Source organism: Colossoma macropomum, unplaced genomic scaffold, assembly GCF_904425465.1.
Source record: "Colossoma macropomum unplaced genomic scaffold, Colossoma_macropomum, whole genome shotgun sequence".
NCBI lineage: Eukaryota > Metazoa > Chordata > Actinopteri > Characiformes > Serrasalmidae > Colossoma > Colossoma macropomum.
In genome coordinates this window covers 45,202,057-45,274,145 of record NW_023494787.1, presented here as the reverse complement: position 1 = coordinate 45,274,145, position 72,089 = coordinate 45,202,057, and the positions used below count along the sequence as shown (strand labels likewise).

Below are 72,089 nucleotides of genomic sequence, written 5' to 3'. Positions count from 1 at the left end.
TCTCTCTCCTGCTCTTACACACACACACTCTCTCTCTCGCTCTCTCTCCTGCTCTTATACACTATCTCTCTCTCGCTCTCTCTCCTGCTCTTACACACCCTCTCTCTCTCGCTCTCTCTCTCTCTTTCTCTCTCACTCTCTCTCCTGCTCTTATACACTATCTCTCTCTCGCTCTCTCTCCTGCTCTTACACACCCTCTCTCTCGCTCTCTCTCTCTCTCTTTCTCTCTCACTCTCGCTCCTGCTCTTATACACTATCTCTCTCTCGCTCTCTCTCCTGCTCTTACACTCTCTCTCTCTCTCTCGTTCTCTCTCCTGCTCTTACACACACACACTCTCTCTCTCGCTCACTCTCCTGCTCTTATACACTATCTCTCTCTCTCTCTCTCTCCTGCTCTTACACACACTCTCTCTCGCTCTCTCTCCTGCTCTTACACACTCTCTCTCTCTCGTTCTCTCTCCTGCTGTTACACACACACTCTCTCTCTCTTTCACTCACTCTCTGTCTTTCTCTCTATCTACCTCTCTTTCTTTCTTTTTGTTCTCTCTCTTTTTCTCTATAGTTTCTTCTGTCTCTCTTTCTGTCCTCCCTCATTCTCTCACTTTTTCTGTCTTTCCATTCCTCTTTCTCCCTCTTTCTCTCTCTCTTTCTTTTCACTCTCTTTTTTCACTCACTCTGTGTATCTGTTTTTATCTCTCTCTTTCTGTCCCTTCTGTCTCTTGTTCTCTCTTTCTCTTCTTTCTCACCATCTTTTTCTTCTCTCCTCTCACTTTCTGTCTTTTCCCATCCCTTTTCCTTCATTCTCTTTCTTTCTCTCTCTGACTCTCTTCCTGTCACTTTCTCCTTTCTTTCCTATCAGTGTCTCTCTTTTCTTTTTTCTCTGTCTGTATCCATTTTTTTCTTTCTCCCTCTCTCTTCTCTATTTTTTGCTCTCTCTGACTCTCTTTTTCTATTTCTGTCCCCTTCTCTTTATCTTTCTCTCTTTTCTCTCTCTGTTTATCTATTTTTTTCTTATCTCTATTTTCCTGCTTTTTCTGTTTCTTTTCTTTTTCTGTCCTTTTTTCTTTTTTCTCTCTCTCTCCCTTATGTATGTATTTTTTCTCTTTGTCCCTCTTTCTTCTCTCTATTTCTCTCTCTCTCTCTCTCTCTCTCTCTCTCTCTATATATATATATATATATATATATATATATATATATATATATATTCTGTCTCTCGTTTTGTTCCTCCCTCTCTCTCACTCTCTATCTTTGTCTTTCCACTCCTCTGTTTCCCTCTTTCTTTTCCCTGTTTCTCTCTCCTATCTCTGTCTCTCTTTCTCTTTTTCTGTCTTTATCTATTTTTTCTCTTTCTCCCATTCTTCTCTCTCTCTTTTTCTCACTTTCTGTCTTTTTCTCTTCCTGTACCCTTCTCTTTCTCACAAATCTCTTTCTTTTCTCTCTGTCTGTCTATTTTTCTCTTTCTTTTCCTCGTTTTCTCTATGTTTTTGTCTTTCTTTTTCTCCTGTCTTTCTCTTTTCTCCTCTTTGTCTCTCTGCCAGTCTTCTTTATCTCTCCAAATGTTCTCTCTCTCTCTCTCTCTCTCTCTCTCTCTCTCTCTCTCTCTCTTTCAGAGAAATAATTTGTCTCTACCCTGAGGGACAGAGACACATAGCAGCTTTGTTACATCACACGCGTCTTTTTACTCTCACAGGGCGATGAAAGCAGGAGAGGAAAAACAAAAACGCAAACAAGCGAAAGACAGAGAGAGAGAGAGGGAGAAAGAGAGAGAGACAGAGAGAGAGAGAGATGAATGGGGTGTCTAGTCTGAACTGCACTTATGACTTATGTTTTCTTGCTTCACCTCAGAATCCATTCAGAGATCCACCTGCTGACAGCAGCGCCTGCACTCAGCGCTCACTGGTACAGGGTTAATCAGCAGAGGGTTAAAGGGTTAACAAAAACGAGCCCGTGTTCTCCTGTCAACACCTTCCACACGCGCTTTGTGAACAACACCGCAGCCTGCCAAAAGCACTGGCTCACATCAGCGGCAGTAAATCACCTGCAGCCTCACCCGCCAGTTACAGAGACACGGAGACGCCACACACGCACAGGTACGCGGCCTGCGTTCGCTGGAGGGAGCAGCCAGAGCTTTTACAGCCAGAAGTAGGTTACAACACAGGCACATTCATGAGCGCTGCCATCCCACTCTGAGGGTGTTTACTGATGTGGGCGCTCTCATCACCGAGGCCAGCTGTTTTTTTACGGCTCTGTTTTGTCAGCCTACACAGGAATTAATGTCTTCCAAGACGTTTAATACAGAGTTTGTCCCCCCTTTGCTGCACTAACGGCCTCTACTCCTCCTTTCAGAGGAGAATATCTGCAGGGACTTTTATCCACACCTCCAAAGTTCAGTCTTAGAAGTTGGTTGCATTTTCTGCTACTCATGAAGCGAGTAATCCCAAACACATTCAAACACAAACACATTATTCTGAGAACACCAGCAGCGTCCTTGATTTCTACTTTTTTGTCAGTTTTTTTAATTTGCCCTTTTTCTCCTTTTCTCAGTGAGGTTTCTTGATAGCTACACATCCTTTCAGACCCATAGCGCTGAGTCGTCTTCTCACAGTGGAAGGATGGACAGAAACACCTGTGGATTGTTTCAGATCTGAAGCAGCTTGATTTTCTCCTCTCTCTCAAATATTAAAGCTTTAAGTGCTGTTTATCTGATAGGGACAGATTTGGTGTCTACCAGGTCTTCCAGGTGGTTGTTAGGAGTCTCATTTTCTCTGTGGCTTTGAATATTTTTTTTTTTTGTTTTTGAAAATTTTGGAAAGTTTTTTTTCATTTCCCCTTCATTGAATTATATGATATTTATTGTCCTCAGAAATATATACATGCGTGCACACACACACGCACACACACACATATATAAATAAAAAGTTATGTTTTATTGTATTTATGTTCATCTGTCTACTGCATAAGTATGTGTATATATATATATATATATATATATATATATATATATATATATATATATATTGCTCTTTTTGGAAGAAAACCTTGTATCTCCATTTTTGACATTTTTCAGTTTTTGACATTATTTGGAAATACCTTACCCTTTACATTATATGTAAATGTCATCATGAATTGACTAAAAGAAATGACCTAATATGATTTGGAAAAAAGTCTGCTTGACTTACATTAAAAGTAAAGTAGGTTTTATCTTCTCCTGTAAAGTTACCATTTTGGGGTTACGTGGTTACTTAATACTATATATATATATATATATATATATATATATAAATATAACTCACACATACATCAGTAATCTTCACATAATGCTTTCATTGACTTCCTGCTCTAACAGATCAGTGAAAAATATCATTTAATGATTTAAATATGTCAAACTGTTCCATGTGAATAAAATGTGTTACATCAACACAATTCCTGCCAAAAGACACAAACCGACAGACAGCAGTTGTGTTGATGTAATGTGATTTATTCATGTGCAGCCATTTGATATTTAAATCACAAACCATTTCTTCAGTGCATGTATAAACTGTTTTAGATTGTTTCAGCATGTAGCCTATAACTTCAGTTTGTCTTACATACAAAATATTACATGTTGGGGAAAATTTCCAGCATACAGTTCTGAAAAAATAATAAGGGTTCATAAGAGTTAATAAGAGTTACATTGTCTTGAGAAGCTCTTAAAACGACTCACATGTCGTCTGTGATGATGTGGGGGAAGCCTGGTTCACTCCACACTCTAATTCCAGTTGCTCAGGTCTGCAGGTCTTTTTTTTTTTTAGATTTACCCTCTTCTGAACCTACCCAGCCTGGAAAGCTGGGCTGTCAAACCCATGCTGTGTCTGCTCTGTGAGCGGCGATTTCAAGAGGCATTATTTTGAGAGTTAACTGTTGATGGAGTCTGTGTAAGTGTGATGGACGCTATGAAGCATTTTCAAGTCACATACTGCTCCCTTGTGGACAAAGAATGAACCACCACTGAGTAAGTAAGCGTGTGCTGAGAAATATATGCATCTAAATACCAACAGCCTGTATGTGGTCTTAAAGTGCTGTAGCTTAATGCAGCAGCAAAAAATCGTTAAATAAGCTGTGCTTTTATTGCTTGTTTGCAGAGTTTTCATGATCACCACATTTTCCAAAGTCCTTAAAGGACCCGTAGGCTACATTTTGCTTCTCATTTATTATTTTCTCTGATCACTTTTAAAGGTTGTGTGGGTTTGTGCATTAGAGGTCATAATTCAGTTTTAAATGACTTCTTTTTAACACTTATAATTCAAGAATTTAGTTACTGTGCCTTTAAGACTTATATATAATGACGTCTGCTATGATTGGTTGCCCTGTATTATGCCTCAGCCCAGTCTGAAACACTGCTTATAACTTCAGCTTAAATGTAATGGCATGGGTGAAGCTAAACTGCTGTAGGCTGAATAGGTGGACACATGTAAATGCATTTGTTTTTGTGACATCACAAAAATAATGGCCACAAAACAGACTGTTTTTGCAGCTTCAGTTCCACATGTGGACCACATGAACTGGGAAGTGGAAACTTTAACAATGAGTTTGTTTACATGCACTTAATAATCCGATAACTGCAGAAAATCAGATTTTGTCAGTAATACGATCAATGCGTTTACATGCACTAGAGTAATCAGATAATGAGGAAACTCTGGGTTTACATGAGTCAGGCAGTAAGAAGACGTGACATAAAGACGTGACGTAAATATAATGCAAAACAAACTTCATGCCACAACTTTTTTGAAAACATTGCACCAGCTTACCTGAAATCCTGTGGGAACTGATGTTACTTATGCCTTTTAGAAAGACCATTCGCATCCCTTTTTCTCATCCCTCCATCCAGTTACAGACTACAACATTAATATGTTGATTTTAAAGCTGCTCTATTAGACAGTTTTCATGCTGAAACCAGCAAAAATTGTGGTGGAGGTTCTTATTACTAATACAATGTATGTATCTGCTTTTTATACCTCTATCCCTCTTTTATTTCATCTTTTGCTTTTCATCCCATAGGCCTCCATTCATAATTTATTGCCTCCTTACATTAATGGGTTGCAAGCTAGAGCCACAAACATTGGAAATAAAGAGAAAAGCCGTCCATACATAAGTATATAAGCACGTTTTTCTCCACTCCGCTTTAAACTTTTCCTTTTTTCCCCAGCTACCATAGAAACCCATTCATTTTTACATGGCTTTTTTCATATTTCAAGACAGAGCCATAAAACTCAACTTAAAGGGGAATTACACCATTTTTTTTTTAAATTCTGAATAATGCAAACAGAGTCATTCCAGATTGGTTTGATGTGAAATGGTTCACTGTAACTTAGAGACACAGACATTTTACAGTGGTGACAGGAACCAGGGGTCACAATGTCTACAATGCACTTATAGCCAGTTTATTTATTTTCCAAAACTGCTAGTGAACCTATGCGTGCCTTCTGCGGTTTCACATGTAATGTTGATTATAGTACAATAGGCATAAATCTGACAAAAATAACTTTTCTTTGGGGTCTATTTTGCCTTAGAACACCCTTCATGTAGCGCTCCACCATGAATGGATTAAAATACTTTAATTCAATTACGTTTTAGGCCAAAACGTTATCATAGAAATAGTTGTAAAAACTGTCTCAGATATCAGGCTAACCATTTCATGTAATAATGTTCTGTGGGGGAGCTTTTAGAGGTGGGTGTCTGGTTCCTATCACCACCAGTGTGAATAACTCCGACATGGTAAGTTTCTCTAGAATATACTATTTCGCACCAAACAACTCTGAAGGATTATGTTGGCACGTCTATCATTTTGTTATGCAGAAATTTTGAAAAATCAGTGGGATTCCCCTTTAAGATTCAAAAGCTGATTAAAAAACCCTGCATTTTATACTGGTAGCACTTGTTCAGCAAACCATGTTATCCCTTCTTTCACCCTTTCATCCATTTTCCCATAGATACCCATGTAATTGGAATTCATTAGGAATTCATTATTTTTCATTCTAATTGAAAGCCGTCCAATCTAGCACAAAGATTTAACTGCTGAGCAAAAGCATACAACTGCATTTGATGGTGATTGTCTTCATTTAGCTAATCCTATCATCCTTTCTTTCATCACTCCATCATGAAAACCCAACACTTTCACAACTCTTTGATATCAAAACCTACAGCCAAATCTTGCAGGAATATTCAGTTGTAGAAACAAATGACTGTAGGCCAAAGGCAAATTCTACTATTTTCTATTTCAGTTTAATGAATTCATATGTAAGCAAAGTTACTCTGAGTGGTTTGATGTGAAATGGTTCATTTTAGAGAAACTTACCCACTTAGATTTCTTTACAGTGGTGGTAAATGGAACCAGGAGTCACACAAATGTAACTCGCTACTATGTAACATCGGCAGCATATTCATACCCATTTTATGTAATAAAAGGCCTGTTGATCTCTTCAGACTTTTGGTTCCTGTCACCACCACTGAGAACAATTCTGACTTGGTATGTTTTTCTAGGACAGTGCATTTCAAGTCAAACCACTCTGAATGACTTTTTAACCATTTAATTAAGCAAATGTTTTAAAAAATCAGTGAAAACTCATTGATTTCATTACCTTATGAATATTTAGGCGACTGTATAACTATATATATTTCTACTGTACAAACATCAGTGAACCTACACGTGTCTTTTGAGTTTGTATATGTAATGTTTCTGATGGTAAAATGGTGGTAAATCTGAAAACAATATATATTTTTACTATTTTCTCAGTTTTCTTTGGGGATAATTTTGCATCACAGTGCCCTGCAGGTAAGTCTCCACCATGAATGGATTTTAAAAATTACTTTTTTGGCAAAAGGTATATCTCAAAACTATCAAAAAACAATAGCTCAGGCATCAGGCACCATATTCATACCCATTTCATGTAATAAAAGATGTTAAACTCTTCAGTCCTTTGGTTCCACTGTGAGCAATTCTGACTTGATATGTTTTTCTAGAACAGTGCATTTCAAGTCAAACCACCCTGAATGACTTAACCATTTAATTGTGCAAATGTGTTGAAAAAATCAGTGAAATCTTCTGTCTTCCCATTATAACTTATTAATTTTGCTACCCTATGAATAAATGAGATACAATTACAAAATCACACTACAAGATTCAACTGCTGAACCAAAACACATGACTGCATTACTATTCAACCATGCTTTCCTTTCTTATAGTTCCATTTTCTCATAAAAACTGTTCTTGGTAGGGCCAAATACCTACATTCTCCTTGTAGTTTTTTCACTGAGGTCCACTGATAATGTTTATTTAATTTTAATTCATTTTTACAAAACCATTTTCCAACCTCTCTCCATCACTTATTAACAGGCTGTTTTTGTAATTGCGTTTTAAAGACTGATATAAAGTAAATTGCCTCTATTCTGATCAGCTTCCCTGTTTTGCATATTAAGCCTCATTCAAAGCAGCCCAGGCTGAAACACTCCATATAACTTTATTATGAATGGGCGGGGCTAAACTGTTGCAGGTTGAACAGGCAAATGTAAATGTGTTGGTTTTTTGTGACATCATCAAAACAGTGAATTCAAAATTTGGCAGCTTAGTTTACACATATGTGGACTAGGGTGTAAACAGTATGTTTACTTTAACGGTGTTTGCGTACTACACCAACTTCTTGTAGTTCAAAAAAGTCAGTTTTCCAAAGATTGACCCATGACTGCATTCCATACTGGCAGCTGTAGTGCTCTGCCGTGGAAATCACAATCACATAATCAGATTTCTGCAGTTTTGTGATTATTCAAATGGTTGTGTAAACAGCATACTCCGATTTCTTAGATCACAGTAAGATCTAGAAATCTGATTAAGAAATCTGATAAAGAGAGCTGGATTTTAGCTCAGTTATCAGATTTCTCAGTGCATGTAAACTCTTACTCTGATTTCTTTCGGATTTCTCAGTCTGCGCGTGTGCGAAACAGACCACGGTACCGGAAATAAGTGAGCAGCATTGCCGTAAGACACAGCAAAACACTTTTGGAACGATGCTGAAACCAGATACATACTTGACGAAATGAAGGGTTTGAATATTCTTCACCTTCTAGATGATGTGTGTTCATGTTTTTCAGGTAAAGTGGCGTGATGTTAGAAAAAAAAAGCCGTGGCATGAAGTTTGAGTTTTACATTATGTTTACGTCACGTCTTCTTCTGTGAGTTTACTGGCTGGTTGCAAAGCAGAAATCTGATTAGTGTCTGACTCATGTAGACATGGAGCTTCCCCATTATCTGATTACTCAAGTGTATATAAACGCGTTAAACAGATTAGTGACAAAATCTGATTTTCTGCAGTTATCGGATTATGAAGTGCATGTAAACGCACTCATTGTGCACATGGCATGGGTGACTTGCACATCTGTGAAGGCACCATTAATGCTGGTTTTGAAGCAACATATGCTGCCATCCAGATGACGTCTTTTTCAGGGAAGGCCTTGCTTATTTCAGCAAGACAATGTCAAACCACATTCTGCATGTATTACAACAGCATGGCTCCATAGTAAAAGTGTACGGGTGCTAAACTGGCCTGCCTGCAGTCGAGACCTGTCACCCATTGAAAACATTTGCCGCATTAAGAAATGAAAAATCGACAAAGGAGACCCAGAACTGTTGAGCAGCTGGAATCCTATTTCACGCAAAATTGGGAAAACATTTCACTTTCAAAGCTACAGCAGTGTCTCCTCAGTTACCAAACAATTACAGAGTGTTGTTAAAAGAAGAGGTGATGCAACCCCTGGTTCCTATCACCACCATTGTAAAGAAATCTGAGTCACATCAAACCATTCTGAATGACTTTGCATCTCAACGATTAAGTTATTCAGAAATGTAGAAAAAATGTTGGAATTCCCCTTCAACCAAAAATGCATCATCATCATGAACTGCATACTAATAAAGACTATCAGCCTGTTAGCCTGATAAATAAAAGTTCAGATAAATTTCATATAAAAATCTTGACTTGAGTTAAATAAAAGTCATATTTAGCCCAGCATTTTCGATAAAACAACATCATCACACTGTAACAGCAGCTACATAAGCCACACATTTCATATGGCTTAATATCTATCAGCACTGGTTCATTTTAATTGAGCTCTTTCATAGAAATTTCATTGATGTTTCTACTTCTCTTGCTAAGGTCTAAACAAAGTGTGGTTTGATATGAAGTAGTGCATTATAGAGAAACGTACTGACTCACCACTACCAGGGGTCGAGATGCCAACAATGCAAATATAGCCATTTTATTTACTATATAAAAAACCTCCAGTGAACCCAGATGTGTCTTCTGACTTTTATGTGCAATATTGATTATGGTGAAATAGTGGTAAATCTGGAAAATTATGTTTTCTTTAGAGACTATTTTGCCTTACATTGACCTGCATGTATCCCTTCTAGATAAAAAAAAGTTTTAGGCCTAAATATTATCATAAAACTAACATAAAACTATGTATTTTATCATAAAACTACCATAAAACAATGTTTCAGGCAATAGGTAGCATATTGATAACCATTTCATGGGAACGTTTTCTATGTGGGAGCTTTTAGAGCCATTAAACTCTTCAGACGTCTGGCTCCTATCACACCACTGTGAACAATACTGACTCGCTAGGTTTCTCTAGAACAAAGCATTTCACACCAAATCACTCTGAATTACTTTGCTTAGATCTTAACCATTTAATTGTGCATAAATATTCAAACACCAGTGAAATTCCCCTTTAAATGCAATGATTTTCATGACCACCAGGGGGTTATGTTTGTCACATGAAGAATGGTGGAACCCTAATTTGAGAAAAGACATTCTCAAGCCATGTTATGCTGATGTAACTGTCACTGAAACCCAGTATGCACCCGTAATCAGGGTTACAGCTGTCTTTTCAATGCATCCAATCACGTCGGGAGGCACTGAGTGTGAGGTGTGGGCTCTTGAATGAGAACCAACCTGAAAATCCACACACTTCAGGGATCGCCTCTCAGTTTGTGGACATAAATCTGCTCACGTTCTGGATGGTGAGAGCAACTCCACTGGTGGACCACGCCCCTCAGTGATGCTTTTCCTGTTACTTTCTGGCCCCCCACACACGTGTAGGAACATGTCGTGGGGTGCTGCTGAGCTTCAGTATTCTTCTAGCACTGTGGTCAGATGCCACTGCGCAGGCTAAAGCAGAAAGAAACAAGTCAATAAGAAATGCATGAAGGACTGTGTCTGTTGGCTTCAATGTCAAAGGAAAACAAAGCACCTTTAAAGCAGTATACAAGGATGGCAGACTTGGAATTTAGACTAAAGTCCTTTTGCTTTGAGTGACGCTGTACCTTAATTATGTTTACTTTATTAAAATAAATGAACATTCCATTTTGTCACTACCAAAACAATCATTACACTACTGAAACTTTACCAAATGTGTCAGTAGTGACCATTTTAGCCTAATTTTGAGCAGAATTCAAAAACGCTAGCCAGTACATGACTAGCAAAGACAGCTTTGAACAGTTGTACACACATAAAATCATGATATTTTTCATTAAAACACAAAAATGTTCAATTATTTTTATCAATTTTTAATGTTACAAACTTATTTTCAGACTTTGGAACACATTTACTTTAAAACAATGGCATCTAACTGCTCACCATGTGGCCGTGAGGGTCACGGATGCAGCCTCACTTCCTGCTCTAAAATGCAGGGGTGTGGCTGCAACAAAGCTCCGCCTACAGACTAAAACTCTGTGTTTCGGTAGGGACAGCACTATTTTATCTAAAAATTAAACTCAAGATAAATGTAAAATCTTTCAAATTCACTTTAAAATAACTCAAAAAGATCTTAAAAAACAATATTGAAAAAAATAATGTATTATTTTTTCAAGTCTAAATGTAGAGGTTAGGGTTTAAGATAGACACCTCCTAATAGAAAGTACACTATAAATGATGATTTTGTATATATTTAGCTTATTAATATCTCAATTAATGCCTTATGATCATAACAGATCATAATAGATCATATATGCTTGTAAATATCTAAGATCTGAATACGTTTTGCATTGTGAGCATTACAGCAAGGGGTGCTTCATTCTGAAGAACAGGTAAAGCAGCAAACACTCGTGCACCGTTCAAAGGTTGAGAAGTTATGAATGTTGGAAACAGAGAGCTTGTAGAGAGGAGAACTGCTGCTCTGTAATGTTTTCCAGCTTTCTCAAACGCTAGAGGGCGCTCTCGAGAGAGTCCAAAATGAATAGGTTAAGATGGAGCATTTGAGCAAAATCATAGTTTATAAATGCTTAAACATTTTTAGGATAAACGAATGTGGTCATATCCTGAACACTGAACAGCATAAAACATTTTAACACCGCTGATATAATTTTTAACGCTTTTGAACTCGAGTTACAGATGTTTTAAACGGTGCCTCAGATATGTCCATGACATATAACAGCCAATGAGCTGCTCCGCTCACCAACCAATCAGCATTCAGTAGCAGTGATGCTAGCGTCCTACTACCAAAACCCGTTTGCTGTAGAAAAAAGGAAACATACAGGTAAGTTTTCTTTGCTTTTTAAGTAAAACGCATCCTTCTACTTCCTAAAAGTAAAGGAAAGTTCTGGGCGAGTGATAGAAGTTTTTAGCTGTTTAGCTCCATTCATTGAGGACTCGCTCGTGGGCGCCCTCTGCTGTTTTGCTGTCATGTTTTTGATATAATGGGGGAAATAGGAAGTGGCCAGGCTCCTCATAAACCGGCTCTGGTTGGAATAACAGTAGATCTCTGATTTGTCCTCTAGCGCCCCCTTGAATACTCAGTGTTTTAACCATGACAGTACCGTAAGAACACACAGTGAGGTTGTACAGAAGGGCATTGGCCGAGAGTTGTCTTTTGCATTTGTATGCTTGCATTGAGTTTCTGCACACATTTACATATACATATATAAATATATATATATATATATATATATATATATATATATATATATATATATATATATTTGTAGAATCTTCATTTTTGACGTTTTTCAGTTTTTGACATAATTTAAAAGTACTCATGGTCTTGTGTGTAGATTTTATGATGGATGGACCAACAGAAAGGCCCCAAAATTTCTTGGAAAAACGTCTGGTTCTATTGACTTACATTAAAAGTAAAGTAGGTTTATAGCTAGATAGATATAGATATATAGGTATAGATATATAGATATCGCTGTTGTCGGAAAATACCTCATATCTCCAAAATGATAACTTTACAGGAGAAGGAAAATATATACTCTACTGTATATTTACTGTATGTAAGTCAATGGAACCAGACTTTTCCACATAATTCTGGGTCATTTCTGTTGGTCCATTCATCATGAATTTTACACACAATGTATAGGACTACGATACTTTCAATTTATGTCAAAAACTGAAAAACAACAAAAATAGAGGTATGAGGTTTTGTATATATATATATATATATATATATATATATATATATATATATATATATATATCAGCAGTAGGTGTTGTCATGGTAGTGCCCTTGGGTCACATGCAAATTCCCTTACAGGTGGTTAAACCTTACTGCATTTTTAATCTACCTCACAGAACATTATGACACTAAGTGGTTATAATTATGTTCCCTGATGCCTGAGACTTAGTTTTCCACTAGTTTTGAGGTAAGCTTTCGGCTTAAAACATATGTTTTAAACATATATCTATATTCATGGCAGAGAGGCATATGCAGGGTGCTGTAGGGAGAAAAAAATAGCACTGAAAGATATTTGTTCACATTTACCACTACTTCATCTTTCTCAACCTCACATACGATGTGTAGGTTCACTAGTTGTTTTGGTAAGAATATAAAACAGCTATATTTGCACTGTCCACACTGTGTCCCCTGTTTCTCCTCACCATCATAGAAAAGAAGTCGACAGTTTTCACTATAAAGCAGCACTTTCACATCAAAACACTGTGAATGACTTTACATCTTAATAAGTAATCATGTAGAATTTCTGGAAAATGGTGGAATTCCCCTTTAAGCGGTCAGCACGCAACTACTTAGTGCACACCTGTAACACCTAAATGTCCTACATTACACAGGCCTCACTAGTCATGGCAACAGACTGGGGTTGAGAGACCGATATTAGTGAAGCAGTCGATTTCATTTAGTGAACGAGGCGATTAGTGCACTATTGTGCACTATTAGCAGGCTCGCGCCACCGCAGCAGCTCGAGCAGTAAGAATGTGGCTGTTCCATGGGTGAACAGGTCAGCTTTTCTCCCCACCCGTTTCCATTCGCCCAACCCCCACATAGCACAAGTAACCGCCCTTCTTCATCCCCTTCAACCGAACATGATAACACCCCCTCGGTTTTTTTAACCCGCGCGAGCGCTATGCCTTCTGGGAGTTGGAGTCCGCGCTCAAGCTGAACGATATACGAGCGAAGGCAAGCCGAACTACAACTCCCATGCTGCCTTTCGGCCTCGAACGAATCTGAATATGTGGGCGGAGAGCGTCCGCCCACAAAGAGCCTCTCTTTTTTTTCAACTGTAGCGTTAATGCAATTGTGCATGAAAAAGTGTGATAACGAAAAGTGAACGCAGCGCGTAAAACGCGGGAATAACTCGGCGCGAGGACAAACAGTGAGGACAGCACGGCGGAAACACGCGCGCGCGCACAAAAAAGAGAAAGAAGAGCGGGGCGTATTTTGGCGTTCACTTGATATTTAAATAGAAGTGGGTGGGCCTTAAGGCGAAAGGCAGGAGTGTTAACTTGGATTTGGACGCGTTTCGTCGGAGAGCCGGAAAGAAAAAAAAAGCGCAAAAAAAAACAAAACAAAAAAAAAAAACAAAAAGTCCCAGGCCGGGTTTGAAGGTATAACACGCTTGAATTTTCACCCCCGGTTTCTGTTTTGTTTTGTCCACGGGCTGCCGTTTCTCCCTCGCTCTCTCTCTCTCTCTCGGTACCGCCCTTCCTTCCTGGCGGGGCTGGGTCTGCTCGTCACTGCGCGCCGTTCAGCGCTCGGCGCGGTCGGTCGGTGGAGCTACGCCACACCACCCAGCAGCCATTCGTGGGGAGGAAAAAAAAATAGGCCGTCCTTCTCCGGGCTTCTGCCTCTGCCTCTGCCTCCACGGCGTCCGGCCTTCTTTTTTTTCACTCTTTTAACAACTCCTCTCCGGTTTTATTAATGCGGGATGAGTGGTACGTACCCTCCCTCCCCCTGTCGTCTCCACCCCTCTCCTCTCTCCACACGCACCGACGGCCACTCACCCTCCCCGTGTTTTTTGTTTTTTTTTTGTAGATTTTTTTTGTAAAATCGAGAATGGCTTTGTAAGAATTGCTGTCATTTTATTGCTTGAGCGCTGCAATGCCTAGGACGGACCAGCCCTCCCCTTTAGGACTGCCTAACGTTATGCTGCTAAACCTTGTTTCACCAGCTGAAGTTGGCTTCTTGTTCGAATTTCCCGTTCCACCTTAAATGGTGCAGCAGTTACATTGTGGCGCCTCAGGCGCCACAATGTAACTGCTGCACCATTTAAGGTGGAACGGAAAAATTCGAATAACTTCAGCCTTCGTCGTTATTTCTCTGTTTGCCCTGCTTTGAGTTGGAGTCGTCTAGTCTCCTTGAGCACCTTTTGCTGCCCTTCTGACCGAGATGATTTCCTTTTTGCAGACCAAAAGAAAGAAGCCATGGCCACGGACGGGGGGAAATCGGGTGGAGGTGAAAGGACCACTAAAGGGAAAACGCCAGGATCCCAGGTATGATTGCACGTTGCATGACTGTAAAGCCTTGCAACTTGTTTCCTCCCCTACTGCAGTCACTTCCTGATTGCAGGCTAGCATTAGCTGCTTTAACCAGCTTCAGCTTTAGCTCCCTTCATAACATAACACTAGCTATAAAACCACCTCTCTGCATGGTTATGTGTTTGTCTCAAGCCCTGTCATTTTAATTCAGGCTATAAAAGTATGAATTTACAGTCCTTTGCTGCTTGGAGACACAATAACTTATGTAAAAACATTTTGGCAGGGCTGTGGTTACATCATGTTCCTGAACATAACCATACTTTTTTATGTGTTGGTTCACTATTGCTGTGACCCACTTTTAGAAATAAATTGAGTGTTTCTCATAACCCCTCATCGGGAAATGGAGAAATTGTGGTTCGAGCACACCCACCCACTCTTCCTGTAATCCCGCCCACATCTGCTGACACTGACAGCACTTTCTTCCCCCCCTTTCTCTCTTCTGTTTGTGTGTGTCTGTGCTACGTGAACAGGACGCGCAGCCGTCGCCTCTCGCCCTTCTTGCAGCCACATGCAGTAAAATAGGAGGCGTGGGAGGGGAAGGCCAGGCCGGCGCCCAGCAGCAGATCATCATAGACCCCAGCCAGGGTTTGGTGCAGCTCCAGAACCCTCCTCAGCAGCTGGAGCTTCTGCCCGCTCAGTTCACAGGGAACGGCTGGCAGATCATCGCGGCCTCGCCCGCACCTGCTGCCGCCGCCACCACCGCAGTGGCCAAGGACGGCGTGCAGGCCACCAGCGTGGCCGCCGTGGCGACCGCCGCTAACGTCGTTGCTGTGGACGGCACACCGGGCCGGAAGATAAAATCGGTTGCCGCCAACAATGCATCCGTGGGACAGCAGCAGCAACAGTTTCAGATCATCCAGGTGCAGAACATGCCCAATTCGACAGGAGGGATCCAGTATCAGGTGATCCCACACATCCAGACCGCTGATGGTCAGCAGATCCAGATAAACCCCAGCAACCCCACGGCCTTAAGCGTCCAGCCCGAGCAGATTCAGCTCATTCCTGCTGGGAACAACCAAGCCATCCTGACCTCCCCTCCGAGGGCAGCCTCCGCTAGCATCGTGGCCCAGAACGTGACCGGTCAGGCCATCCCGCTGCAGATCCGCCCGTCCTTTCCGCTCCAGGTGCAGACCATCCAGGGCGCGCAAGCCCCTGTGGTGACTACGTTACCCATAAACATCGGCGGTGTGACCCTGGCTTTGCCCGTCATCAACAATGTGGCTGCGGGCGGGGGATCTGTCCAGCTGGTCCAGACCAGCGACGCAAATGGCAACCAGTTGATAGCCGCCCCTGTCACAAGCACAGTCGGTGGAGCTGAGACTTCAGTCGTGGCCACTAGCACCACCACGGCTGGTTGTGCAGATTCCGTTGCCACGACAACCGCTGACGGCACGGCAATCGCGGCATCGGAATCAGGCGTTGAGTGTCAGAAAGACGGCCAGAGTGCAGACGGCCAGGGCACGGCCCAGTCCAACGGGCTTCAGCAGGTGCAAGAGCAGCCGGCTCAGGTGCAGCAGTTTCAGATCGTTGGCCCCCCGGTGTTGCAGCACATCCAGATCCAGCAGCCGCAGCAGCAGCAACAACAACAGCAGCAGCAGCTGGTCCAGGGCTCCATTCAGCTGCAGCCTGGTCAGACCCTGCAGCCAGTCCAGCAGAACATCCAGCTGCAGGCCTTTCAGAATCCAGCACAGGTGCTGATCCGGGCGCCTACGCTCACGCCCACGGGCCAGATCAGCTGGCAGACGGTGCAGGTGCAGAATGCCGGCATGCCCCAGCAGCTCACGCTCGCACCTGTGACCTCCAACACCGGCGGGATCACACAGATCGCCCCACTGGCCATCGGAGGGACTCCCATCACCCTGAACGCCGCCCAGCTGACCTCCGGGACGGGAGTGCAGACAGTGAATTTAGCAAGCCTGGGCACCGCTGGGGTCCAGGGAGTGCAGGTCCAGGGAGTGCCTCTCACCATCACAGGGGTGCAAAGTAAGACGCTGTTGTACTTTTTTTTCTTAGACTTGAAATTTGAATTATCACTCCTTGCTATGGCTGCAGAGGACCTTGTCTCACCGAATGAGAACCAATGAACCAACTTGTGTATAGCTGCACAGTCATATGCAAAAGTTTGGACACCCCCAGTCCACTTAGATGTTTTGTTAATTTTCTAAGAAAAAAAAGTCAACACTTCGTCTACTTCCTCTTTTCTCTTAGAAAATCAACAAAACATAAGTTACCGGGGGCCCAAACTTTTGCATATGGCTGTTTAAGCGCAACCATTAGTCAGCACTGTTGATTATTAATGTTCATATGATGCATGTGCTCATTCCAGTTGATTGCAGTACACGTTTGAAGGGTGATATGGCTTCTGTTGTTGCAGTACAAAGAAGAAATCACTTGTTTCACAGATGGAGTGACGCCACTGGCAAATGGAGGCACAATAAATTAGTCAATTAATACACTACTGATCAGTTGGTTAACTGATTATTGAAATATATTTTAGTTGTACCTCTCACCAAGTTGGCCAGGGTTTCCCAACCAGGTGGGTTCAGGGTGGCATTGCAGCAGGTTTGAAAAAATATTTTGGTACACGAGAAAATATTTAAAATACAAACATATTAAAATATATCTTAAATATATTAGATATATAAAAAGATTATTGTGACCGGTGAAGTTGAAAAGATGTAAGAAGTTTAAGAGGCTTAAACTAGCCTTTATAATGTTATGTAATATTTTACTAGCCTTTGTCATGTTATGTAATATTCTGTAGAGGAACATTGAAGCTGTCAGCTTCTTTAGTTTGACAAAATTCACAGTTTTGTATTTGTCTTTGTATTTTCGTCCATCTACATCCTCTCACAACATTACCCAGCATGCAATACACAAATACATCATACACCCATTGGGAATTCCCCCATAATGACATAGAAATTCACCGATCTCTGATCTTTGATAAAGAGGATATTAAGCAGAGGTGCTGTCTGTCTTACTTGTGCATTACCCAGATAGCAGACTAATGTTTATTAGGGGTGCTATATATATACATATATATATTATTTTTGATTTTGGAAAAAAACACTTAAAAAACATTTTATATATATATATATATATATAATGTTTTTTAAGTGTTTTTTTCCAAAATCAAAAATAAGTTGCACTCTATGGAAGCCCACTCATGCCAGATAAGAGAAAACAAAATCACTCAGTGTTTTCTGTCCTATTTTTCTTGGCAGCAGTTTATCAAAATCTAATGTCTCAGAATAATGACTTATCTCAAAATATTATCTCAAAATAATACATTATTTATTTATCTCAAAATAACATCATAATAAATAAGTAATCATGTTTAAAAAGACAGCATCTCAAAACATTGACTTAGTATGTTAATGAGTTATCCTGAAAGAATGACTTTTTTCTTGGTTACTCGTTATTTTACCTCAAGATCATCAGAAAATTAGTCATTATTTTGAGATACTAAATAATTATTTCAAAATATTAAGTCAGATTTTCTAAGAACTTTTTAAGTAATTTTTAGAATATTAAGTCAATATTAGTCAATAACGGGTACTATTTTGAGAAATTTGTATTTCAAGAAAGTTTATTATTTTGAAATGTTGAGTCAATATTTTGACAAACTGCTGAAAGAAACAGAAAGAAGGAGGAGGGGACAAGTGATTTTTTTTTTTTCCTCTTAAACTTGGTGGAGATGGAGTTCCATAGCGCTGTAATAAATTCAGTAAAAGGAGTAATTATGCTCTTTTTTTAAGAAACATGCTGTTGGTCAGTCCTCTTTAAGTACTGACGATATCAACCATGCGAAGAGAAAAGCATATTGTGATTTATTGTAATTTAATAAGATAACAATGAAATATCGTCATATAGTCCACCCCTACTGTCCACCTCCATATATCTTCTTCAAAGCTCACCTTCCAGGTGCATCATTAGAAGGGGGTTTTTCTCATCTTTGAACTGGAAAATCTTGCTCTAGAAGTTCTTGTGGCGCGACTCGTAAAAAGCGAGTTGGCGTGTTTACAACAGATGTAGTGATGGTTAAATGATTTATTTTGGTCAGTGTGTCCATTTAACATTTCTAATCAGTAATGATCCACAAAATAACTGCTGATTGGATCAAATTGTGTGACAGACAGTTTAAAATAGATTACAGTCAACAGCTTGCTAGCTAAATTATTCTTCATGGCAGAAACGTTTGATTAGTCTTAAGTCTGTGATATGTTGTATTAAACAGCGTTTTAGCAACATTATGATGCCAGAAAAGATCTTTGGAAACTTGGCTGTTTAATTTTAATGTCAGCCTCCATAAAATTTCAGGGTGTTTTTAAGGCAAATAATTTAGATTGAAGGGGTTCAGCTGACATAACATGTTGCTTTAGGTTAATGCTGCTCATTGAAATAAAATCTTGATCAGTAGGCAGTTTGGTCTGTATTACTAGAGTAATTAATTAGGTTTTTGAGCAGTGGTGTTATCAAAAGTTGACCCGATTTTTTGTATAAGAAATGCTTTATTTTATTGCAAATAGTCCTTTATATTTTCAGTCACATGGATTGGTGCAGCAGTACTGTAGATAGCACCTTGTTTACTGTGGAGAGGCTCTGAGAATGTCAAAAAAACAAAGCAAAAAAAAAAAAGTCTTTGGCGTACACTACAGTTTACAGTGCATGAAAAGTGCATTTCACAGACTCATTTTAGCTCTGAATTGCACTCCTCGAGTAAAAAGCCAAGCTGAAGCATTATTTAAGTGTGAGCTCGAGTTTGACAGCGCTCCCAGTACTGCCGTAAGCAGTTGCAGATGTCAGTTTGCTGACTATTTCTCCTCGCTCTGTTGTGAGTGCACTTGCTCTTGCTCTGAAAAAAGTAAGCTTTAGCACAACCACAAAAGACGTTTCAGGTTCAAACTAGATTTGTAGCCGTAAGGGGAGTAAACGCGGTTCACCACAGACAGGCTGTCGTACGTTTATTACCCATTATTAGCACTTCATTCTTGATTACTTGGCGGTGCTATTTTTAAACTAAAGTCACTTCCTTTTATTTTGCCGCCCAAAATGTCAGACAAGTTCTCATTTCTGTGGCAGTTTGTCACAGTTTGGCCTGTTGTTCACTCATGATTTGTGAGCCCTCTTGTCAAAACTTGAAGAAAAAAAGACATCAGCACAAGTCGTGACATGTCTGAAACGGTCTCCTTTTCTCTCTGCAGGTCAGCAACAGGGTCAGGCAGGAGTCAAGGTTCAGCCTGCCCCAGTGACGGTCACCGTCGGGAACATAGCCAACGCGACGCTGAATGCAGTGAGCCCAGAGCAGATGGGCCAAGCCCAGAGCCCCTCGGAGCAGGAGGGTCAGCCAAGCAAGAGACTCCGCAGGGTGGCCTGTTCGTGTCCCAACTGCAGGGACGGAGAGGGCAGGTGCGTCCAGAGAACCAACATTCAGAGAGCAAGCGGCAATTCTAGATCACGTGCCGTGATTTTAGGTTTATGCCCATAAGCATTTAGGGTCAGGGCAGTGGTCCACAAGTATAGTCGTATGCAAACGTTTTGGTGCCCCTGGTCAAATTTCAAGTGAAACTAAGTATGTCCACTACAGAGAACATACATCTGCACATTTTAATGGACAGTTACTGTTTATTGGCTGAATTTAACATATTAGGGAAAAAAAATGAACACAAAATGTGGCCTGGTCAGACGTTACGGCATATTTTATATCTGTTTTGTTTTGTACATATAAAGATAAATCAATAAATTGAAATTGTGCACAAAAATGCCACATTTAAGTTTGTTCTCTGTAGAGGATGTGTTAACTTATTTTCACCTAGGCTACGTTACATTACCAGCCCAAAGAGACACAATTACAAATTTTTGCCTTAATCTGACACAGATCTGACTTTTTCAGAGCTGTGTGGATATGCGCATCTGACCTTTTCAAATCAGATCTGATCCACATTCATATGTGGTCCTAGATCGGAAACATACCAGATTTGTGGCCATGCTACTTCAATGAGAACGGTCAGATTGGAACTAGTGTGTTTTTTTTTCACTGCGCATGTGTCATTGTTAAGTATTAATAAAGCAGCAGCGCCGAACCTGAAGTTAATACAGTAAATGCATCTGACCCTTTTTCACCTTTGTCTCGCTCTAATAATGGAGAGCTGATCAGAGTGAATTATCTTGGTGATGACGCTCGTTCTACTGGCTGTTTTGTTGTTCATGATGCACACAATTCATTCACATGACTATATTGATGATTGTGAACCATTAAGTTAGAAAGATTGGGTCTGAACAAAGAATTGGAATTGAGCAGTGTAATGTAACTAAGCCTTAAAAATCAACAAAACATAATTTGAACAGGGGTGTTCAAACTTCTGCATGTGACTGTACATGCATATGGGCATTTTGTTGTCCACCTGACATGCTTGTAATGTCTATAGATTCCCTGTAGATTCAAATTAAGAACATTAATTTATTTTTTATCACCTTATTTAAACACTAACATTTTAAGCAAACCAACAATAAGTGGATATTTAAAAAAAAAAGCAGTTAAAGAACCCCTCGAAAAAGGCATGGCACTTTCTGAATGGTACCTGGTAGAGCCAAGTTAGTACAGTTGTGTGCAAAAGTTTGAACGCCCATGGTCAGGTGGTATGTTTTGTTCATTTAGTAAATGAAAATAAATTAAAACATTCTCTACAGTGAATTGTCTTGGTGAGAACACGCTTATATTTGCAGAAAAAAATTTGCTCAATTTGTACATATATGCTAAGTTTAACATACTAAAAATAAATAAAACATAAAATATTAAATGTGCTAAACTTCTGCACAGGCCACAGTTTGTTCTGCCACTTCTTATGTGAAATTCACCAAATAAGTGTGTTCTCTGAAGAGGATGTGTTAACTCATTTTCACTTAAAATATGTTCATCAAAATCAACAGAACTTATGCATATGACTGTAGAGTCAGAAAACTGCTTGGGGCATAGTTAGAAAATATCTGAAAAATGTTTGCCAAATACCCGTGGCAGATCACTAAAATCAGTCAAAATGCAATGTTATGTAAAAGTAATATAGGCTAGTGAAGACAACATTGTTTAATTTTGCTTGGCAGATGAGTTATGAAATCTTGTCTGTAAAAGAGATTATTATGTGGATCACTGGGTTAGAGTTCTTTTGCTAGCTGATTCAAGGTAGCTAACATACAGGGGCATTCCAGCATAAAACTGGCATTTAATATGTTATTTGTCATCTTATGTAATATTCCATATCACAGCATTGCGCCTCTCAGCCTTTCTGGTCTGACAGAATTCATGGTTTTATATCCTTTTGTTTTTACATCCTTCAGTGTTCTCTCACTACAATACCCACTATGCAACTACATCAGTAGACAGTAGGAATCTTCACAGTGATAAAGAAAAGTTCTAATGCGGAGCCTAAAACCTATAGAGACTTGATATCCGGCTTTGTAGCGCTAACGTTATCTGGTCTTCTTTTGAAGTGGTTAAAAAAAACTGTCCCTCCTTTATTGTATCTGCTTCCAAAGTACATGTGGCTTTTCAAAAGGTCTAGGACCTTTTAAGATACATTATCAGAAGGGCTTTTTTTCTAGTTTTTAAACAGGCAAATATCACACACGGGTACCAGTCTGAGACCTGTGGGCCAGTATCTGATGTGTTACATGCGCATACCTGCTGATGCCGATACATGTATATGTAGTGACACATTAAACCAGACCTGCCAACCTTTATGTATTAACATAGCAGGTACGCATTTTGACATCAAAATACTCCTCCTAATACTCGTCCTCTGTCCAATGACATTGCATGAGAGGCAGCTCGAAAAGATGAGGTGGCTGGCTTCACAGGTCTTGGAGGAAGCCTGTGCTAGCCTTCGCCCTCCTAGTGCTGATGGTATCGTGTGACTGGGGGAGTCCTAACTAGCGGGTGGAATTGGATATGATTACATCGGAGAGAAATTTTGGGGGGAAAAAAAACACTGATTTGTCACTCTAAACTACGCAAAAGGCTGGTGACACCTGTGTGTTCAGTTGTGCAAGAGGCAGCAGCGTCTAACCTTTCGAAAGACAAAAGAAGAAGAGTTTGACTAATCATGACGCTGGGTTCATTCCCCTGGGATGACAAATACGTAATGTCATTCATTTCAAGAGACTGTAAATCTATAGCAACGTGAAAATGTTTTTATCCCCCTTCCCCCTCCTCGCTCCATCTGGCTCTGATGACGGTGTTTTAACTCCTTTGCAAAGGTAGATGGGCTGGGGTGGATGTGGAAAGTTGAAAATCATGAATTGCATTAACAGAGCAGACCTGACCACCTTGTGAAAATATTTAACATTAATAATGTTTGCCTAACGTTACGGAATTTGCAAGCAAGCTTGCTTGTTCACCAGGCATTTAAATGGGCAAATTAATGTTATATTGCCTGTATGTTGAGTGTATGTGCCGCAAAAATAACGTTAGCTACAAAGTTACCGGGAAGAAGGTGTGTGTGCTATGGGACAGTGACTTCTGCAAATCATGAACTGATGCATCCTCGGTATTCAGGGTAGATCAAGAACACATCCAGGTACTTTAACCATTCTTGGTACTTGTGTTCTTGAACATTGGAATGGAACTTGGGCATTGGATAATGACATCGAGCAAGAGCAAGAATACAAGAACATGTATTGAGAAACCGCCTTTACAGAGAAATGTAGCATTTTGCTGTTGTCAGAACAAAACCTTGTATCTCCAAAATGGTAACTTTACAGAAGTTAAAAAACATATTTTACTTTGAATGTAAGTCAATGGAACCAGACTTTTTTCGAAGCAATTTTGGTCCATTTGGTCCATTCATCATTAAATTTTGACACGATGTAAGGGACAAAAGACATTTTCAAATTATGTCAAAAACTGAAAAATGACAAAAATGGAGATACGAGGTTTTGTTCCGACAGCAGTGATTTATTTGTAGAGTATTAAATAAATAAATTATCAGATATCAGGGAAAACTAAACATCTGAAAACTTAAGCCAACTGACTAGTCAGCTGGATTCAGGTGTGCTTCTGCTCGATTTGAATGAAAATCTACAGCCACTGGCCCTTTGTGATAATACTGGAGAGCCTTGATGCTATAGCAACCAGTGCTATGCTAACACAAGACATTAGTGGGCAGTCTAAAGCCAAATCATGCCCCCCAGGTCTGTAGATGGATCGCCGAGAGAACGGAGTGCTGCTGGGTGAAGCTTGCCCTTTTTCATATGCTGATTTGAAACCAGTTTTATGGTGGGTTTCATAATGATTAAGATTTATAGTTTGAGTGGTGAAGGCACGATTAACGGAAAAGGGCAGCTTCTACCAGGAGTGAAAGAGTGCAAAGAGAGATTAAATCTGTAGATAAGTGTGAAAACACACAATTCTTTCCATATAACAGCACTTTTTGCTGCTTGTTTTTACAAGCTGTGCTGTGTGTAAATGATCAGGCTACGGATTAAAAGCGTCATGGTTCATCTAATATAGATGGAAAGCTCATGTTCACTCTTTCATTTCACATTAACTCTCTTATTCAAACAGCCTGCCCTCATGTATCCAGTCCTGAGTGCTTGTAGTTTTGAAACCCGACCCGAACCTGTTTGCATGCTCAAACATGGACAATCACAGGCGCAGTTTTACAGTGATTTACTTTGTTACTAGCACTTGAGTTGCTCAACAGCGCTTCTCTTGAAAGCCGAGGCTTTACTGTAGCCAACACCCGGTCAAATGACATGTTTTGTTGATTTTTTTGAAAACCTAAATATTTTGCATTTTTTGCTAATTTTAGTGCCCAATTTATGTGCATTTGTTGAGTTTAACATAATAAATCGGAAAAAAACAAACATGAAACGTACCATAACTTTTGCACTTTTTTTTTTTTTTCCAATACGTTTATTTCAGCAAATGTGCAGTAATTGCATATTAAAATATGTAGAAGTTTGTTTTCACTAGATCAGGGGTGGCAAACTGCAGCCCTGAAGAGCCGAGTCCAGCAGAGTTTGGTGATTTTCCTGCTATTAAAATGTCAAATACGGCCTGCAATTAACTGATGAGTTTAATCAGGTGTGTTTTAATTAGGGAAATCACCAAACTGTGATGAGTTCGGCACCCCTGCTCCAGAGTATGTATTATTTCACTTAGAAAATCAACAATACATTTGACCTGAGCGCTCAAACCATTGCACACGACTGTAACTGGTACGAGGAAGTGCTCTGAAACTGACATTTGCTTCTACTTAGTAGCTGCTGCAAACTGGCTCAACAGTCAGTGTGTTGCTGAAGAGATGATCTGCCAGTCCTCCTGCAATAACAGCTCAAATACTATTAGAGGCTCTACACTGTATGTGACTCAGTGCATTTCATCTGATGTAATGAACAGGTCATAATGTTCCTGCACAGAAAATATCCCAACTTGGAATTTTGAACATTTTTAACATTTTTTTTAACTTCTGATTTCTTAGATCTGAGTGAAGTCTAGAAATCCTATTAGGAATCTGATAAAGAGAGCTGGATTTTAGCTCAGGAATCAGACTTCTCAGTGCATGTGAACTCTTACTCTGATTTCTTTCGGATTTCTCAGTCTGCACATGTGCGTAACAGACGGTGGTGCAGGAAATAAGCAAGCAGTGACGCCGCAAGACGCAGCAAAACACTTTTGGAGCTTCGGATTATTAAGTTCATGTAAACACACTCATTGATGTAAAGCATCATTTCTTTTCCCTGTGGTTATTTCCATGACCTTTCACTTTTAGCCAAGTCCATGAGGTGCTAAAAATGGAATGAAAAACTTATTTCAGTAGCCAAATATCCAAAAGTTTGGATACCCATATTATTCAAATAACCGCCTTCCGCCCCCTGCTGTGCGCTCCCCAGGTGTGTTTCACATCTGAGGAAAACACTATATTTATATGTCAATTAATCATAGAATATCATTAAAATTTCATGACTGTAACAGGCCTCCCAATTACCTGTTCCCTGGTCTGTTCCAACAGAAACAGTGATCCATCGAAAAAGAAGCAGCACGTGTGTCACATGGCAGGCTGTGGTAAAGTGTACGGCAAGACGTCTCACCTGAGGGCGCATTTGCGCTGGCACACGGGAGAGAGACCCTTCGTCTGCAACTGGATCTTCTGCGGCAAACGCTTCACCAGGAGCGACGAGTTACAGCGGCACCGCAGGACGCATACAGGTAAATACACACGGGCTCATTCAGCGTGGATCTGATATTCACTACCATTCAAAAGTTTGGAATCACTGTTTTCAATTATATAAACCAGTGTACATGTAGGTACACATATAAAATGGCTGTGGTCAGTAACTTAATAGGTTATTTCATGTGTCCAGCATGATGAGGGGAGCTGTAGAGAAAGCTGCAGAACATCAAGAATAATGTTATAATAAAATTATAATCCAGAGGTGACGAGAGCGTGACAAGAAATTACCATTAATACACGGTGGGCCAGATTTATAAAATGCACCAGCAGATTTACTGTGACGTTAAGAGCAGATAGGTTTTTATAACACATTGGTCATTCGTAAATGATCATTGGCGGCACATTTTAGCCCTGTATTATTTCCAAGTGTATCCAGATACCTCTTCTGATTAATGAATTCAGCTACTTTAAGCTGTACCTATTGCTGACAGAGGTGTTCAGTTGCACACACACAGTTTGTATAATCTCCAGACAAAGCATTGCCAATGGACCCTTTTCACAAAGAGCTATGATAACTTCCATTAGCAGGGTAAAACTCACTTCCGCTCCATATAAGCACTGCAGAAGCGGACAAAATGTTACAGTAGTGTACCATAATGCTCAAACACTGAGCTACAACAGCTATATTTCAGTTTTCCTGCACTGTCCTGTCAAACAGTGAGAATAAAAGAGGATGGAAGCACCGATTTAACTTTAAACAGAGCTAAAATGCTGCATGTGTGGTGTAGCCCTGTTTACTGCTGCTGCCTCACATCAAGCAGTCTCTCTGTCTTTGTACAACATGCCAGCGATTTCTGTAATATTTCTATATTCAAAGGAAAGAAGAACTTTTATATGTAGTATGCATTTGGTAGATGTTGTTTAGATATAGCCAGCTACACTAGAAGCCACTGCTAACTGTAGCTGTGTTCCTAAACAAGGCAGCTAGCTTTCGTTAGCTGTTGGCACCAGCTGGCTAACGTGGAGCAGGTTCTGTGACACATTTACAGCACGCCAGCGACTTCTGTAACAAACAAAACGCAAACCAAAATTGTATATGTAAAGTCTATTTGAGAGACCTCATTTAAGCTTAAGGTAGGCTAGCAGGCTACAGGTGCTAATTAGCTAGCCTGCTATTAGCAGTTTAAGGGATACCAGCTACATATGAGTAGCAAACTTTGAAGCTAATTGGCTAGCTATGTTATGGATCTGCCAAACAGCATCATTCTTTTAGTTTTTAATGGCAATTTTTGAAGCAGTGCTTTGGATAACATCCGCCTTTCACTTGATGCTTGATGTGAGGCAGCTGCAGCAGACTGCAGTAAAAACAAGGCTGTCCCACACATACAGCATTTTAGCTCTGTTTAAAGTTAAATCGGTGCTTCCATCCACTTCTTATTCTCGCTGTTTGTCACAACAGTGCAGGAGAACTAAAATATGTCTGTTGTAGCTCAGTGTTTGAGCATTATGGTACACTACTGTAACATTTTGTCATCGCTTCTGCAGTAGTTATATGGAGCGGAAGTGAGTTTTACCCTGCTAACACTTAAACCGGAAGTAATCTAGACTCTTTGTGAAAAGGGCCCATAGAATGGGACACTCTGGAGCAGCTGCGCATGAGCCTAAGGTCAACATGGCTAGTGCCAAACATCGGCTAGAGGTGGAAAAAGCTCCCCCCCCCCATATAAAGCTTTGTGCTGTGGTGCAATGGAACTGTACTCTGGAGTGATGAAGCTCCATCCAATATCATATATACAAAAATTAGCATTAGCTATCTAGCTAACAAACAAAGGTTTTCCCTAAACGTGTTGTAAACGTGTTGTAAACATGTGCTATAGCACCTGGGGGGTATTCCACAAAGCAGGATTTCTTACTTAGCCAGATAACTTAAGCCCAAAGATGAGCACTGTCCAATGGGAATGTCCCTCAGGTCTTTTGCTATTGCACAGGCCTGACTTTGAGCTTAAGTTATCCGGCTAAACTAAGAAATCTTGCTATGTGGAATGTCCTTCAGGTTAAGAACTTGTGTTGTTTCTCAGGGGTTCAGGCAGGGGTGTCCAATCTTACCTGCAAAGGGCCGGTGTGGCTGCAGGTTTTCATTCCAGCAAAGCAGGAGATCACATGACATCCCTGCTCTACGGCAAAGAATTTGTTTTGGTGAATGTGTTTCCTGCTTTCTTTTATTTTGTCTCAGGTGAACTGATGAAAACACATCCATATCATATTCGGTGTGTGATACAACACAGAAAGTGACTGTCTGCTTAAATAATTGCGATTATCTTAAATAATTGCAATCAAGCAGTTATGAAATAATTGTGACTGGCCTGTCAGACTCAGATTAAGCCTAAGGCTATATCTCAGTGGTGACTCAGCCACCATTGGCATTGCAGTTTAGTCTAAGACTAGACTTAATCCTCATCCAAGATACCGGCTTCTAATTAATAGTATCCCAATCGGCTGTATGCAAGTTATTGAATAAAGTAACAAAGTATGAATAAGACAAGTGATACCATGTTTTCTGAATGGTACAAATTGGTAATAAATCATAACTAGAATTGTACATTAAGAAGTGGTAGTTATGTATTAAGTTATAGTTATATATTAAGTGTTTGAATACTAAAATTTCCTTTGGTCCTCATCAGGTGAAAAGAGGTTCGAGTGTCCAGAATGTTCCAAAAGATTCATGAGGAGCGACCACCTGTCAAAGCACGTCAAAACCCACCAGAACAAAAAAGGAGGCACAGCACTGGCCATTCTCACCACCGAGGACATGGAGGATGAGGTGGAGGAAGGCCTGGGCTCGCCCAGAATCGTCACGGTGGCCCCGCTGTCCCAGGATTCCAACCCGGCCACGCCCACAACATCTAACAATCTAGAGGAAGAGTTCGAGTAGCTCGGCCTACGGCTCCTCCGCTGAAAGCACCATGTTTTATGTTAGTTTTTAGTTGTACGTTTCTTTCGTTTGTTCTTTTTTTTCTAATGAAAATGGACAGCTGTTTGAGTGCACCTGATTTTTCATATGAAAATGTAAAACTATGGAATATTATAATACAAAATAATAATCTAAAGAGTATGGAGAGTTACCATTGGTTTTAAGAGACATACAGTGATTACTGGTAATAATGAGATGGAGTATGTCCTATTTACAGTAGCACAAGGAGGGATCTGTTTGCTCCCAGTACGAAAAATCCACTATAAAGAGAATCTGTTTCTATGCACAAAACTGTATATCTTTTTGTCAAATTGATTATTGGTCGATTATACAACCTATTCAGCTTACTAGGATTGGGGAGGAGGTAAATGTAAGGTAGATGAGCCTTGTGTCCTATAACTGAGGTCAGTGGTGAGTTGCGGCTTTGAATACAGTCGAGCAAAGAGCCTACGCAGACTGTTTTTGTGAAACTGAGTCGCTCGACACCTAAACTTACTGTAGGATCCTTCCTGTTCTATGCTGACTCGATCTAACTGTCATCACATGAGGAGAGGACAGGACATATTTCACAGAGCAGGATTTCTGAGTAAAGCTAGTTAACTTAAGTCAAAAGTGAGGATTGTCCAGTACAAATGTCACTTAGCTCTCCGGCTAATGGACAGGCTTGACTTTGCGCTTCGGTGTTTTTCAACCTCATCTCCATCTGCTGCATCTGTAGCATATGGTCAGTTATCACAGACAGTAATTTATCTGGACTTAGAAATGAACAGAAAACTGACTCAAAACACACTTAGAATAATTCTATTTATAATAAATCTTTCTGATTGTCTAGCTAACTGATTAACTGCTGCTTAACTTATCCAGCAGTCGTATTGACTGTTGCTTTATCCATTTATCCAGCTAACTGAGAAGCTAACTGATTGGCTACTGCTTCATTCGGTTATCTAGCTAACTGAGAAGCTAACTGATAAGTTACTGCTTTATTTGGTTATCCAGCTAACTGAGAAGCTAACTGATTGGCTACTGCTTCATTCGGTTATCTCGCTAACTGAGAAGCTAACTGATTGGCTACTGCTTCATCCAGTTATCTCGCTAACTGAGAAGCTAACTGATTGGCTACTGCTTCATCCAGTTATCTAGCTAACTGAGAAACTAACTGATTGGCTGCTGCTTCATCCAGTTATCTCGCTAACTGAGAAGCTAACTGATTGGCTACTGCTTCATACGGTTATCTAGCTAACTGAGAAGCTAACTGATTGGCTGCTGCTTCATCCAGTTATCTCGCTAACTGAGAAGCTAACTGATTGGCTACTGCTTCATACGGTTATCTAGCTAACTGAGAAGCTAACTAACTGGCTACTTCTTTTTTCAGTTATCTAGCTAACTGAGAAGCTAACTGATTGGCTACTGCTTTATTTGGTTATCCAGCTAACTGAGAAGCTAACTAACTGACTACTTCTTTTTTCAGTTATCTAGCTAAGTGAGAAGCTAACAGATTGGCTACTGTTTTATTCAGTTATCTAGGTAATGGATGCTAACTGGCTACCGTTATATTCACTTGTCTAGCTAACTGTGAAGCTAACTTATTAGCTGTTTCAGTCTGTTGTCTAGCTAACTGAGAAATCCTGCTTTGTGAAATATCCTCCCAGGACTGTTCAGTGTCACGTTCTTAGATGTTATACATTTATGCAGGTATTAAGCTGTCAAATCGACCTATGAATAAAGGAACCAGAGACGATAAAGACAGACACACTGAAAGGGTCACTTAAAAAGCACATATGAAATTTAAAGATGTATAAAACGATGCATTCCTGTGTAGAAGAGGTTGATGTTGAAAATAAGGAGAAAAAAGGATGGGGGGAAAAACAATCTAGCTTTCTACGACTTGCTATGTTAAATGAAAGCAATACTATAATGACAATCCTTGCGAAACCATGTTTACATTAGAAAAGGGGCAGAAAAGATTTCTTTGAGAAATGAAAAACAGCCAGAAAAAAAGCTCTTTGGTGTCTCTAAGTCATATGAACTGTACTACAATGCCTTAACACAGACTGCAGTACCATTCTCAAATGAATGAGTGGTTTCAGTGGGTGGGGAGGGGACTTTACCAGACTAGGAGTCGTGTACAGTCGCGCACAGTTGACCATGTGTTTCTTTTATATGATAGCCAACACTGTGGCCAGTTATAAACAATGCAGCTGGGTGCATTGTTTTAATTTCCATTGGAGCAAAGATTGAGTATCAACCTTCTTGACATCAGCGCTTTTTTTTTTCTCTCCTAATTCCACCACTCTGTAATCTCACGTTGGTAGTGGTGGTCCCAAAGTTTGCCAGCACCACCCCCCTAACCCCTTCCCCCTGCCTGCCTCCTCACCAACCACAAAAAAAGGACTTTTTCCATCAGCTTTACACCCACTTTCCATAATCAGCCCTCTGCCCCATCCTATGCCCCCCACACCTCTGCACTTCTGTAAAACTGGGGCCACTTGCTTCTGCTTCTTTTGCTTCGGAGGGGTTCAGTCCCACATTAGCTCAGTTTGGTGTTCTGAGATGTGTCTGGTGGCGTTTTTATTCGTGGAAATTTTGTCGGTTTCTTTTTTTTTAATTTTATTTTCTTCTCCCTTTCCCTTCCCTACCCCGTTCTTTTAACACGAACTGTGTATATCGCTAATTTATTATTTATCCTTATTTCAATATTTGCCTTTGCAAATCGCTGATGTGTATCGTACGCTGTTGAGTCAGATTATGTGCAGCATGTTTTTCTTTCTGCTCTAGTAATGATTTATTATTTCTACTCGTGGTCCTTTTTATAACCATAGCTTTTTAATTTAAATTAATTATTTTTTTTTCCTCACACCATAACATGTTTCAGAAAAAAAGAAGAAAAAAATAATATGTGGCAAAAAAAGTTCAAAATGAATGATTGATACCAAACAATTTAGATGTTTTTGGTAATATTTTGTGTGACGACCGATTTTTTTTTTCTTCGATATTTTCTAGTGACATCTCATTTGTAAATCTTTTTCTAAGATGTTTGTTTGTCCTCATGACATTTGATAATGTTTTTTTTTGCCAGGTTAGCCTGAAAGGCTGCGGTTTATTGATATTTTTAAAATAACTTTGTACAAATGTGTTATGTTAATGGGTAATTAAAAAAATCTTTGCCTGCATAACACTGGAAATTAAAAGTGAATAAATCTGTCTTAAATATACCACATATGTTCCTATCACCTTATATCACCTCATTGCCTCTGACCTCATGTTGAATATTGGCTGCCCACTGGCTCTGATAAGGCAGCAGACTTTGACCGTGTGCTACAAAGTGTAAACCTCAGTGTGGACCAGCTGTTGCTCAGGCTCTTGGTGAGAACATTTTGCTGTGTGAAGCTTCATTTTAACTCCTTAATTCTATCACAACCCTTTTCAAACATACGTCATGACCTTAACTACAGTGACAAACAATGGGAACTCAACATGTGGCTCTGTTTTAATGCTCAGAAGCAGTGCCCTCTGGTGGTTGCATGCAGGAACATTTCTACTTAGACATTTGGGTTTTTTGTACTTTGACTCACTGGCCACTTTATTGGAAACACCTACCATGTGCTTCCACTCACTGGGCATTTTATTAGAAACATAACTTCTACTTTCACTCACTGCCCACTTTATTGGAAACACCTACCTTGTACGTCTACTTACTGGCCACTTTACTAGAAACACGTACTTTGTACTTCCACTCACTGGCCACTTTATTAGAAACACCTAGCTTGTTCTTCCTCTTACTGGCCACTTTATTAGAAACACCTACCTTGTGCTTCCACTTACTGGCCACTTTATTGGAAACACCTACCTTGTACGTCTACTTACTGGCCACTTTACTAGAAACACGTACTTTGTACTTCCACTCACTGGCCACTTTATTAGAAACACCTAGCTTGTTCTTCCTCTTACTGGCCACTTTATTAGAAACACCTACCTTGTGCTTCCACTTACTGGCCACTTTAATAGAAACACAGACTTTGTACATCCACTTGCTGGCCATTTTATTAGAAACACCTACCACAGGACCACTGTTCACCACATATTTTCTGGGCGTCACCGTTAGTGGTTAGGGCCAAAAAGACAAAACAATATACAAATAAAGAAACGTTTCAAATCAAATATTTTAAACATTACCACATAGAAAAATTAAGAATGTATTAAGTTAGAAATATTGCTGCTGTCTCCAAAATAACTTTACAAGAGAAGGAAAAAAACATACCTTACTTTTAATGTAAGTCAATGGAACCAGAAGTTCCCCCCACCCAACAAGTAATTTTGTGGCATTTCTTTTGGTCTATCATGAAATTTACACACAATGTAAAGGACAACAGGCATTTTCAAATTAAGTCAAAAACTGAAAATTGGAGATACAAGGTTTTGTTCGATATGTTAGTTCTCTCACTGGGTGAGGGGGCTAGGGAAAGGGCAACTCAAAGGCCAAATCAAACGTCCTCACAGGCCACACTTCAGGCAGAGCTGCCAAATGAGAATCACTTTTGGCTCCTGAGAGAACTTTTCAACTGATTTTAGTAAACGAGGTGCAAAATGTATTGGAACATTTTTGTTTACCACAGAGCGCAATAGTAAATCCCATTCATTTGGCCACAGATAAATCCAGCTTAGACCTGGAGCTTCTAATATGGGCATGATACCAACTATAGAATGACAACAGGACTTCAGTGGCTGTCAGAAAACTATGAAAAAAGACAGTTGTTACTTCTCCAGCCAGGTTTTCCTCATACAAGAGTGCTTTCATCAGACACTGCACACTTATTTTCTGAGTATGTAATGTACACACAGAAAGCTAAGCCTCTAATACACTCTATACAGCCTCTATGAGCACTGCTTAATTTCCAGGCCTTTGAAATTGGCCAAGGGCCCCTTAGGGTGCAACACAAAACACAAACAAACAAGGAGGAGAAAGAGTGGTTAAAGAAAGAGAGGAACAGCGGCATGTGTCTGTGTCACTATGAATGCACCAGCAGGTCCTTTAAATATACTGTTATTATGTGGGGGGGGGGCACCAAACACTTCGGTTCATTTAACCTCAGCATTGAGAATGACACTGAAGAACCTACTGTGGGTTTTCAACAGTGTCTCATCTCCATCAATGCATATGAATTAGACACTGCATAATTTGTAATCATGTACTATGGTTATTTGAAGACTGAATGAGTACATTAGCCCTGAAGAGGTGAACATTTAATGATCTTTTCACCACATGATTGTACTGTAATTAGTCATTGAACAAGAAAAATGTGAGGAAAAAAATCATACTACAGCAACATTCAGCTCGTGCAATCTCCTTAGAAAAGCACTGCCAATAGAACGGGAATCTCTGGAGCAGCCACATTAGAGAGTAAGGTCATGATCGATGTCAAACATCAGCTAGAGGGGCCTAAAGCCCGCCAGCACTGGGCTGTGGAGCAGTGGAACTGTGTTCTCTGGAGTGATGGAGCTCCTTCCAATGTCTTTGGAAAAGCACTGCTGATAGAAAAGGACGCTCTGGAGTAGCCACACACGAGCCTAAGGGCACCATGCCCAGTGGCAAACATCAGCTAGAGGGGTCTAAAGTCCCCCAGCACTGTGGAGCAACAGAACTGTGTTCTCTGTAGTGATGGAGCTCCATCCAAAATCTTTGGGATGAGTTGGAGTGATCCAGAACTTATCATCCAACATCAGTACCTGACCTCACTAATGCTCAATCACATCCTCACAGCAATGTTCCAACATCTAGTGTAAAGCCTTCTTAGACAAGTAGAGGCTGTTACAATTCAAAATACGGACTGTATGAACTGGGGAGTGAATGGTATTTTGAAAGTTTAGCAATGTTTACATACTACGTTATTCGAAAAAGTGAGCTAAATTTGGTTTTCCACAATAAGGACACTTTGACTTTCAATATAAGTGAAAAAAAATGTTACAAGTCATTTTGGGCGATTGCTATTGGTCCATTCGTAGGAAACCAGTATCAATGGCAACTGCAACTTCCAAATTATATCATAAAAAATAAACAAAATGGAGGTTTTTCCTACTGCAATAATATATAAGACATACCATACTTCTTCACATAAAACTACATCGTTCCATGTAGGTTAACAGAGGAAAACTGTTCTATTTCCAACATTCACACCAGGAGGCCAGAAAAGGTTTAGAGAAAGCTGCAGAATAAAAGCCACATATGAAAATCAATCTTGCTTCAAGAGCTCTTTCATAAGGAGTGGAGATTTACACTAGTGAAAAGCTTTCTTTAGAAAGGTAAGCCTGAACATGGTCCATTGTTACAAAGACTTCCTTAACAGGGTCATGGAGAGGCCAGGAGGGACTGTTGTCTAGAATAGGTACTTCTTCATGCTGTTACTCTAACAGCATGGTGTTACTTTTAAGTCTTGGTGGAGTCGAAGTGCATGTGTCTGTGGTGGGCTAAGGGCCAAAAAGACAAAATAGTATACTAATAAAGAAGGTAGGTGGGCTTCAAAAAGAGTTTTGACACATTTATTGGTACCACTTTAGAATTAGACTGCCTTATAAAGGACTTATGAATGGTTTGAAGGTGGTCTATTAATGGTAATTAATTAAGACATGAACACCTTTAAAATCATTAATAAGCAGTTACAACACAAATACAACCTCTTTTCCAAAAAAGTTGGGACGCTGTGCAAAATGTAAATAAAAACAGAATGCAATGATGTGAAAATCATTTAAACTTCGTTTTTTTTGTTTGTTTGTTTTTTTTTTTTTAAAAACTAATTAGGTTAAACAGTTAATTGGCAACAGGTCAGGAACATGACTGGGTATAAAAAGAGCATCTCAGAGAGGCTGAGTCTTTCAGAAGTAAAGATGAGGAGGGGTTCACCACTCTGTGAAAGACTGCACAGGCAAGTAGTGCAACAATTCAAGAATAACATTTCTCAACATAAAATAGCAAAGAACTTTTGCTTTTCGTCATCTACAGTACATTATAACAATGAATCTGGAGAAATCTCTGTATGTAAGGGACAAGGCCAAAAACCAGTATTTGCTGGTGATCTTCGGGCCCTCAAATGGCACTGCATTAAAAACAGACATGATTCAGTAGTGGAAATCACTGCATGGGCTCAGAAACACTTCTGAAAAACACTGTCTGTGAACACAGTTCATTACTGCATCCACAAATGCAATTTAAAACTCTACCATGCAAAGAAGAAACCATATATAAACAAGATCTAGAAATGCTGCCACCTTCTCTGGGCTCGAGCTCATTTAAGATGGATTGAGACTAAGTGGAAAGGTGTCCTGTGGTCCGACAAATCAAAATTCATGGGAGAATTCACTGCAAGAACGGAAAACATTTCACTTTCAAAACTACAGCAGTTGGTCTCCTCAGTTCCCAAACGCTTGGAGTGTTGTTATAAGAAGAGGTGATGTAACACAGTGGTAAATATGCCTGTCTCAACTTTTTTGAAACATGTTGCTGGCATCAAATTCAAAATGGACATATTTTTTCAGTGACCTGTTCTATTTTATTATTTGGCAAGCAATAGCTCACTACTGCCCTTTGATTTTTTAACCATTAATAAATTAATTCAAAGCTATGTCAAATCTTTAAAGGCTACTTATAAAAATGATGTGAAAATGCCTGTCCATTGTGTCTAATGGCAGAATGTTAATCTACTCCCATTGTGCACATTACATATTACTTTTCATATATGGCAAGAGTTTGGTTTGATGTAAAACCAAGCAGCTATAACGGTTTATTTATAAGAATAACTTGTTACTTTTAGGCATGAGATCAGGTAAACATAAGCCTTCGGCTTCCCAAAGAAAAAGGGGAAAAAGACATTTATATTGTAAGCAGACAAGAAATAAATTGTAAAAAAATAAAAAATAATTGTTGCCTTATGGCAACACAATGCAGTAAATGGTAAAAGCTAAACTACAATCTGTGCTGTTAACTGCACTGAGCCATTGTAAAATATCCTTAATTGTAGCCTAGAGTTCTCATTTTTTGACTTCATGTTTGTGTAGCACTGATGAAAGTCTGTTGACTGAAATGTTTGTTGCTGTTTTTACTTCACAAAAAAAAAAAAACCTTTGATATCTCAGCTTTAAAATGTTTAAATTTGTGGCTTTGTTTTGGTGTCATTTGGTTGCTTTTATATTGTTTTTTTGACCAACGCATCAGAGTTTAGCCTGCTTTATAGTAGCCACCACATTTAAGGTGTAGTTTGAAGAACACTGTTTTTAGATCATCACTGTAGCCTGACGTGCATGTATTATCTCTCATTCTGTTAAAGTACACTAATACAGGGAATAACAGAATATCAGAATGGTTTTATTTTAAGAAGTAGTACAAGTGATTAACATGTTCTATTACAAAGCTGAAAAGAAATCAGGTCCACAGTCTTTATTGAAAACAACTTTGATTCCACAGATCCATATAATATCAAGTCACATGAGATACATGCCAAATGTAAGAGCTTTATTGGGACCGTAAAGTAAATATTTAAAGAGTTTGGATTAAAAAAGAATAAAAGACTCAAAGCAAAAAGACAAGGATGTTACCAAGTTCGCGTCTGGATTCACCGCATAACCATTTAAAAATACAGTATGCTTCTCCTTCCATCCATCTCTGCTAAGCACAATTGCTGGCATCTTTTTCTTCTAACCTGGAACTGAATCTCCAAAAATGCATCAAAATGAACAACTGCCAGCATATGTTTTACTGTTTTAATTGAGGAGAATACTTGAAATGTACTGGACAATGCATTAAATTTCCAGTCACTGATTAATTTCAAAAGTGCTTGAGTAAAGAGTCAAAACAACAAAACATTTTGCGTCTCTAAACTATATTACGATAGTAAACAAAATCTGGTGCCCATTTCAGTTTAAAACACAATGTACTCATGTACTCTTCTCTAAAAGGCTTCAGAGAACGCTTCATGTTTTGAGTAAAAAGGTTTCAACATGTTTTGGGAAGACCATATGTTAGGAAGAAAACCCTTTGGTCTGTTCAAATTTGAAAACAGGCTGAAGTATAAAACAGTAGACTGAACTCAAAACAATCTTTACTTGACATAAATCCAGTGCATTAGCTTTACCATTTCTTACAGTGGACAACTTTTTGGTCAATTGAGTAAGCAAGTCCATTAATCATGTAGCAGTTTTGACTGGCTTCATAATCATTTGCATATCTGACCATGCGGTCCTTTACTTACCTTGAAATATACAGAATGATTTCTTTAAAAGCTACAAAGCTAAAGAAAAATAAACTACGCGCAAGTCGAAATAAAGAGCAACTAACTCTTTAGATCAATAAGAAAATGACTGAATGAAAGTGGACAAGGCACTCCTAAAACTCTACAGATCAACTGAAGCTGTTTGGCTGTTTTGTTGGTAGACAGCAGGCTTTAACAAACAAATCAGGACTGCTTTTCTATATCTCAGCAGTCTTGCGGATTTGGACAGTGAAAGGAAAAAGAAAGTGTCTCTTTGACGAAACACCTGATAAAATGCAGCTCAATCCCAACAGCAGGCAGGCTTCAGTCAAGGTTCTTCTGTAGACTGCAAAAGACAAAATGTCACACGTTAACTGTCAATTATAAGTAATGTGTAATATATCAGATTGAGTGGGAATCTAAAAGTAGGAAAGACAGAGGAAAACAGAGAGAACCTTTTCATACAGGTCTTGGCTTATGTGATTTTATATATATATATATATATATATATATATATATATATATATATATATATATATATATATATATATATATATATATATATATATCTCAGAGTCAGTGACATTCATTTGTTTAATTTCCATGTAAAACATTAAGTATGTTATTAAGATGTTTCTGAAAAGATTAGGCACAAGATAAAATCACTTGCATAAGCAAAGAAAGTCAAAGGAAAATAACAAACAAAAAAAAACAAAAAAAAACAAAAAAAAACAGAAGTTTTCCCAAAACACAAGACCTGGTAAACAACTAAAACAGTCCCCATCAGTACTTAAAGCTTTCATCTTTCAGAGAGAGGAGAAAATCCATTCTTGCTTCAAGTAGAAAGAAGAAAATGCAACCAACTTCTAAGACTGAACTTTGGAGGTGTGGGTTAAAATCCCTGCACATTTCTTTGAAAAACTGAAAGCAGAATATAATAAAAGACAAAGGACACACTAAACAGTGAAACATTTAAGATTATGTTTAGTTAATGTAAATTTCCTCCCCAGGTAGTAAAAATTAATTAACTTCTACTTGTACTGGAAATGAAATAAATGAAGGATCTCTGATTCTGACACAGTACTATAAGCATATTAAATTATTAATTAATTTAATAATTAAGTGACCCTTATTTGTCCCACAGAGGGGAAATTTCACCTCCGCATTTTAACCCATGCGTGCAGTGAAACACCACATACACACTAATGAATGCACACACACTAGGGGGCAGTGAGCGCACTTGCCCAGGGCAGTGGGCAGCCCTATCCATGGTGCCCAGGGAGCAGTTGGGGGTTGGGTGCCTTGCTCAAGAGCACTTCAGTCACGTACTGTCGGCTCTGGGGATCAAACCTGTCCAATTTCTGTCACAAGGCTGCTTCCCTAACCTCCAGCCCACGACTGCCCCAGTACAATGATACTGACATAAAACAACATTACAAAGAAGAAAGTGTACATACCTTTCTAAGTACTCTTTGACATTGTGATAGCCATAAAACTTGGCTAAGCGGGTAAGGGCACCTGTGGCACAGCGCCCGTCTCGTTTTCGGCACAGGCTACAGTTACACACACCTCGGCAGAGAGGACACTCCCACGTCTACAAACAAAAAGACACCATCTTGTTACAAAATCCAAATTAAAGCTGTTAATCATTCCCAGACATATTTTTATTGCAAACCAATTCTTATATCATGTCCTCATATGAAATCATATAAGTAAAGATAACATTGTTTTAAAGGATAAACCAGGAGTGTCTAAGAAAGATATCCAATATTTGACATTTACATTGTGCTAATCAATCAAACTGGAAATGCTTTGTTGAATACTGGTTACTTGCAACAAGATCACTTTCTAGTGTAAACTTTTGGCAAGCTCTGCTTGTGTATTTATGTACTAAATACTATGATCTCCTTATTATTTTACATTAGATATTTTACACATTTAACACTGTACAACTACCAGGAGTTTTTAGGGTTAGGTTTTTTAAAAGTTTCTTTGGGGGGGGACTTACAGGGTCTAGTAAGGCTGTGCGAACATCTTCGCCGTAGCGGTTCCGCAAGCAGGGTCCACAGAACTGGCCTTTGACCCCTCGACAGTAAGGATTCCTGCACTCAGTCTTGGTGTCTAAAGTCTTCTGTCTGCACTGATGACAAGTACTGCCCTGAAAAACACATTATCTTGTATGAGTCACTTGAGTTGCAAAATACACAATCCTTCAAATGAACCCTTTTCTCTTCAGAAGTGCAGCTCCTGTCACTTCTAAGCAAGTCAGGTTTTGCCTCAGTAAAATGGACATACTCTTTAGATAGTTAAGACAGTACCAGCTTCCATCCTGAAGCCTGATTTTTGTGCGAATTTCTTTTTCCATTTTCAAAGATGCAAACCTGGGATAATCAGCGATTTTGAAAAGTGCCAAATTGAGCCACAACTGTCAATAAATATGAATTCTCATTATTTAAAACCCACAAACAAATTCAAGTTATACTGACTACATTTAGGACAGTTTCCATTTGCACTAGAGAAGCTACAAAGCCTTAAGGACTGAGTTTTACAACACCACCACAATATGCCATCCTACACAGAGCTCAGGGTGGCTTCTGTAGTGCTTGTTAACTGTAACGCTCTGAGCTGACACAGAGCCTCAAGCTCCACCACAGACCACAGAGCTTCAGCTCCCGTGAGCCAGTGGCTGTTTGCAGACCTTTAGCAGAACGCGACTTGTTTGCACAGTTACAACTCAATGAATCAATTTCTTCCTCCGTCTTCTTTCTCTGTTCTTAGTGTTAAAAATAATGTAAAATAATTGAACACGTACAGTGCTCAAATCATACTTAACAAAAAGAAAAAAAAAAAAACAAAAAAGAGATTACTTAACAACTCCACACAGTTTCAAGCAAGCGTGTGATCACTTCAATCTTAATTTCAACGTACATTTTCTTTATCAAGAATTTTGTCTTTAGAACGGTCAGCGACGTTGTCCAGCTCTTCTTCTGTGATGTCCTCTGGCATTCGCACAGAAGCACGCTTTCTGTATTGCCGTTTCTGCCTGGCTCCATCTTCTCGCAAGTCCATGTCCACCTGTGTACATTAAAGAAATATCAAAGATAAGAAAAGATTGCGAAACATCCATTTTTTTAATGTTTTGTTTAATCAATGGTCAAAACTCAACCTGATCTCTTTAACACATGCTTGGAAGCAGCCACTCAGAAAAGAAGGATAAGTCTAGTCTTGCAGTAAGACTGAAAATATTTACTTCTGGCTTCGACAGCATCCAGAAAACAGCACTTGGGTAGTATAAAACACAGCGGCTGTATGACAGAAGGAGTCTGTGAATGCACTTTTTACCTCCATTAGTTTCTTGAGGTCTATTGCTAAGCTCCTTCCTTTTGGTTTCGTAGAAATGACCGGCTCCTGCTCCAACCCGAAATGCTCTGGGGGTCTGGCCTTGCGGCTGGGGTTCCGCCTCTCGCTCTGCACTTCAGATACATGCTTTCTTGGAGCGTGCTGCTTCCTTTTCTTCAGATGACCAGAAATTAATGACATTATTAAACAGAGGAGTAAGCAGTAACTCAAGTGGCAATAGCAGGTAATGAGACTTCCAAATACCAGTCTTGATATCACTTTGAAGAGAGGCATAGAAGTGTTTAAACAGTACAGTTTCTGCCCACCAACTGTATGAGGATCTCAAAATCAAATTCATTTAAACTCGCTAGTAAATTCTGTTCACTCTAAAAACACCTAGGCCCACATCATGGAACACCTTCCCTCCCTTTTTGAAATAAAAGAGGTGGGAGATATGGCAAAATGTAATATAATACTTCAGGAAGTTTTTTTAGCGATACACACGTGTCCCAATATTTATTTTTTCTGACATCTGATAAGTTAGAACACAGCAGGGCCACATTTTAAAAATGTTACCAAAAACAACGAATGCAATTACTTGTATTCAACTTTTCACACTTTGTTGCACAAAATCCAGTTAAACAGTGCTAATTATGCTTTCGTTTTTTAATCAAAAATGAAGTTCGGAGGTGATTTTCAAGTACTGACAATATCCAAGATACGCCCAGAAAAACATATTGTGACACACTGTGATGCAATTTATCACGATAACAATAAATATTGTCATGTTGCCCAGCTCTAGCTGTATGCAAACATTGTTAAAAGTTTCAAAACACACCATTCCCACCCCAGTCTTTACAGTCCATACAAACAAAGCAGAAAAAACAGCCTGTTTGATTTCACCATTTTCAGCCTATGCGGGTTTGCCTATTCACACTGAAGTCATCTAGAGACTCCGCACCACCCACCCCATGGAAAACAGTAATGTAAAAATTAACTACGACCTTCTTTTGGTATATAGAACTACACCAAACTACACAAGTGGGACCTCAGATCAAAGTCAAGAAAAAAAATGTATGACATGGGCCAATTAACCTTACATGTAAACAGAGCTAGTTAGCTGTCTCACTGGCTTGGTATGTGCATGGTGTAGGCATTATTTGCACCTTGGTTAGATGTTTAGATTTTACAGATATTTCAGAATGACATTTGATTTGTTGTACTCTAGAAGAGCACAATGTGTAAGTCAGGGGTCAGTAACATGCAGCTCCTGAACTGCATGCGGCTCTTTTACTGCCTTGTTGAGGCTCCACAGCAGAAGCAGATTTTTAGCTTTATTAAAAAATAATAATAAATAAATAAATAAATAAATAAATAAATAAATAAATAAGTTACCAAAATACACACAACCTCCTTTGCAGTAAAATAAAGCCCTACTGTTCGTTCTAACGCAGTTAGATAACAATAAATGGTCTTAAACTCTGGAGTTAATGTAGCCTATATGTGCTAATTCACCAACCTTTAACCATGAAAATTGGCACACAGACTGCTGGTCACCATAGCAACGCAGACAATCCTGCCTAGCTAGTAGCTAACGAAACAGCAAAGAAACATTTAAGATGAACATCGATAATTTGGAGATGAATGGACTTATTTGCATTTATAATCATTCCAGCTGGCTTCCCGATACATTTAATCCACAAAGGGAAACTGTCGAACACTACAAAGTTGCGAGGCTGAAGTCGCTTCTTGTTCGCCAACTTCTTGCTTAAATTTTCCCGTTTCACCTTAAACGGTGCAGCAGTTACATTCTGGCACCTCAAGCACCATTTAAGGTGAAACGGGGAAATCTGAACAAGAAGTTGGCGAATGAGAAGCTGACTTCAGCCTCATAAAAAAAAGTTGAATGTTGAGAGACATTTTACAAGAAACTATTCTACTTTTGCTTTGAGACGCAAGAAAAGCTGCCATAGCTGAGCTAAAGCTTAAAGCAGAGCAAAGCGAGTCTGGATTTTCATTTATATTATGTTTTTTTGCCTTTACTAGCACATCAGCATGTACTGACACATTTACAGTCAAGATAGTAAAATGTTAATCCAATACAATGGACATAAAATGTTGTGGCTCCCAAGGTGGCTTGATTTTTGTTGAAACAAGACAAAATGGCTCTTTTTTTTTTTTGCTGATCCCTGGTCTAGGTGATGCTGGGCTACAGTGCTAAAATATCAGCATAATTTTACCGCACTTGTGTAGTCCCAATTTGTACATTTTATATATATCTATGCATTAGTATCAATATTGGCTTTGGTAGATATGTACATAGGGAAATCCCAGATATCTGCATCAGCCCACAATCACCATAAGGGTGCATCCCTAATTATAAAAAAAATAGCACTTACTGAAGGAGTTGTCTTTGGCGAGAGTTCTGGTAAGGCATTCAGGTCTGCAAATAGCTTTGCAAGCTGTGAGCAAACACATACACACAATGATTTAATAACATTCCCAAAATTCCCAAGAACTTTAAATGTTGAACTATGTAATTCAATCCATTTACCATAGCTTTGTTCTCCTGAATATTTTTAGCCCTTTTGCTCAGTATTTGTATGTCTGCCTCAGTCAGTTCATCATCCTCCTCCTCCTCAGATTCATTTCTGGCGATACGAAATCTTTTCTCAGTTTTTCCATTTTTAGATGCCACAGATGCATCTGCTTGGCCTCCTCTCCTCTTTCTGGTTCTCACTGTAGGCTGAGTGACTGGTGGAACACTTGACTCGGCCATCTTGGAGGATTTCTTTGGCACTGGCCTTTCATGGTTGGAGCTTCGTCTGACAGGAAACCTGAATGCAACACATAAACCAGAACTTTGCCTTCGTTGTGGGGCTGGATTGTCATCATCCGAATAAAAACCGATGTCATCACTGTCTTCCTCAGACTCTGAAACCTACCAGAAAAAAGTAATAAATGGAAATAAACTAGTGCAGATATGCATTCATAGAGAGAAAAAGAAATAATCCTTATACTCGCCACTCACCTTGGAGCTCATCCAGTGGCTGCGTAGAGAGCTCTCCTCTTGACTGAACCCTTCAAACTCCTCTTCACTGTCTGTGTCCATGAAGATATGTGCCAACTCATCTGTAATGAATTTAGACCTGAAATGAAGGACCTATGAGACAAAGAGAGACAATACAAACCCAGAATCAAATACACAGCACTGTCTGAACTTCAGACTTGCAGCCCATTCACACTGCTTTGTAGACACATATAATATACAAATTCTTCGAAGAGAAGGTAACAGGGAAAAAAAATAAAATAAATAAAATAAATAAATAATCCAACAAAAATATATTATACTCACTGGCTTCCAGGAGGTCTGTGAGCGGAAGCTGTCTCGACTCTCCTCTGAGAGCTCCTCTGAAGAATCAACTCCAAAACCAAGAAATTCTTCTTCATCGCTAGGGCTTTCAAATATATCTGCCAAAACTTTCTGAAAAATGTAATAAAACAATGACATTTAATCAAGCTCAGGCACAAATCAATCACCTACACTAAAGCTGCACAGTTAATCACATTTATCATGCTTGCACTATTAGTTTTCACAACAAACGCACTGAGAAAGGCTGTGATAACAGAACAGCTGAAATTACATTACATGTGTACTGTGCCAGTGTGATGTAATTACACCAGAGAAAGAGAGTGATGTAATTACACTAGAGAGATTTAAGATGAATCAGTAATGATCTTGTGTGAAACATGGAACATTTTGCTATTTGCCTCATGGCGTGGTTAGCATACCCTAGGTAGAGTACTGGTGAGTACCTGGTGAAATAATGACTCAAGTAGAAGTAAAATTACTTTTCCAAAAAACAATTTGAGAAGAAGAAAAGTTACTCAACCATTGTGTAACATTCAACTGCAGCAAAATGTCTTACCAAATTCAGCACCTATTAGCACAGGCAACTGAAGCTTGAAAGGAGCTTCTCTTTTTGATGCACTTTTACATAAAATAAGCCTCAGATTTCAGAGGCGAGACCAACTACAAAGCAGGACAGATGTGTATTAGAATCAGAAACCAATGTGACTAAAATGTAGATAATTTCAAATAAAATTGTCATCATTTGAAAATACAAAAAGTACAAATCAATTGAATTCTTACATGTAACTATACAAATGTGTTAGATTTCCCCGACAGGACTGATATGATTAACACGTTGAAAGAGCATTCAAAGAGAGCTCAGTCAGAGCTTAAATGACGTGTCTTCTGAGGACATGAGTGAGTGTGTGTGTATTAAGTTATTAAATGTATGTATGTCTGTCTGTATATCACATACATACATATACATATATATATATATATATATATATATATATATACAGACAGACAGACAGAAAAGATGTAGGCTTTAAATGGTGACTCACATTTTTTTTTTCCCTCCTGGCTCAGTTATGCTGTTTCTTATAACTATAAAGAAACAGTTTGGTGAAAAATTCTGTTTACCTAACTTTCCACTTAACCCCGATGTAACTAATCCACCAACACTAGTCTGGTGTCCACATTTTGTAGTTTAAAACTGGAACTACAAAGCTAATGTTGCTAACAAATACTAGAACTCAATGGACACCCAAATCTTCCATGTAAATACATCCTCAGAACTTCTGCCAATCCATTCAAAATGCATCCAGGTCTTCTTTAAGGTGTGAATGTGGTTTAGAGCACAGTATGACTTACTGTGAACTGTAAAAATGAACAAAACTTCACCCACTACCAGCAGCCATTTCAGACAACACCAGGGCTGGTATTTACAGATCAGGACTGATCTCGGATCACACTGCTCTGTATTTATGATGGTCATTGTGACAAATAATGGCTCTAGATCAGCACTGCTACTCCTGAGATCAATGTAAATACAGATCCTGTTGTCTAAAGTGGCTGCCTGTAGTGCACGTGCTACAATAAACATGCTGTACACATCTAAGCCATGCTGTGCCCTAAACCACATCAGCAAGTCTGAGCAACCTTAATGGAGGCCTGGATGGGGTTTCAGTGGGTTGAAAGAGGTTTTGGGGATGTATTTTTGACTGAAATTATTTGGGCTATTCTTGTTTTTGTCAGCAAGGTTAAACTCACAGCTACAGTTCTAAACTAAAGAAGCAGACTTTAGATAGCAAACATCTGAGGAAGTGGACAACTGTGCAAATTTCATATTTTTGAAAAGAAAAATGAAAATCATAGCGCAGCTTTAAGTTTACTGCCTATAGAGGAGTTAGACCAATCAAAAGCAAGCAGTGGGATCAGGAGTCTAGCATACACTCAGCAATCAAGCCTCAAACTAGAAAAAGTGGATGATCTAGGGCTGAACTACAGAAACATCTTAACTCTGAAATCTTATCTGTTTAGTCACCATTACAACTTCAGTTTGGACTGAATTTAGATCTGTAGCCATAACAGAATAACAGTTCATAATCTCATCCTAACTGCAGATAAGAACAGTATAACAGAATCATCCTAAACAGAATTTCCTAAACTGTGTCCTGACTTTAAGACAACCCCAGTAGTGTCTTAACTTCTGTTTTAAATGCCCATTTCTATTTTTAGGCAACTGTGACAGGCAGCATAGTTCACTACTAGAATAATGACATTACATTCATTTACATTGCAAAACAGTAGTTTCACTTGTGAGGTTTTGCAGCATTTTAAAAATCCCAGACGCTCATCAGATAAAATATTACAGTGATGGTGGTGAATAATGAGGAGACAGAGCTGAACGGGTGTCTGTTTTTTAGGAGGAATAATGTTAGCGCGCTCAGCTAAAGCACTTGGAAAATACACACTGAAACTGAGGAGCAGCGACGCTCTGATACACACAATATTCTTAACTTCCAGTTTATTGCACTTCAGTTCTCTTTTGACCCTTTTTTACCCCGGTAATGGCAGCTGTAACTTACATTCTAACATTATTTTGATTACACATTTACGTTTCAGCTGTGCATGGATCATCGGTTGCTTGGAAACAGACATGACAGTTAACTGTCGACTTTGATTGAGTAGTTTAACATTTCCTAACTTGAGATAAGATGCCGTAAGATAAGATAATACGTAATATGAATTTGTGAAAAATCTTATCTTGACCTGTCAGATCTTAACTTTTTACAGAAGTTTCTGTAATACACCCCCTGGTCCAAAATAACAGGCCTGAACCTTACATCACATATATTATAATAATAATAATAATAATAATAAAAAAAAATAATAATAATAATAATAATAATAATAATAAAGTCACAATATTGGTCAGAAAAATCGCAATTAGATATTGTACCCAAATCGTTCAGCCCTAAATGCAGAAGTCCGAAACAATAGCTTGTGTTATTAATTCTCTAGTCCAGGAGGGAGGAAGTGCTAGAGGACCATATTACAGGGGCCGTATTACAGAAAATTCTTTTTGTCTTAAGATCCGACAGGTCAAGATAAGATTTTTCACAAATTCATATTACAGAAGCAAATCTAATCTTAATTTAAGAATCTTATCTTCATCATCTCATCTCATTTTACCTCAAGTTAGGAAATCTTAACTTGATCGACTGAAGTCGACAATCAACTGTCGTGTCTGTTACCTAGCAACCGACCATACATGCACAGCTGAAACGTAAACACGTAGCTAATCAAGTTAGTTAGTTAGACAGCTAACATTAGCTGCCGTTACTGGTATAAAGAGCTAAAAGTCAAATAAAACTAAGGCGCGACAAACTGGAAGTTAAGAATATTGTGGCAGCGCTTTGTGCTGTTTTTCCAGAGCGTCGCCACTTCACAGTTTCAGTTTAATTTCCCAAACGCTTTAGCCGAGCGCACTAACGTTATTCCTCCTAATAAACAGACACACATTCAGCTCTGTGTCCTCATTATTCACCACCATCACTGTAATATTTTATCTGACAAGATTTCATCAACAATAACACACGAAGGTAATAAGAGGGACGGTGGAGATCGTGACTGCAGCGTCTGGGGCTTTTAAACGCTGTTAAAAAAAACTCAGAAGTCAACGCACCGTTTTCAGCGTAGATAAATGTAGCATTATTATACTGGTTATAGTGAACTATGCTGCCCATCACTGCATAAAACAATTAAAACAGAAATTAAAACAGAAGTTAAGACGCTCTGGGGTTTATCTTAAAGTTAAGAAAATATTTAGGCTATTTTGGCAACTTAGGATGTTTCTGTAACACAGTTTTCTTATCTGGAAATAAGATTACAGACTTAAGAACTGTTGTTCTGTAAAGGCTTCTGTCCTAAATTCAGTCTTAACTGAAGTTGCCAAAACAACAAAGCAGATCTGAGACTTAAAAATTTTCTGTACGGCCCCTGGATTCCTGCAGAGTTTGCCGATTTTCTTGCCCAAACACACCTAAATCAACTCATCAGTTGATTACCAGGGGTAAAACTCTAGCAGACAATTTTAACATTATCGTGATTAATCATGTCACAATATGCTTTTCTGAGTATATCGTAAATATCACTACGTGAAGAACACTGAATTACAGTGATTCATTAAAAAGAGAGTACAATGTCCTTTTTTTTACTGAATTTACAGTAGTGCAGCATGTAAAACACTGAAAAAGATCATTAAAATTATAGTTACAGTTTTTAAAGTATTTAAAAAAATATTGAGATACATATCATGCATCATAAAGCTTCAAGTATGGCATATTATATTTTTGCCATATTGCTCACCCCTACTGTCCCTCAGTCCCTAATCAGGTCAGTTAGTATTTTATATCTATTCTAAATGATTTCAATTCATATCATCATCGCAATATCGAAGAACTGCATCGCACATCAGGTCCATATCGTGCAGCCGTTCGCCCACACCTTTCACCTTTCAGCACCAGCGGAAAAACCATGAAGGCCGTTTTGCTCAATGTGAAACATTCAAATTAACGAATTTATTAGTCAATCTACAACACTGAGTTAAAACACCCTGCTTGGTAACCTAGCTAACCTAACTGAGCTGTAACGTTAGTTTCAGAATTATTTGAGAAATAAATTAATCATTGCATTACGTTATATTTGCGGCGTTTGGCTGAGAAAAGAAAAAAGTTAACCTAGCCAACGCTACTGAATTCACAGACCAGGACAAACTAGGATGAAGTCAGCTTCTTATTCGAAGTTCCCCGCTCCACCTTAAATGGTGCAGGCTCCAGAATCTAATGCTGCACCTTTTAAGGTGGAACGGGAAAATTCGAATAAGAAGCTGGAGAACAGGAAAGCCTCGCACAGAACCGCCGGTTCACTTTCACTTAAAGTGCGTTTTCAACAACTTTACATTCATTAATTTATTTAACCTAACTGAGGTAAGTTAGCTAGTTAGCTAGGTAATGTTAACTAGCGAAATAACGTTAAATGTGCCGAGTTTTCTGGCTTAAAATACACAAAAAATGTCTCTTTTAAGCTTTAAAAACTACCGAAAAACATTAACTTCATCGTCCTTACCTTCACCGGTGTGGACATGTTTGGTCTCAAAGGAAAAAAAACGAAACGTTTATAGTTTTTACTGAAATCGGCTGTATTAAAATCCCATTCATACGACGGAGAGTTTAAAAAACAACAAGAGCGAAAAGGCGCATGTACTTAGTGCGAAAATGCAGGGGGTGGGAGAGCAACGACTAAACCGTTGTGATGTGCTTTTGAAAGACTTTTTCCAGTGGATTCTCGCCCTCACCGCACACTCAACACAGTTAAACACCGAACTTAAACGAGAAACTCTGTTTTTCGTGAATACAGGCCGATTTTCCAATGCTCGTGTGAGCGTCCACCCCTCTACTTGGCTGTATTCACAATGGAAAAGTCCACTGCGAGTGCCTTTGTAGTTTCGCGGGAAATTTTTCCACGCGGGCTGAACCGCTGGTGAACGAATCGTTCTTTTGAACCGATTCCAACTGAATTGGGTTTCTAGCACATACACAACAGTCAGGGGCGGATTTAGTGATTCTGAGGCTCTGGGCCGCATACAGGGATGGGGTCTCCTGCATGCACGCCTTTAAATTAGTGACACAGCTGTCTACACTGCAAAAAATTATCTTGGCGAGTGAAATCATCTTATATCTAGTGGTTATATCTAATATTTCTCATTTAGAGATTGCTGTAAGAATACTATAAGATTATTAAACTTATTTCTAGACATTTAATGCTATTAAGTGAAATTATCTTACCCTATTGGCAGATCGTTGTGCTTGTTTAAAGACATTTTCATGAATCAACCAAAAGTATCTGTCAATATAGTAAAATAATTTGGTACTGAGTAAAAAGTAAAGTCATGGGTAATAAGATTACTTTTTTCCAGGAGGTAACAAGTAACATAATCCTATTACATTTTATGAGAAGTAATTATTAACTTTTTTTTGAGTATTTATCCCAACACTGGAGTTATCTATGCTGACATTAACACTAGTGTTATGTACTGCTGTATGGAAGAATACAATTTAAATGAAAATGTAATGTAAATTATTGCTTAATTGCCTTGTTCATACCAGTCTGTCTTTATGTGGTTGTGTCTTCATGTAACAACATGGAATAGTCCATTATAATCATGACCGGGGGTGGATCTGCATTGCAGTTACAGAAAACAATCACTAAAATTGCAAAGAACAGCTGTTTTTAAAATGTATAGATATCTAGGAATAGCTTATTTAACAACAGCATGTACAATATATCTAAACTCTATTTCCACAGGGTCCTAGGCCAATGGAGGGCCCTAGGCAGCTGCTTACTTTTACCTAGTGACAAGACCACCCCATCCGTATTATAGGCAAAAGATAAAATCCAGATTCATTGCAGTATTTAAACAACAACCTTGTTGATTTCGTTTAGACTGACTGCAGACGCTATAGATCGCTTCCTTTTTGTTGTGTTGGTACTCTGCGCAGTATAATAGACAATATTATTTTCAAGTAATAACACTACAATGTAATTTGCCTGTTTGCTGGCGGTCATCAGCTTGTTTGTGGCACCTACAGAATGTTTACGTCCATGTGGGCCAAATTGGAATAATCGTTCAATTATGTCTGATTCATTGAAATGGTGACTTTTAAAGAATTCATCCAGTAAACTGAACTTCCTATCACTGTTTTTTTCTGCAAATCATCTGACCTATATTAAAGGGCCCATATCATGAAAAACACATATCTTTTTAAATAAGAGAGGTTGGTGCACTATGTAAATTGTTATAGTCCATACAGACTACATAAGGGAGCCAAGCTGCAAAAACAGCCTGTTCTGATTTAAAATGTCATGAAAACCACTATTTACATATATTAATTCACCTGAAGTTACAAAGTGTGTTTCAGACTGGGCTGTTTTTTGATTCTGGATGCAATACAGTTTATCCAATCAGAACAGATGTTATATATATATAGTCTTAAAGGCACAGTAACACGGTCTAAATCTAAAGGATAAATTGAGGTCATGTAACAATTAATTGTGGTTGTTCTTGGTACAGAAAACAACATAAGCATAAGTGGACTTCAGGAGGAAAAATATAAGAAAAATGTAAAATATGGGCCCTTCACTGTCGATGTATATATACACTCATTGAGCACTTTATTAGGAACACCTGTACACCTACTTATTCATGCAATTATCTAATCAGCCAATCATGTGGCAGCAGTGCAGTGCATAAAATCATGCAGGTAAGGGCCAGCAGCTTCAGGCAATGTTTACATCAACTATCAGAATGGGGAAAAACATGATTTCAGTGCTTATTGGTTTGAGTATTTCTATAACTCCTGGGATTTTCATGCACAGCAGTCTGTAGAGTTTACTTAGAATGGTGCAATAAAGACAAAACGTCCAGTGAACAGCAGATCTGCAGACTGAAAAACAGCTTGTTGAGAATGGCCAGACTGGTTTGAGCTGACAGAAAGGCTACAGTAACTCAGATAACACTGTACATTACGGTGAGCAGAAAAGCATCTCAGAATGTACAACAAGTCAAACTTTGAAGCGAATGGGCTACAACAGCAGAAGACCACATCAGGTTCCACTTCTGTCAGCCAAGAAGGGAAAGCTGAGGCTGCAGTGTGCACAGTCTCACCAAAACTGGACAGTTGAAGCCTGGAAAAACGTGGCCTTCACTGATGAATCTCAGTTTCTGCCAAGGCACAGAGATGGTAGGGTCAGAATTTGGGTCGCCAACAGCATGAATCCATGGACCCAGCCTGCCTCATGTCAACAGTCCAGCCTGGTGGAGGTGGTGTAATGATGTGGGGAATGTTTTCTCGGTACACTCCGGGACTGTTTATACCAATCAGTCATTGCGTGAAAGCCACAGCTTAATTGAATATTGTTGCTGACCGTGTTCTTCCCTTCATGGCCACAATTTACCATCTTCTAATGACTACTTCCAGTAGAAAATGCACCATGTCACAAAGCAAAAGTCGTCTCAAACTGGTTTTATGAACATGACAATGAGTTCAGTGTTCTTTAGTGATCTTTCCAATCACTGGATCTGAATCCAACAGAACACCTTCGGGATGTGGTAGACTGGGAGATTTGCATATATGAAAGTGCACCTGGAAAATCTGCGGGAATTGCATGGTGTCATCATGTCAACATGGATCAGAATCAGGAATGTTTCCAACATCTTGTCTTTAGTTTCAAGAGCAAAGGGAGGCCCTACCCAGCATGAGTATTTGATGAGTGTACATAAGCTCTCTTCAAAAGAGATGGTTCTTTAAGGGTTCTTTAGTAAAGGGTTCTTAAATGGTTCTCTGCATGGTGAAAACATTCTATAGATTGATAGAGAATGTGTTGTATATGGTTCTATATAGAACCTTTTTGAAAATGATTATATATAGCACCAAAAAGGGTTCTGCCATTGTTACAACAATGTCAAGTTTGCAACAAAAGAAGAACGCTTTTGGTGCTATATACAACCATTTTCAAAAAAGGTTCTATAAATGTTCTTTTTCAAGAGTGTAGAGCACCAAAAAGAGTTCTTGCATTGTTACTAGCTTGGCAACGTAATAACAGCAGAAAAGTAAAGGGAATGGTTCTATATAGAACCATTTTCATGCTTAAATGGTTCTTTGCATGGTGAAAAAGTTCTTCAGATTGATGGAGAGTGTGTTGTATATGGTTCTATATAGAACCTTTTTGAAAACTTTTTTTTTGTAAAGCTTGTAACAACAGAAGAACCCTTTCAGTGCTATATACAACCATTTTCAAAAAGGTTCTGTTTCAAGAGTGTTTAGCACCAAAAAGGGTTCTTGTATTGTCACAAGCTTGACGACGTAATAACAGCAGAACCCTTTTTGGTGCTATATAGATCCCTACACAACACATTCTCCATTAATCTGAAGAACCATTTCGCCTTGCAAAGAACCATTCAAGCATGCAAATGGAGTTTAGAACTCGTGTTCCTTATAAAGTGCTTGGTGAGTGGATATATGTATGAACACTCTTAAAAAAAAGATGGTTCTTCAAGGGTCCTTCAGTAAAGGGAATGGTTCTATGTATAACCGTGAGTTCTATATAGAACCGTGAGTTCTATATAGAACCATTTTCATGCTTAAATGGTTCTTTGCATGGTGAAAAAGTTCAGATTGATGGAGAGTGTGTTGTGTATGGTTCTATATATAGAACCTTTTTGAAAATGGTTGTATGTAGCACCAAAAAGGGTTCTGTCATTGTTACAACAATGTCAAGCTTGTAACAACAGAAGAACCCTTTCGGTGCTATATACAACCATTTTCAAAAAGGTTCTGTTTCAAGAGTGTTTAGCACCAAAAAGGGTTCTTGTATTGACGACGTAATAAAAGCAGAACGCTTCTTGGTGCTATATAGATCCCTACACAACACATTCTCCATTAATCTGAAGAACAGTTTCACCATGCAAAGAACCACTCAAGCATGCAAATGGAGTTTAGAACTCGTGGTTGTAATCAGCACCATTCCCTTTACTAAAGAACCCTTGAAGAACCTTTTTTAAAGAGTGTATATCAGTAGTATCTGACAGACTCTCTGAAATCCGAGCAGCCTGGTTTGGGCTTTTCGGTCTGCAGCATTAGGAGCTGTGGTGCCCGCAGCTCTGCACGTGGCCAGTCAGCACACATGGTCCACATGTGCGTTGCTCAGCTTGGCGCATGCACGATTGTTTTGGTTAAACGCGCGTCTTTCTTTCTCGCGCGACTCTCCCAGCAATTCTGTTTCCATGTTTCTGCTCAGTTGGCACCTAGTGGGCCGCTTGTCTCCCCCCCTCGTGTTTGTCAGCACGAGCACCTGCATCCGGAGACAGTGGCTGGCCCTCCCGAGGCGCTTTCCGTCCGTCAATACTTCTTTATTCCCCGAGCGCTCCCATTAGCGCGCGCAGCTTTAACGACTCCTTCGATGACAGCGAAATGATACGGTGCAGGGGAGCGCGCGCTGCGCGGGAGGAGAGGAAATCACAGAGGCGCGCGCTCACAGCAGGTAGCCGAGTTGCAGAACGCCACATAAAACGCAAATTACAAACAGCTGCTTAAGCATTGTTTAGCTCGCTGTCCTCCGAGCTGCGCGCGGGCACTTTCTTGGCACCGTGGACGTGTTTGGAAGCCTGACTACGTGCAGCCGTTGACTCAGTGGGCCTGAGAAGAAGGAGAAAAAGACGGATAGACTCAGTTACTAACGCGAGACCAACAGGGAAGCTTAAAGGGGAATTCCACCGGTCTTTCAAGTTTTCTGCACAATATCAATCGTTGAGATGCAAAGAAAGTCGGTTTGGTGTGAAACGCTCCCACCTAGAGAAACTAAGCCACCCAATGGTGGCGACAGTAACCAGGGGTCACGATGTCTACAGCACAAATGCACTCACTGAGCACTTTATTAGGTACACCCACCTTGTTTGTACACTCATTGTCTATTTGATCAGCTCCGCTTACTATATAGGTGCACTATGTAGTTCTACAATTAAAGACTGTAGTCTACGGAGCCCTGCTGCTGACATCCCATATAAATAAACATAATGCGTGGCCACGCTTTATTAACGCATGGGAACAAGATCCAAATGCCTGGCCAGGACTTAGCAAGGCGTGGGAACGAGATCATGCCTTGCTAAGTCATGGCCACGCATTAGAATCTTGTTCCCACGCCTTACTAAGTCGTGGCCACGCATTACAATCTCGTTCCCATGTCTTACTAAGTCGTGGCCACACATTAGAATCTCGTTCCCATGCCTTACTAAGTCATGGCCATGCATTAGAATCTCGTTTCCACGCCTTACTGAGTCGTGGCCATGCATTACAATCTCGTTCCCACGTCTTACTAAGTCGTGGCCACGCATTACAATCTCGTTCCCACGTCTTACTAAGTCATGGCCACGCATTAGAATCTCGTTCCCATGCCTTACTAAGTCGTGGCCACACATTAGAATCTCGTTCCCATGCCTTATTAAGTCATGGCCACGCATTAGAATCTCGTCCCCATGCCTTACTAAGTCATGGCCATGTCTTAATTATCTTGTTCCCATGCCTTACTAAGTCATGTCCACGCATTAGAATCTCATTCCCATGCCTTACTAAGTCATGGCCACGCATTACAATCTCGTTTCCACGCCTTACTAAGTCGTGGCCACACGTTAGAATCTTGTTCCCACGTCTTACTAAGTCATGGCCATGACTTAATTATCTTGTTCCCATGCCTTACTCAATCGTGGCCATGCATTATTTTTAGAATAATGTCGCCAGTGGGGCCCTGTACTACTAATCTGATTCTCTGCACAATTTGTGATCCCACCTTTACCCTGTTTTTCGATGGCCAGGACCCCACAGAACAAGGGGGTGGATCATTCTCAGCACTGCAGTGACCTAATAAAGTGCTCAGTGAGTGTGTTTACATTTTATTTACTATCTAGAGCAACTACTGAAACCACAGATTTTTAAATGGTTGCATGTTTTTTTTATTTGTTAAATGAATCTAAGTTAACACATCCTCTTCAGAGAACACACTTCTGCACATTTTAATATATGATTACTCTTCATTTGCTGAATTCAACATATCAGATTAAACATAAAATGTGGCTTGTGCAAAAGTTGCGGCCCATTTATTTTGTTCAGTTCAGCAGATACATAAGAATTGTGCTGTAAAATGTGTAGAACATGCCATATTTAAGTTTGTTCCCTGTTATTTTCAATTAGAAAATCAACAAAACGTGTAACTTGACTGGGAATATTCAAACTTTTGCATGCAACTGTATGCAATGTTGATAATGGTTAAAAGTGAGAAATCTGGGGGTAAAATCAATTTCTTTGGGGATTATTTTGCCCTACAGTGCCCTGCATTTACCCCTCCACCATGAATGAATAACAAACGTACCTTGAAACAATGTTTCAGACTTCAGGCTGAGTATTCATAACCATTTCATGTTATAGCTTTTTATGAGGGAGCTTTTAGAGACATTAAACTCAGATATCTGGTTCCTATCACCACCACTGTGAACAATTCAGACTCAGTAATTTCTTTAGAATGGAGCATTTCACACCAAACCACTCTGAATGACTTTGTTTACATGTTAACCTTTTAATTCTGCAGAAATTTTGAAAGATTGGTGGAATTCCCCTTCAACGTGTCTAAAAGTATCCAAGTATACAGGGTGCATCAATTGCTGACACAGGTATTCAACTGCACACATGCAGTTTGTGTAGCCTCCATAGCATTGGTCAGTAGAATGGGATGCTCTAGAGCAGCTGCACATGAGCCTCAGGTCACCATGCACAAAGACAAGCGTCATCTGGAGGGGGATAAAGCCCCCCAGCATGAGTTGGAGTGGCATTTGTGATCCAGAACTAATCATGCGACATCAGTACCTGACCTCACTAATGCTCTTGTGGCTGAATACAATCAAATCCTCACAGCAATGTTCCAATCGAATATAAAGCCTGGGCAGAAAAGTGTTCACACATAATCAAATACCAATACACCAACTCTCTGCAGGCTTGCAATGTGATTTAAAACTGAATTTAAATATCGAACCCCTTTGAAGTTGGGGTTAATCAGCTATTATTTATGGGTCAGTTACATGATTTGTCTTCATTATTCATTAAATTTCTATGAAATAATTTAACAGACACATGGCATATATGAGGATTAAGTAAACTATCAAAAGGGTAATATATTCATGTAAAATTCAAAATAAAATAATCTGACGATTTTATTTTTGAAACATTTAAAACCAAAATATGCTGCAAAATAAGGCAACTTTAAAACTAACTGCAAAGCTTTCGTCTGTAAATTCCAGTTTCCTCAAATGTCACATGGCACAACCAAAAGCAAAGGACTTTTATTCTGGCATGCTATTAAAGAAAGAGTGGGCAGAGGATTGCATCATGAAGATGACCCCAAATGATCTTCATGAGGCAATACCAAGGTCAGTAGCCCTATCACAAATAGTCAGTTTTAAGTCATTGTTTATGCTGGTTCAGTTTACCAAGTCAAGTGGTGGGACCCTAAAAAAACATGAAAATGTGTTAATACTGTTCATTTATCATGTATAAACCTGAGCTTAAGGACAAACATTTGAACAACCAATTTGCCAAATTTACTTAATCAACCTATTCAGTTGATAATTGGGATAAAATAAACTAGACTTGATTACTGCCAGCCTTACTGAATCTAATCATCGCTTAAATAGAACCTCTTCAGCAAAGTGAAGGAGGCTAAAAGGTCTCAACAAGCAGCACAATTACAAGGCCAGATTACAAGGTTACAAAGCTATTTCTGAGGCTCTGGGACTCCAGTGAACCACAGTGAGAGCCATTATCTCTAAATGGAGTAAACTTGGAACAGTGATGAATCTTTCCAGAAGGGGCTGACCTGCCAAAATTCCGCTAAGATCACAGAGATGACTCATCCAGGAAGTCACAAAAGAACCCAGATGAACACCTAAGAAACTGAAGGCCTCACTCATCACAGACAAGGTCAGCCTTCATAATTCCACTAACAGAAAGAGAGTGGGCAAAAATGGGAGAGTTACAAAATGAAAACCAAGATAAACGTAAAAGCTCGACTCACACTTTCCAAGAAATGGCAAGCCTTAAGAAATAATGTTCTGTGCACTGACAAGTCAAAAGTGGAACTTTTTGGAAAACTGGGGTCCTGTTAAATCTGGTGTAAAGCTAACACAGCATTCCACAGCAAGAGTATCATACCAGCAGTTAAACATGGTGGTGGTAGTGCGATGGTGCAGGGATGCTTTGCTGCTTCAGGGCCTGGTGAAGTCGCCATAATTGACAGAACCATGAATTCTGCTCTCTACCAGAAAATCCTGCAGAAAATCCGGCGAACTGATGCTCAAACACAACTGAGTTATGCAGCAAGACGACTACCCGAAGCGCAAGGGCAAGTCTACCTCTGAATGGCTCAAAGGAAGAAAATTATGGTTTGGAGCGGTCTAGTAAAAATCCTGACTTGAATCCCATTGAGGTGTGGCAGGATCTTAAACGAGCAGTTCATACTCAAAAGCCCTCCAGTGTGGCTGAACGAAAGCAATTTTGCAAAGAAGAGTGGAGCAAATTTCCTTCACAGTAAGGTGAAAGACTGATATCCAGTTATAAGGTGGCATAACCGGTAATTAAGTTGAAAAATTAAGCAAAAAACATTCTTTACAGGTTGATATAGGTGTTGTGAAACTTTTTTTACTTCCAATAAAGGGAACAATCATTTAAAACCTGTTTTCTCGTGTTCATCCTGTCTTATAGGACATCATTTAGTGTGACATATATGCAAAAATAGAGGAAGTCGCAAATACTTTTTCACAGCACTAGTTTATACACACTTACTTTAGACATAAATTGATTATCTTGTTTAAAATTTGTGTACAATTATAAAAGCTATGAAACAAAAACAAACACACTGAACAGATTTTTGCAGATACTAAAATGACGTCATATCCTTTTTAATATGATTTTTTAAATGATCATTTTGAAAGCCTCATTTGACCCGTATGCATGATATGCAAACAAACACAACAACAGCAACATTGCAAAGGTCCAGTTGTCTAATGATTGGCAATAAATGTCCTTAAAAGTGGATTATGGCAGAGCTTTGTACTCTCAAATCACCTCAGTAATATGACATCAGACCCACCAGCAGGTGTGATTTTTTGTTTGTTTTCTTTTACATCAGACATATCAAGCTTGAAATTTCAATGACGTTTTATGAGCAACTTGCAAGTACTGTGCATGTGACGTCAGACGGTTTTCAGAATCTGTGGTGATTTTGAGCGCTGAATGTGATGCAGTAGCGCCCTCTACTGCTTGAAGTGTGACTTTCATTAAGGACAAATGAGTGTGAAATTGGACAGCCAAGTAAAACTGTGTTAAAGCAATGAGTCTTGGTGATTTTTTTGCATTGGGGATGCATTTCAGTAATGTGCTATGTACATTTATTATGCCATATATTTCATATCATATATTTTGACTATTTAGAGCTCCATAAGTGTGATCCGGGAGTTATATCCTCTACTGCTTGGTACAAAAACTCTCTCTCTCTTAAATCCTGAACTGAATAGCCTAAAAATATGGAATCAGCATGGCATTTTTGTACTTTCAATAAAGTATTACAAGCGTTCTGCCATGTATGTCACACCATATGTAGAATTTGAGAAAGTATAAAGGGCCTATACCATGTAAAAATTAACTTGGCCTCCTTTTCAAATAAAATAATGAGTTAGATGTGGTAAACCTAATGTGTATATATATACACACACACACGTGTATATATATATATATATATATATATATATATATATATATATATATATATATATATACACACACATATGAGCCCTCTACAGCTGTAAGCTGGACTTACATTAAAAAGGAATTTAAACGATTATTCAGAATGTCTGTATAACTCAGAGGCTGAGATGTAAACACAGTCATTGAGAGTGGTTTGATGTGAAATGGTTCATTTGTAGAGAAACTTACCAGCTCCGATTTCTTCACAGTGGTGCTGATAGGAACCAGGAGTCACCATGTCTACAACACAAATATAGCCAGTAAACATACATGTGCCTTCTGAGTTTTTAGATGTAATGTTGATGATGGGAAAAAATAGTAAATCTGAAAAAAAAAAGATTTCTTTGGAGACTATTTTGCCTTAGAACCCCCTTCATAAATCCCCCCACCATGAATAGACAAAAATTAATTGATTAAAATACGCTTTAGTCCTTATCACAGGCATCAGGCAGAGTATTGATATCCATTTCATGCCAACTTTTCATGCCAACTTTCTGTGAGGGAGCTTGTGGCAGTAACCACTTCAGACGTCTGGTTCCTATCACCACCACTGAGAAGCAGTCTGACTGTTTTTTAAAAACAGAGCATTTTACATCAGACCACTCTGAATGACTTTTTTGACATTAACCATTTAATTACACTGACATTTTGAAAAATTGGTGGAGTTCCCCTTTTAATACAATAAAATAAATACAATGGCGCCCTCTACAGCTGTAAGCTGGACCTTCATTAAAGGAGAATTCCAACAATTTTTCAAAATGTCTGCATAATTCAGTGGTTAAGATGTAAACACAGTCATTCAGAGTGGTTTGATCTGAAATGGTTCATTTGCAGAGAAACCTACTGATTCAGATTGTGTCTACAACACAAATATAGCCATTTAACATACTATCCAAAACAACCAGTGAATCTACACGTGTCTTATGAGTTTTTATATGTAATGTAATATAGTAAATAGGGATAAAATAGTTTAATAGTTTAGTTAATTTTGCCTTAGAACATCCTTCAGAAATCCCTCCACCATGAATAGGTTAAAATAAATGGATTAAAATACGTTTTAGGCCTCGTCACAGGCATCAGGCGGAGCATTCATAACCATTAAACTCTAGGCATTAAACTCTTCAGACGTCTGGTTCCTATCACCACCACTGAGCAGTATTGACTCAGTACGTTTTCAAGAACAGAGCATTTCACACCGAACCACTCTGAATGACTTTTTTGACGTTAACCATTTAATTAATCTAAACTTTTGAAAAATCGGTGGAGTGCCCCTTAAGTATAATACATATACATAAACTCTGATATGGAAATAGCCTGATAGAAGTGACGGTCTCCTCTGCTCTGTTCTGCTTCATACAATTCACAGGCCATTGTCGATTTCGTACTACGGAGCCCCGCTGGTGACATCCTGTATAAATAAAAATAATGCCTGGCCACGACTTAGTAAGGTGTGGGAATGAGATGATTAAGTCGTGGCCACGACTTAGTAAAGCGTGGGAACGAGATCCTAATGCGTGGCCACGACTTAGTAAGCCGTGATCTCGTTCCCACGCTTTGCTAAGTCGTGGCCACGCATTAGGATCTCGTCCCCACGCATTAATAAGGCGTGGCCACGCATTATTTTTATTTGTACAGGATGTCACCAGCGGGGCTCCGTAGAAATCAGTCAATAGAAACTACATAAAAGAAAACAGATTAAAAAAATGAAACTACAAAGGCGTCATTAGAATCGTGATCTGGACTGTGAGCTGTGATTCAGTGGACAGTGACGAGTTCAACACAGTGAATTCCGCTGCAGTGAGGACCTCATGACTCATGACGTCACCGCGAACGGGCAGGTTTCTTTTCTTTCGCAATCCCGCTCGACTTTCCCTAAAAACTCACCGCCATGGAGGAGAGCTGGTGGCGGCGGTTCTTCTGCTGCTGTCAGTCTGGTTCCTCTCCTGAAGAGGTAGGACCCTCACCTGAGCATAGCTGGTGAAGTCTAGTAGAACAAGGCAGAACTTTTCCACGCTCGTAGTGACTCGAAGCACCTGGCAGGTGATTTAGGGGTTCAAGGCAGCACCGTGGAGGTAAAACAGCTCGAATGAGTCTGAGTCAGCTCGGTGCTTTTGCTATTGTCGTTGCTTTCCTGTTATGACGCGGATCAGCGAACTTGGAGGAAAAGTAGGTCATGAGAGAAGCTGGGTAGGGGACTGTCTCCAACAATACCAATAAACTGCTCCCGCCGAACAGGCAGCCTGTTAGCAGCACAGTAACGCCCGATTGTTTGTTTTTTAATGCACCTGTTGCAGCCAGAGTGACCCTGACTCGTCACATGTTCACAGGTCATCAAGAATAGAAACCAACTAAAACGTGTGGCGCAGTAGAGCTGAGGAGTGAGTGGAGTAGCAGTTTGCTTTAAAAGTACTAAACTTTAAAAAGAAAGTTTTTTAAGGGTTCTTTAGTAAAAGCAATGGTTATGTTCAGAACCATGTGTTCTACACTCTCAGAAATAAAGGTATGAAACTGTCTCTGGGGCAGCACCCCTCTTGTCACTGGGGTGGGACCCTCAAGGGTACATCTCAGTACCTTTAGTCAGGGAACATAACTGCACCATAATCCACTGAAATGATATTTTAGGCTTTTTATTTTATTGTTCTGTTTTAGAACATTTGGTTATGTAAAGGTACAATATGTACTTTTCACCTGGAAAAACGTATTTAAGGATCACAATCGGACCTTAAAATCACTGCTCTACCTTTGAGGGAACGTTTACATTGTTTGTACCTTGATGAACGAAGAATGTACCTGGACAGAACCTTTATTTCTAACAGTGTATATAAAACCTTTTCATGCTCAGATGTTTCTTTGCATGGTGAAATGGTTCTTCATATTGATGGAGAATGTGTTGTATATGGTTCTATTAAGGAACCTTTTTGAAAATGGTTCTATATAACATCTGCTGTTGTTTCGAAGACAAGCTTGAGAACCATTGTTGAATTTAATCTTATGAAATACACCTGAAAAAAATCTGTTTAATGTTTTTTTTATAATTGAAAATGGCATAATTAATAGAATATATTACTAAATGAATGATGCATAATATAAGAAATTTCATGATGAATGGACCAAATGAAATGGCCCAAAATGACTTGGAAAAATTCTGGTTCCATAGACTTTCATTATATATATATATATATATATATATATATATATATATATATATATATATATATATATATATATATATAGAGATATAGATATATATATATATAGAGAGAGAGAGAGAGAGAGATAGATAGATAGAACAGTGGGAGACACAGCCACATTCATCATCCAGGCTTGGAAAAAAGAAACATGTATATGCTTTTTTAGAATATAGAAAAGTTTAAAAAAAATTACTGACACAGTCAATGTGGTGGAATACAAGTTGTGAAAGCGACAGTGTCTAATATGTCCAAAGGCAGTGTGTTCATATACTCCCATTGTTCGCCATGTAGATTACAGTTCCAATAGCATCTAAACTGTTTTGATTTCTAAAAAAAAAAATATGAATGTAACTTTCCACAGATTGTATTTCAGTTTTTCTTGAAGTTAAATTGAATTATACAAACTTTGAGAGGACTTCAGATGTTTGGTCTCACTATGTGATGTGTGATTGCAACTGAGATGCACGTGGTCAGAAAAATTATACTGTTTTACACATAAAGCCTTCAGTTTCTCTAATGAACTGTTAATGATCACTTTACATTGCAGTCAGGGAGAAAACTAAAAGTCACTGTTGCCACATGGCAACACCATGCTGTAAAGGGTTAAAATGCACGTCTAGTACACTGTCATGAAAAAGGTACCTTTCAGGGTACAAATGCTCACAGGGATGGTACCCACAAGGTACATCTTTAGTACCTCTAGTTAGGAAACATAATTGTAACATACTTCATTGCAGTTGTATTTTTAATACAACTCCCTAACTTGATTCCAGGCTTTTTTATTTAATTTTTTTTTTCACATGAAATAGTTAAATTGAAAGGTATTTAAAAGAAAAGGTACAAAAATTCACTTTTAACCTGAGAAAGTGAATGTAGTTTGTACCTTTGAGGATACATTTACGTTGTTTGTATCTTGGGGACTAAAATTTACCTGGAGGGTACCTTTTCTCTGACAGTGTAATTGGCTGGAAATCCTTTACATTAGAAGACAGCCTGAAATCTACAATCCATAGGTGTTATTCTCAGTGTTACTTTGTCAGGTATATAATTTAGCCATGTCAGCAAATTTGTCAGCAAACATGAGTGAACTAGTTCCACAGGCAGTCACTCAGGCCTGACCACCATGTTTCATTTTCCTCATCGATACATGTCCATCTTCGTCATATCTGTCCATAAGACTTTGTCTAATAACTGTACAAACTTATTATTGTATTTTTTTTTATCATAATAGAAGTTTATCCTGTTTATCCTGTCATTTCTGTTCTTTGAAGCTTATCTGTAGTTTGCATTTTGCGGTTAAACCCTCTGAGATCATGCTGGTACTCTTCATGGCAGATATATCTCTCTGATATATCTGTGGCTGTATCCTGGTTTATGTTCCTGATCTACTTAATCTGCCTGAAATCCACTACTGTGGTCTTTTGTGGTCTGTCAGATTGTTTACCCAACATTGAGACACAACAGCTGCAGATGTTGATGCCACATTTAGAACTCTAGACTACTTGGTCGCTCTCTTGCATGGGCTACTGATGCACCAGCTCTCCAAGAAACGACTGCCCCTGTCCAGTTACTTACAGACTGCACTATATAACAGCAAACTAACATTTGTCACATGCATAGAAACCCGAGCACTAAATCTAGGCTAAATGTAGCATCTTAGCTAACTCAGGTGCTACTTTCTGGACGAATGTGGTTTAAATTGTCTCTCTTTTTCCAGAGACAACCTTTGATTGGGGAACCAGAGTCAGCAAGACAGTCTCGTCCACCTTCTAATGGTCAGTGTGGTTTTTAAAAGATGGGTATTGGGTAACACTTTACTGAAGGGTGACATTCATAAGGCTAAATGACACCTTTTATTATATAAACCTACATTAACATTTGAAAAGATTCCAAAAAGTGTTAGCTGTCAAACCTGCCTGGGTACCTTATGAACGCTGCCCATCAGCATAGTGTTACTGAATTTTGTATATTATGTGTTTCCTGGATACTTTGAGATTGTCTTGGTTTCACTGCAGGATAACTTACTGTCTATGGTTTTTGAGTTGTGTAGTTTAGTAGTAATACATACAAATATGTATTAACCACTGTTTATTACTGTAAAACTACATGGGCTACTTTACACTCACTCATAGTTTTTAACCAATTATTGTTATTTTATTCAATAATAACTTTTGCAGTGTGAAATATTATAAACTAGATAATATTCAGCATTGAAAGTGTGTCCCAATGTTTTTTGGAGAAATTAGAAATGTATTTAATATATTACACTACAATTATCTGTCTTATTAGTTTTTAACTTTATGTTCTCGATTGATATTTGATAATAACAATAATAATAATAATAATATTAGTACTAGTAGTGGTATATTTATAGTAATTCTTTGTCAAGTTATCTGCCTCAAGGCTTTTGAAATATAATGCATTCAGCTTGGGCCCTTAAAACTGTGAAATTTTAAAGTGCTAGCATCATATTAGAATAATGTGTTTTATATTATGGAAAACATTAATCCCAAGCTTTTGAATAATAGTGTGATCAGGACTCTGTTCTTACTCAGGTTCGGCGCAGAGAAGCGGCAACGTTGTTGCCCGGCACGTCGGCATTCCAGATCTTGACCAGCGCTTTGCCGACGTTGCAGAAACGTTCAACAAGCAGCAGGAACACTATGTGTGTATGGAGGAGAAGAGAAAAACCCTCATGTACCGCTATCGCTGTTCTGCCGGTGACAGCCTGTCTGACTGCCTGAAGAAGATCAAGGACGAGCACGGTGAGTCACAGCCTCTTAGACAGCTTCTTAAAGATGATCCACAGTCTCCAGATGGCAGTAGCAGCTCGCAAACTGGAAACCAAGGTCTAAACCAGAGTGAGAGTGCTGCTGTACAATCAGTTCACATCCTATTTACATCCTATCGAGTATATTAGATATCTCTGTGTGGATCATTTTACAGAAATGGCTCAAAGTCAGAGTTGAAGAACGTATTTCAGACTTTTAACTGACTTTGACTTTAGACCACTGGTTTGAACTGTTGTACACACATAAAATCTGAATATTTTTCATTAAAGCACAAAAACTTATTTGCAGAAAATATGTGTCTCGGTAGTGACAGTTCTTAATGTTCCACATTTTTGGGCACATCTACTTCAAAACAATAGACACTGTAGTCGTGTGTCATTCTGTAGTCCACATTATGCCCATATTAGGAGCTCCGGTTTTAAGCCTAATTTCTCTATGGCCAGAATGAATGGGGGTTTAAAAAAAATCGCCTCTATTGCACCCAGTGGTAGATAAAATGTTCAGGACCCGACACGTTTTGTTCTGTGTACATTTTTTCTCCAGAATATCGCTGGATCCTCTGAATAACAAGGTCGTTAAAAAACCTTAATACTAATATTGCTACATGCGAGCTAAAGCTACTGTGCGTCAATTTGATGTCACTAAGCTACACGAAACTAAGGCGGGCTGTGGTGGTGCTCTGCCGAGCTGTGCTACCTTATCGAAATGTTCTACTGTAGCGCATATTTACAGGTATACCCATAAATAAAACCTCTAGGTAGGATATTTTGACAGCCTAAAACTCATCAAACAATAATATAAAATAATACTACCAGTGTTAAAACTGCAAGGCTGAATTCAGCTCCTTTGTCGCCAGCTTCTTGTCCGAATTTTACTGTCCCACCTTAAATGGTGCAGCATTTGTGATTAGCTGTCACAAACATTAGCAAATGGGACAGGGATGCAGTTTCACTTTGTGCTCTAAAATGCACGGGCGTGGCTAAAAGAAGTCTCCGCATCTGGACTAAAAGCCTTTGTGTTGCAGTAGTGACATGGATACGTGGGACAGCGTTTTTTCTTAATAAAGTTTGGGTTTTTTTTGTCAGGTCCAGAATAATCGTTACAGGGGTGGAGTGATTAAGGCTGGGTATTAGGATTAAATAATTCTATGGTTCTGACAGAATTATTCTTTCTACAAATTCCTTTGAGTAAAAATGTCATTTAGTATTGGGATCCAAAATCTAGACTGGTGATTGGCTGTCTAAATGACATTCTGTAAATGTGTTATTAATGCCTGCACTTCTTAAATTATCAAAAAGTATCATTATGTTCTATCTTCGTCAGTTTTGGTATTTATATCTGAAACATTTGAATGATGCCCAGCCCTAGTAATGCTTCATAGTTATACTCTGTTCATAAACTGGTACAAACTAAGCTCGTTGTGGTCTCTTTATCATGATAGACACGCATCAGGTCAGACTGCAGATGAAGGGCTACGACTTTACCTTGGTTGTGACGCCGGAGGACGAAGTGCCTGATAAGCTGAAGCGGACGCAGGAGAACGTCAGTGAGCTGTGCAAAGCTGCCAAAGCTGTCGTGGCAGTTGGCACCAAGCTTCAGGAGATGATCAACTGGCTCCTGAAGGCAGAGGAATCACTGACCGAGCAGGTGAAGGAGGCAGCTGCAACACACCAGGACCAAAAGCGGCTGGGAGGAAACCTCCAGGAGAACCTGCGGGAAGCTCGCAGGGCTAAAGAGCTGAGCCCTCGCTACAGGGAAGAGGCTGGGAAACTTCTCAATGAGGCAGCCCTGCTGTCTGGTGTCACTCCATAAATCGACATGGTTCCTCAGTATCTGTACCGCCTTGCATGTCCTCATCGGTTTCCCCGTCACACAGTTAGCAGGCCACTCGGTTAACCGTGTCGATGAAGAAGCTCACATTGTACATTTGGACTTTGTATTTTGGTATTAAGCTTATCTGTTTAGTTTTATGCCACATATTCGAGATGATGAATTTTGTTGTACTTGCACTACGATGATGTCCATTCCATTCCACAAGTGATCAATTGCAGGCCAAGAGGGAACAAAAAAGAGCAGAGGTTTTAATAGGAGCGCTCTTGTCCTCAGCAGTAATGACAAAAAAAGCATCGAGTTGAAATTTCCACAATAATTTTGCCTCAAATTGCGGTATGGTGAGAAAACAACAATTTTAAAAACTTGAACACTGTTGATCTGTGTTTTGTTGCCAGTAGGCCAGCTTTGTGAGGCAATTTTATTTTTAAGAGTGCAAACATAATGTACAGTCGTGGCCGAAAGTGTTGGCACCCCTGAATTTTTCCAGAAAATGAAGTATTTCTCCCAGAAAATTATTCCAATTACATGTTTTGTTATACACATGTTTGTTTCCTTTGTGTGTATTGGAACAACACAAAAAAACAGAGAAAAAAAAAAGCCATAAATGATATAATTTCACACAAAACTCCAAAAATGGGCTGCACAAAATTATTGGCACCTTTTCAAAATTGTGGGTAAATAACTTTGTTTCAAGCATGTGATGCTCCTTCAAACTCACCTGTGGCAAGTAACAGGTGTGGGCAATGTAAAAATCACACCTGAAACCAGATAAAGAGGAGAGAAGTTGACTCAATCTTTGCATTGTGTGTCTGTGTGTGCCACACTAAGCATGGAGGACAGAATGAGGAGAAGAGAACTGTCTGAGGACTTGAGAACCAAAATTGTGGAAAAATATCAAAAACCTCAAGGTTACAAGTCCATCTCCAGAGATCTTGATGTTCCTTTGTCCACGGTGCGCAACATATTCAAGAAGTTTACAACGCTGGCGAGTTCTGAAGTGGCCAGCAATGAGTCCGAATCTAAATCCCATTGAACACCTGTGGAGAGATCTTAAAATTGCTGTTGGGAGAAGGCACCCTTCAAATATGAGAGACCTGGAGCAGATGGCAAAAGAATAGTGGTCCAAAATTGCAGTTGGAGGTGTAAGAAGCTTGTTGATGGTTATAGGAAGCGATTGATTTCAGTTGTTTTTTCCAAAGGGTGTGCAACCAAATATTAAGTTGAGAGTGCCAAAAACTTTGTCTGGCCCATTTTTGGAGTTTTGCATGAAATTATATCATTTTTGGCATTTTTTGTCTGTTTTTTGTGTTGTTCCAATACACACAAAGGAAATAAACATGTGTATAACAAAACATGTGTAACTGGAATAATTTTCTGGGAGAAATACTTCATTTTCTAGGAAAGATTTCAGGGATGCCAACACTTTTGGCCATGACCGTAAATTATGTTCATAAATTACTGCTGTGTTGCTCCACAGCTCTGTCCACCTTTTTTGGAAAAGGAAATTGTATCAGATCATTACGATTTTTAGGTACGTTTTGCTCCTAAACTTCACACTTGCAGTTAATGGTTCAAAATTTGTATTCAGTAGAATTAGAACAGTAGAATTCAATTGTTAAGATGGACACAAATTCATCCCGAGTTGTTTGATGTGAAATGGTTAATTGTGGAGAAATTTACAGACTCAGATTTCTTTACAGTGATGGTGATAGGAACCAGGGGTCTACACCACAAACATAGCCATTTTATTTACTATCCAAAACAACCAACGCATCTACACGTGTCTTCTGAGTTTTTATATGTGATGCTGATAATGATAAAATAGCAGTAAATCTGAGAAAAAACACTTTTTTGCCTTACAATACCCTGTATGTGCTTCACCATTATGAATATATATTTTAAACATATTTTACCATTGAGGTAATATGAAGGTTATTATAATCTCATGACTTTATAATTGATTTTAAAAACTCATCTGAGTCATTTGAGCGTGAGAGCATGCATAGCATATTATGGGAAAACTGAAATTTCCACACTTATTTCAAATAGGAGTTTGATGTGGTATAAACACTGCTAATGTTTCAAAATGTACCATCATTCTCCAGTTTGTATAGTCTAGATATGGAAACTAAGCTCCAAAAACAGCCCAATTTGAATCAAGATCTAAATAAAGGCTGAAAAAATGGTCATGTAAAAATGAAATATGACCAACTGTGTTACATATAACCACACAAACATCACACGCATAAGACAAATTAAGGATTTAGGGTCTTTAAAAATGTAGTTGTAATATTTTTTCAATACTGTATTGAAATCATAATGCTTGTAGATTTAATTGAACCATGCCTTTAAATATTGTGTTACACATAATCTTAATATAGCATTAAACTTCTTTTTTACATTTTTGGCAAAAAAATGCACAGATTATTGTGTTATGTGGGTTAAAACTCATGACAGACAAGGGAGAAAGAAATGTGACCCAGGCTTATGGAAGTTTACATACTGGACTATGGCCTGTGAGCTTCTACAGTGATTAATGTTCTGTATTATATTCTGTACACACAGCCTTCACTGTACCATAAAGCTTCCTATATGACACTGAACATACTTTGCTATGTTTTTTTTTTCTTTTTTTAAGACAATCAATTCTTATCTCCAATTCACTTGTATGCAAAATGTATTGCATGCATTTGCAGGTGTTTTGACACTAAAATGAACACTAATGCACCTTTGAATGATTGTATTAACTTTTGTATTGTAAGGAATATCTGCAAATATACTTGTAAAAAATTTTGTGAAGGACTATATATCCTCCAGTTAGCACTACAGAGATGGTAGTTACTACCTTCCATTCATTGTTAGCCACATTTCAGACATTTTCCATCTTTGACCTTCCTGTAAACTATTATAGTAATAATTATTATTGTTATTATAAGTGACATCACTGTCCCCACATTCCTTCAATTTTGTTTTTGGACCAAAAGAAATATTAAAGATACTCGATGAAGGAAAATATTGATGTTACGCCATCTAGTGGCAAAACTAAACACATGCAACACAGCCTTCAGTACTTAATGTCGGGGAGCGATTTAAAGTCAACTTGAAATTAAAATTGACCTTTTTTACCTCATTAGTTCATGTTGCTGATTAAATATACTTCTATCGAAATGTAACAATACATGACTCGCCTTGAAAAATGTTTTCTGATTTTTCTCACATCATCAGACTTCTAGGCCTCCTGTATATAAAAGAAACACAGAAACATTATCACACTAACAACTGTTATTTCATGTCCAGCGCTCTTTTGTACTGTGTACAAATATTACATGAAGGTGATCGAATGGAAAAATGGCCATAATATGCACCTCTATAACAAATTGAGCATTACAAACACAACAAGGAGTCACAATGACTTTTTTATGCTTTTTATTGATGGAAAACGGTGGGACGAAGACTGTGGCTCTGAGCTCAGAGTGGCTCCACGTGCCGAGATGAGATGCATCCGCAGCAGAACAGTCTCCTTAAGAATCTGGAGATGCGAGAACGGAGCCGCCTCTTCTTCTTGGTTCCTGTTGTGGTGGCATCCTCAGTCCCTGTAGACCCAGAGAGAAAGAGGAGGATATCAGTTCGAAGCTCTGGGAGCATTTAGACAACATTAAACACAGGCTATTATGAAATCTCAAGAGGAGCTGAGTGACTCACCATTAGGGCAGCCAGGAATCTCCAAGTCTTCGGTTTTCTCCATCAAGTCCTCAGAGGCCTCAGTCACCTGAAAATCACAGTTCATATTGAGTCAGTAATACAGCATAAGAGACTGAGAATCACACTGAGAGAAAACGGAGAACCGATTCCCTCTGTTTACCTGAACAGCAGGGATGGAGTTCCACAAATCAGGTGAATCTTCCAGAGGAGATTCAGAGCACTTATCCGAGCATTTATCGTCACTCAGGTCAGGAGATCCACCACATTCTAGGATCAAATCCTCGATTTCTG

General features: G+C 39.0%; 3 protein-coding genes across 6 annotated transcripts; 2 read left to right on the top strand and 1 right to left on the bottom strand.

Annotated features, from left to right (window-relative positions):
- The first annotated feature begins 13,328 nt into the window (after window positions 1-13,328).
- On the top strand, window positions 13,329-32,163 carry sp4 (sp4 transcription factor). 3 transcript variants are annotated; one of them, XM_036567549.1, is made up of 6 exons: window positions 13,329-13,868; window positions 14,668-14,753; window positions 15,269-16,781; window positions 20,006-20,210; window positions 25,811-26,007; window positions 28,654-32,163. In XM_036567549.1, exons 2-6 carry the CDS (start codon window positions 14,685-14,687, stop codon window positions 28,902-28,904), a joined length of 2,235 nt encoding a protein of 744 aa, XP_036423442.1. In that variant the 5' UTR covers window positions 13,329-13,868; window positions 14,668-14,684; the 3' UTR covers window positions 28,905-32,163. The 3 variants fall into 3 exon arrangements, with proteins under 3 accessions (XP_036423442.1, XP_036423441.1, XP_036423444.1); XM_036567548.1 differs by lacking the exon at window positions 13,329-13,868 and adding an exon at window positions 13,944-14,195; XM_036567551.1 differs by lacking the exon at window positions 13,329-13,868 and adding an exon at window positions 14,231-14,324.
- A 5,112-nt stretch (window positions 32,164-37,275) lies between these two features.
- On the bottom strand, window positions 37,276-62,535 carry cdca7b (cell division cycle associated 7b). Of its 2 annotated transcripts, XM_036567546.1 has the most exons (11): window positions 62,165-62,535; window positions 60,470-60,520; window positions 44,874-45,002; window positions 44,550-44,681; window positions 44,073-44,459; window positions 43,918-43,980; window positions 41,522-41,692; window positions 41,108-41,254; window positions 40,188-40,337; window positions 39,637-39,773; window positions 37,276-38,525 (listed from the first exon to the last, which is right to left on the bottom strand). In XM_036567546.1, exons 4-11 carry the CDS (start codon window positions 44,628-44,630, stop codon window positions 38,504-38,506), a joined length of 1,158 nt encoding a protein of 385 aa, XP_036423439.1. In that variant the 5' UTR covers window positions 44,631-44,681; window positions 44,874-45,002; window positions 60,470-60,520; window positions 62,165-62,535; the 3' UTR covers window positions 37,276-38,503. The 2 variants fall into 2 exon arrangements, with proteins under 2 accessions (XP_036423439.1, XP_036423438.1); XM_036567545.1 differs by lacking the exons at window positions 60,470-60,520; window positions 62,165-62,535 and adding an exon at window positions 50,004-50,693.
- Window positions 62,119-70,699, top strand: si:ch73-345f18.3. Its single transcript, XM_036567547.1, has 4 exons — window positions 62,119-62,231; window positions 65,189-65,246; window positions 66,027-66,236; window positions 67,705-70,699. The coding sequence occupies exons 1-4, from the start codon at window positions 62,169-62,171 to the stop codon at window positions 68,073-68,075; spliced, it is 702 nt and encodes a 233-aa protein (XP_036423440.1). The 5' UTR covers window positions 62,119-62,168; the 3' UTR covers window positions 68,076-70,699.
- Window positions 70,700-72,089: the final 1,390 nt, after the last annotated feature.

Excerpts from the sequence above, each read along its gene's own strand:
- sp4 (XM_036567548.1), top strand. Across the intron at positions 14,754-15,268 it reads GGAAAACGCCAGGATCCCAG|GACGCGCAGCCGTCGCCTCT; the intron begins GTATGATTGCAC and ends CTACGTGAACAG. Across the intron at positions 26,008-28,653 it reads GCACCGCAGGACGCATACAG|GTGAAAAGAGGTTCGAGTGT; the intron begins GTAAATACACAC and ends GGTCCTCATCAG.
- cdca7b (XM_036567545.1), bottom strand. Across the intron at positions 44,682-44,873 it reads CACAGACCTCCTGGAAGCCA|GTCCTTCATTTCAGGTCTAA; the intron begins GTGAGTATAATA and ends TTTGTCTCATAG. Across the intron at positions 39,774-40,187 it reads GCACAGCCTTACTAGACCCT|ACGTGGGAGTGTCCTCTCTG; the intron begins GTAAGTCCCCCC and ends TTTTGTTTGTAG.
- si:ch73-345f18.3 (XM_036567547.1), top strand. The coding sequence starts at position 62,169 with ATGGAGGAGAGCTGGTGGCGGCGGTTCTTCTGCTGCTGTCAGTCTGGT. Across the intron at positions 62,232-65,188 it reads CTGGTTCCTCTCCTGAAGAG|AGACAACCTTTGATTGGGGA; the intron begins GTAGGACCCTCA and ends CTCTTTTTCCAG. Across the intron at positions 65,247-66,026 it reads GTCTCGTCCACCTTCTAATG|GTTCGGCGCAGAGAAGCGGC; the intron begins GTCAGTGTGGTT and ends GTTCTTACTCAG.